General features: G+C 35.0%; 2 protein-coding genes across 2 annotated transcripts; both read left to right on the forward strand.

The window, feature by feature from the left end:
- The first annotated feature begins 26,495 nt into the window (after positions 1 to 26,495).
- On the forward strand, positions 26,496 to 29,420 carry LOC141401103 (uncharacterized). The gene is made up of 2 exons (XM_073980949.1): positions 26,496 to 28,118; positions 29,230 to 29,420. Exons 1-2 carry the CDS (start codon positions 26,579 to 26,581, stop codon positions 29,355 to 29,357), a joined length of 1,668 nt encoding a protein of 555 aa, XP_073837050.1. The 5' UTR covers positions 26,496 to 26,578; the 3' UTR covers positions 29,358 to 29,420.
- Positions 29,421 to 35,578: 6,158 nt separating this feature from the next.
- Positions 35,579 to 38,453, forward strand: LOC141400572 (uncharacterized). Its single transcript, XM_073979805.1, has 2 exons — positions 35,579 to 37,190; positions 38,311 to 38,453. The coding sequence occupies exons 1-2, from the start codon at positions 35,651 to 35,653 to the stop codon at positions 38,436 to 38,438; spliced, it is 1,668 nt and encodes a 555-aa protein (XP_073835906.1). The 5' UTR covers positions 35,579 to 35,650; the 3' UTR covers positions 38,439 to 38,453.
- Positions 38,454 to 72,089: the final 33,636 nt, after the last annotated feature.

A 72,089-nucleotide genomic window follows, 5' to 3' on the forward strand; every position in this document is an offset into this window, starting at 1 on the left:
GCCTTGATATCACAAAAACTTTCCTCAGAAATTTATCGGTACAAGGTCAACGTTTTGATATAGACACCACACGGGATGCTTGCACCTGGGAAGTTTTTGCAGATTCTGAAACTACAATGTTCATAGATGAGAAAAATAAAAAAATAGCCGGAGCGCTTTTTGAAAAAATCGCGATTCAAGTTGACATTTTTAGGGGTTGTTTAGGTTTTTCCGATTGTGCTTGGAAACCGCAAGTCCTATCAAAATGGGACTAAGGAAAATGTTGTAGCTATCACCGGTCCCTCCACTTAGCCCTAGATCTGAAAATAGATCCTGATCCAATTGATCCTGAATAGTCATCTCGGGTTAATCAAATTTTTCAAAAATGTATAATTATAGATAATACCCTTTACTTTAGTAAGCGTGACTACAAAAATGTTATAAACACTTGCTTCAAAAAATGGGAATGCTCGATTGAGAAATGAGGCAAAAGCTAATTTCAAAGATGGTTAAATAACTAGAACGTCCAAAACTGGGTCAGCAACACGGCGTATCTATCATCAATGTAAATGTATATAAACTTCATTCAAACTGACATGATGTTCTAAATTAAACTTCCGAATTTGGAGGGGGTGGGGTACCTCCCCACAACGCGTTTTAACAAATCGCGAAATCGCCGAAATTATTAGACGTACTGGTATGCAATACAATAGCAATTGTAGCCTCTATCATTAAAAGGTTTTTTAGAAGTATAATACCACGATTGCGCCCGAAATTATCATCTCGGAAGTAAAATATCGCGGTCAGAACAATTTTTCAAAAATGTATAAATAAAGATAATAACCCTAATTTTACTAAGCGTGATTAAATAAACCCTATAAACTCTGGCTCCAATAAGTGGTATAGTGTGATCAAACCCACATTTTGGAATACATTAAATTCCGATATTTTGAAATGTCACTTGATCGAAATTCTAGAAAATTCGATTAGGAAATCAAAAATATTCAAAATGTTGAAAATAGTTGTATACCAATGCAAAACCGAATTTTAAAGATGGGATATTAAGGCTAAATTCTCCGAAACACCGCAAATCGGGAGATACTGTTCTATGGAAGTTATATCAAAACGTGAACTTATACCGAAAATATATATCAAAACGGCTAAAAGCTTCAAAACACCGAACACTGGGAGGGACCCTTCTACATCAAAATGTGAACCTTGGGAATGTTTCATACCCCTAATCTTTATATATAAAACTCAATTGTCGTTTGTTGGTAATTGAATCAGTTGAAAACGGCTGGAGCGATTTGCATAAGTTTTTGTGGAAATGTTAGTCATAGTCCAGTACAGGTTTTTATGCAAAGAAAAATTGACCACGCCCACTTTTCCGCCCACTTTTATAAATATGTTATATATACGAAACTACTCAATAGATTTTCCTGAAATTTTCAGGGAACGTAGAGTGATGGCCCCCGGTTGAAACAGGCTACATATTTGGTTGAATTTCGGATCGGGCGGGGTACCTCCCCCATGCCCTATTTTTGTAAAAATGCAATTTTTGTAACAATTACAAATGTATCGCTTTGAAAATTAATTTCCGAGTTAATGGCGATTGTGTTTCCGACCTTACGTGCTTATTTGGGGCATTAAGACTGGACTCAGTCCACTTTTTTAAATATGTTATATATACGAAACTACTGAATCGATTTTCCTGAAACTTTCAGCGAATGTACAGGGTTGGTCCCCGATAAAAATAGGCTACATATTTTTTGACTTTCGGATCGGGCGGGTACCTCCCCTCTGCCCTATCTTGGTAAAATGCAATATTTGCAACAAATACGAATGTATCGGTTTGGGAATTTATTTGCGAGTCAATGGCGATTGTGTCTTCAACCTTACGTTCTTATTTTGGGACTTAAGATCCGACCACGCTCACTTTCTAATTAAGTTATATCTACAAAACTACTGAAGGGATTTTCAAGAAAATCGCGATATCGTTCGTTGGTAATGGCATCAGTTGAGAACGGCTGGACCGCTTTCGATAATTTTTTTCTGTAAAATGTGCGCCATAACCCGACTTTGGTTTTTATCTAAAGAAAATTTGACCATGCCCACATACGCCCACTTTTTTCAATTATCAATTTTTATCATTTCTACAAAAACTACTGAACCGATTTCCCTTAAATTGCCAGGGAATGTACATAGATGGCGCCCGCTTAAAATAGGCTACAAATTCAGTTGAATTTCGGAAAGGGCGTGGTACTTCCCCTATACCCTACTTCTTTTGAAAAATGTTATATCTTTATATATAAAACTCAATTGTCGTTTGTTGGTAATTGAATCAGTTGAAAACGGCTAGAGCGATTTGGATAATTTTTGTGGAAATGTTAGTCATAGTCCAGTTTAGGTTTTTATGCAAAGAAAAATTGGCCACGCCCACTTTTCCGCCCACTTTTAAAAATATGTTATATCTACGGAACTACTCAATAGATTTTCCTGAAATTTGCAGGGAAAGTAGAGTGATGGCCCCCGGTTGAAATAGGCTACATATTTGGTTGAATTTCGGATCGGGCGGGTACCTCCCCTATGCCCTATTTTTGTAAAAATGCAATATTGGAAAAAAAGTTTACCACGCCCCCGAAAACAGGTTACATATTTTATTGAAGTCCAGAGGGGCGGGGTACCTCCCCTATGCGATATGCTTAAAAAAACGTTATATTTGCAAAAATTATGTATGTATCGAATTAAAAATTTACGGATTAATCCCCAATCTAGGTACTTCTTTGGGGCCTACAGGCCCGACCACGTCTGTTTTTTTTAATATGTCATAACTCCAATACTACTGAAGGGATGTCCATAAAATTTGCAGCAAAAGCTAAATGTTTGCCATTGTTATGTATATTGTATGAATTTCGGAAGAGGTGGGGTACCTTCCCAATGCCTTTCTGTTAAACGCTATACGTATAAGCCAAACTTATGATTATATCGGTTTCAATATACATTTTGGTAGGCAATGAAGTTGTGTGCACCCTAGGTACATATTTGGAGCCAAAATAACGGACCAGGCCCACTTTTTTAATATGTTATATCTTGAAAACTGATTACCACGCCCACTCTTTCCAAACATTATTTTTCTAAAACTACTGATCATAATTTTCAGAAAATGTTCAGGAATGTCCCGTGGTCCAAAATGCTATATATTTGTAGACGAATTTCGGGACCCATTTTTTTATAATCGCTATATTTGCTAAACTTATGAGTGCATCAGGTTGCATATTAGTTTTCGAGACAACGGTGGTAGCTCCCCCGATCAAGAAAAACTATATATTTACAAATGTACTTAAATGGTGAGGTTCAACGGTCCATCAGCCATGAAAAGATAAAACATATAAGTCTCAATAAGCAGGAGAATTCGATTCAACCATTTTTATACCCTCCACCATAGTATGGAGGGTATATTAAGTTTGTTTTTCCGTTTGTAACGCATTGAAATACTCATTTGCGACCCTATAAAGTATATATATTCTTGATCAGGGTAAAATTCTAAGTCGATCTGAGCACGTCCGTCCGTCCGTCCGTCCGTCTGTGGTAATCACTCTAGCATCCACAAAAATGGAGATAAGACGCTGAAATTGTGGGAAAATGCGTATTTTGTTTGCAGGCAGGTCAAGTTCGATGATGGGCTGTATCGGTCCACGTTTTGGTATAGCCCCCATATAACGGTACCCCCCGATTTACGGTATTTTGACGTTTTTAGCTACATTTCAGACCGATTTGGCTATAATTTGACATTTAGGGTTCTTAAGTGTCAATAACATATATAACAAAACTTGTGACATAGTCCACGTTTGGTATAGTCCCCATATAACAGTACCCCCCGATTTGCGGTATTTTGACGTTTTTAGCTACATTTTTAGACCGATTTAGCTATCATTTGACATTTAGGGTTCTTAAGTATCAATAAACTTATATAACAAAAGTTGTGGACATAGGTCCACGTTTTGGTATAGCCCCCATATAACGGTACCCCCCCATATACGGTATTTTGACGTTTTTAGCTACATTATCAGACCGATGTAGCTATAATTTGACATTTAGGGTTCTTAAGTGTTAATAAACTTATATATTAGAAGTTGTGGACATAGGTCCACGTTTTGGTATAGCCCCCATATAACGGTACCCCCCGATTTGCGGTATTTTGACGTTTTTAGCTACATTTTCAGACCGATGTAGCTATAATTTGACATTTAGGGTTCTTAAATGTCAATAAACTTATATAACAAAAGTTGAGGACATAGGTCCACGTTTTGGTATAGCCCCCATATAACGGTACCCCCCGATTTACGGTATTTTGACGGTTTAGCTACATTTTCAGACCGACTTAGCTATATTTTGACATTAAGGGTTCTTAAGTGTCGTTAAACTTATTTAACAGAACTTGTGGACATAGGTCCACGTTTTGGTATAGCCCCCATATAACGGTACCCCCCGATTTGCGGTATTTTGACGTTTGTAGCTACATTTTCAGACCGATGTAGCTATAATTTGACATTTAGGGTTCTTAAGTGTCAGTAAACTTATATAACAAAATTTGTGGACATTGGTCCACGTTTTGGTATAGCCCCCATATAACGGTAGCCCCGATTTACGGTATTTTGACGTTTTTAGCTACATTTTCAGACCGATGTAGCTATAATTTGACATTTAGGGTTCTTAAATGTCAATAAACTTATATAACAAAAGTTGAGGACATAGGTCCACGTTTTTGGTATAGCCCCCATATAACGGTACCCCCCGATTTACGGTATTTTGACGGTTTTAGCTACATTTTCAGACCGACTTAGCTATATTTTGACATTAAGGGTTCTTAAGTGTCGTTAAACTTATTTAACAGAACTTGTGGACATAGGTCCACGTTTTGGTATAGCCCCCATATAACGGTACCCCCGATTTGCGGTATTTTGACGTTTGTAGCTACATTTTCAGACCGATTTAGCTATAATTTGACATTTAGGGTTCTTAAGTGTCAGTAAACTTATATAACAAAATTTGTGGACATTGGTCCACGTTTTGGTATAGCCCCATATAACGGTAGCCCCCGATTTACGGTATTTTGACGTTTTTAGCTGCATTTTCAGACCGATGTAGCTATAATTTGACATTTAGGGTTCTTAAATGTCAATAAACCTTTATAACTAGTGGACATAGGTCCATGTTGTGGAATAGCCCCCATATAACGTTACCGCCCGATTTCAGGTATTTTGAGAATTTTACCTACAAATTTTAACCGAATTATCTGTAATTTGAACATTTGAAATTCTTAGTGGTCACCACACCTCTCCACCAAAAATTGTCAAGAAAGCCCCCATATAACGGTACCTCCCGATTTTCAGTAATTTGATGATTTTACCTACAATATAAAACCGAACTAGCAGTAATTTGACATTTGAAGTTCTTAGTGGTCACAACACCTCTCCATCAAAAATTGCCAACATAGGTCCATGTTCGGATATAGCTTCCATGTAACGGTACCTCCCAATTTTCAGTAATTTGGCAATTTTAGCTACAATTTTTAACAGAACTAACTGTAATTTGACATTTGAAGGTTGTAGTGGTCACCACACATCTGCATCAACATAGCCCCAATATAACGATACTTCCCGATTTTCGGTACTTTGAGGATTTTACTTAAATGTTTAACCGAACGTAGGTCCATGTTTTTGTATAGCCACAAAACAAACCTCCCGATTTTTCGTACCTTGGCTTTATTTTTTGGACGAACTTTCTGTAAATTTGTTAATTTATGTTCATATTTTCGTATAGCCCAGATACCTCCGAACTAGCTGTTAATGACATTTGAAGTTCCCACGTTATGTACCGATTTTCGATATTTTGAGGATTCTAGCTAAATTTTTTAACCGAATTAGGAGCTATTTGACATTAAAGGCTCCCATCAAAAACTTTCAACATAGGCCCATGTTTTATTATAACCCCTATATAACAGTACCTCCCAATTTCTATCCCACCAAAAATTGTCAACAGTTAGATATAGGCACCATAAAAAAGGACCTCCCGAATGAAACATTTTATGTTCATTATCTGACATTTTAACGTACTCACTTAAAGTTGGGGACAGGAATGAATATTTTATGGTGGAGGGTATGAAAAGTTCGGCCCGGCCGAACTTATTGCTTTTTACTTGTTTTATAATTAGATTGCTTTAGGATAAAGACAGGACATGGACGATAATAAATCCTAAAAGGCACAAATTGGCGAAAAAATTCGACAAAGTCCGTAAGAGAAAAGAAAGTTTACAGACAAAATCTGTTGATAAATTTAAAATCCTTCTCGGTTTGACAATGGACCGAAGAAGTGAGGTAGAAAATACCTATTTTTGAATTGTCAAGCATAAAGTCGATAAAAAGTTGTCAGTTAAACTCATTACGACGGGCCAGCAACGCGGACCGGGGGTCTGCTAGTGAATAATAAATACAAAATTTCAGCTAGGTTCTCAGTGGTCAAAAATGTATTTACTAAAAAATTAAATATAAAATATAATTGAATAAAATTCAGTCACAGTGTTTTATTTATAAATGCACTGAAAACTAGCCTAAAGGCTGAGGGTATAAAAAAACAAGTAAAAAAGTATCAGTCGGCTTTGCCGACAGAGATATACCTGTATATATTGAAACAATTTTTTCCAAAAAAACGTATGTATTTATGAGTTTTTATAAATTTTGAGAATTTGAACCGACAAAAATATCCATTAGGATTAGGCATCAACAATTTTGCGGAGGATATAATAAAATGAATGGGTCTACATTGACCATTATGGAAGTGGATATTCAGCCACTACATATGGTACCATATGGGGTTTTTACACACTCGGGATGTTAACTCAAGAAGTATGGACTTGCCCCTGAAAAAACGTTTACCATCGTAATCGAGGCAGAGAATGCAAGTTGCTCAACAAAATCAAAGTGATTCGATAGCAGGTCTTAAAGTGAACTTATCCGAAATTTTGTGTGGGAGGAACCGAAAGGATTGGGTAAATATAGTCCATATTTGAACCTGATCTATATCTAGTAGATATATTAGGATGTGTAAAGTATGGACCAATTCGGCCACTCCCTTTAGAGAGTTACCGTATGAACAAACATTTTTGAACTTTCGTGGAGGAGGAACATGAAGGAGTGGACCGATATGGCTTATCTTCAAACTTAGGCTATGCTGGGACAAAATATTACTAAGGCTAAATTTTGGAGCGAATCGGCATATCCGTTCTAGAGTTATCTGGCGCTCCAACCACCTCACACGGTGTCATAGGTTTTTTTTTCAGATTTCAGGCTATTTTCTCAAGAAGTATGAACTTGCCCCTAATGAAACTTGTACCGTCATATGGAGGGCAGTGAATACAAGTTGCTAAAACAAAAATCACAGTGATTCGAGATATGGCCCTAAACTAAGCTTTTCCGAAATTTTTTGTGGGAGGTACTCGAAGGACTGGGCAAATTGAGACCATATTGGAACCTCATCTTCTTCTTGTAGAATGTTTACAATATACAAAGTATGGACCAAATCGGTTACTCCCTTCAAGAGTTATCGTGCTAACAAGTTTTGCGACAGTTTTTGAACATTTGTGGGGGAGGTACCTGAAGGAGTGGACCTATATGGCCCATCTTCGAACTTAAAATTAAATCTGGACAAAATATTTTGATACCCAAAATTTGAACCGAATCGATTGATCCGTTCGAGAGTTATCGTGAGCACCAGCCAGACAGACAGACGGACGGACGGACATTGCTAGATCTACTCAAAATTGTCTGAAATGGATATCGTACAAACATACTTGGGGTCTAAAACCATTACTTCGATGAGGCACATTTTTGGTCGTATCAAAGTGTAAATACCCTCTTTAGCCTAAAGGCTGAGGGTATAAAAATAGATGCTGATCCGTGTTGATCACATGGTCGAGGCCGTCCCTGTTATGGCCTTTAGATACTTGTATTGTATTGATTTGTATATTTACTACATATGCTGAGGATATTTGTTGCAAAACCCTTCAAGAAACGTCTAAACAGAACCAATCTTGCAATTTCCATTATCGAAATAATGTTTCTACGAAAATTAATCGAATGATAGCAATATGATTAACCTTATCGCCAAAAATATATTCAATTTTTGCCAAAACGTTTAGACCATATCAAATGTTTCGGTAACATATGATTTATAATTCATAGATCAATTTTCAATAACAAATGTGAACCTCATGTGGTGAGGTATTGTAGGTAAATTAAAGTTATTTGCTTAGTTGGTTAGATTGAAGTAAATAAAATATTTAAATAGCAATTTAAAATTGGGCGAATAACGCCAGGAGATTTTCAATATTTTGTTATGCACAGACACCAAAATATTTACATATGTATGCATATAGACACACAACAAAAAATAGTTGAAATCATTTAAACAAAGACTATAATCGCAATTTGAAAACAAAAATAATAACAAACAATTCGACTTGCAAAAATCCCAGTGGGTAACAAGAAACAAACACTTGCCGGATCACCATAAAGTATGGGAAAATAAAAATTTGAGAAAAATATTATTAATGCGTATACGCCACAGGTGGTATTGTCTTAAGCAATTTTAAATGGATTTGTTGGCCATACATTATCTTGGAAATTCTTGTATTTGTGTGTACTTTGGCTATAAGTACAAAAACTAAATATTATTACTGATGTGAACATTGTTTAATAAACAAATAAATAATACTGATTCAGATACTGATTTGCTTCAGATCATTTAGAAGGAAGGAGAGAGGACAGGTGTTATACGCTGGATTTGCATGACGAATATTTTTGAAACAAAGTAATGTGTTTAAGTTCTTTTATTATAATCTTAGGGTGACAAGAATATATTCGCTCGAAATATCATTACCATTTACCCATACCATCAGAGTTTTGTTCTGTTCTGCTAATAGGGATTTTTTGCAAATCCGAGCGCGTACCCAGCTTGCGGACAGTAGAATGTCCCGTGGTTATATTGGGTAGCTGTTAACGAAATAAACAACCTAGAAGAGCTTAGCTGTTCTAGGGGAAGGTGTGACAATTAACGTCATAGTGCATATAATCCCGGATTGATGAGGTGAGTTCCAGGTGGCTTTAAAATGTTTAAACTTTAAAGGTTTGGTTGTTGGATTAGCAACTTACCACAAGAAAATTCACACTTCTATAAAAAAAATAAGAACGGCTTTGAGTTCGACAAAGCCGAACTAGTTATACCCTCCACTACAAGTTGTATTGAAGTAAAATGGAACAATTAGTTTCTTTTCGTTTATGAAGAAGACTAAATACCAAATTTCGGTAAAACTATGTAAATAATCCTCAAAATACTAAAATTCGGGAGGTACCGTTCTATGGGGCTATATCAAAACGTCGATCTTTATCAAAACAAGTCGATCTTTATCAAACGAGAGTTATCGTGCGCACCAGCCAGACAGACAGACAGACGGACGGACATTGCTAGATCTACTCAAAATTGTCTGAAACGGATATCGTACAAACATACTTGGGGTCTAAAACCATTATTTCGATGAGGCACATTTTTGGTCGTATCAAAGTGTAAATATCCTCATTAGCCTAAGGCTGAGGGTATAAAAATTCTGGTGGAATGTTTTTAGACTCAAAGAAGACTAAATACGACATTTCCTATATTTAGGTAAAACCTTCACAATATCGAAAATCAAGAGGTACGCTTCTATGGGGGATATAGGAACCCGCGGACCCATGTAAGACTAAATAACAAATTTCAGTCTTTCGGTGGTATCAATGGGGGCTATACCGAAACGTGGACATACATATACCGACAAATTTCAATCAGAAAGGCTTTTACATCCAACAAAGACTAAATACCAAATTTCTATGGGGGCTATACTAAGACGTGGACCTGTACAGACAAGTTTTCGGGAAAAAGTTGTATACCCCCTACGAAGACTAAATACCAAATTTCAGCCATTTCTGATGAATTTTGAGGCCACAGCCTTCAAAACACCGAAAAGCGTGAGGTACGTTCTATGGGAACTATATGAAGTCTTGTACCTATACTGACAAATTTCATATGGAACGTTTAATACCCCAAATGAAGACCAAATACCAAATTTCAGTCATTTCGGTGGATTATTGTTGCCAGGACGTTCAATATACCGAAAATCGGGGGTACCGTTCTAAGTGGGAAAATCGGGGGTACCGTTCTAGCGTAGAGCTATATCCACAAATTTCCTGGGGGAAAGGCTTATTTCCCCAACTATGTACCCAATTTAAGCCATTTTGGTGTTATAATGAGGCTAAAACCTTCAAAATAGCGAAAATCGGGTGGTACCGTTCTATGGGGGATATATCAAAACGTGGGCCGATATAGCCCATTTGCAATACCAAACATCCTAGGAGTAATAGAAACTTCTGTACCAATTACAAAGCTATATCTGAAAAACTGCGAGCTGTATCTTGATTTCAACAGACGGACGGATGGACGAATGGACGGACATACGGATATGGTTATATAGACTTAAAATTTTACCCTGATCAAGAAATGTGGACCTATATATGTCTGTAATTTTGGGACATAAATCCGTGAGATAATGAGGCTAAACCCTGTAAAATGCCGAAAACCTGGAGGTATTGTTCTATGGGGTCTAAATCAAAACGCGGACCTCCACTGAAAAATATCTGAAGAAAAGTTGTTTAGCCCCAAGGAAGAAAAAAATACCAAGCTTCAGCCATGTCGGTGTAATAATGACGCTAAAACCTTGAAAATATCGAAAATCGGGCAGTACCCTTCTATAAGTAGCACCGTAGGTCTGTACTGACAAATTTCTGGGAGAAAGTTTTGAATCCCCAAGGAAGGCAAAATATTAATTTTCTACCATTTCGTTGTGATAATGAGGCTAAATAAAACCTTCAAAATATCGAAAACCGGGAGGTACCGTAACGTGTGTTATGCTGATCAAGAATATATTTATATTAGGTGAATACCTTTTTACATCCTCATACTCCTGTATTATAGCGTGACGAGTTTCTGCATAAGATTACATAAAATCTTAATTATAAGGTGATTCGGTGAAAATCCTCATGCCCAAAATGATGTTCAAATTTGAATTTATCAGATTTACGGGCAATTTTTTGCATACAATTGAAAATATGCATTCATTGGGCCTATCTCCATGTTAGAATTATTGTTAATCAATAAATCTTTTATTTAAAGTGGTTCATGTCCGGTTTATGCTACTTTCCAAGGGAAAAGATGTAGAGTCCATGGAGGACTCAAAATTTTTCACCTAAAAATTTTCAAATAGTTAAATATTTCGGATTTGGATTCATATTTTTCTTGTTTTTATTGCATTTAATATCATTTTCCTCCAGAATGCGAACGTAATGCTAAATATTTATAGGTAAAAACCATTCCTGTGGAGTTATTTTTCTTCCATTTTTTCTAGAACGCCCCCCAGGTGGGGAGTACCGTAAAAATAAAATATGCGCGACGAAGCAAAAAAAGGAAAAAGGCAGCTTCTGACCAAAAAATTGCCGGCAGCAAACAGCGTCTGAATTCCAGGAGGAGCGGCTGAATGAAAGAAGGAAAACTATAAACCCTTTAGAAGGCAACGGGAACCCATTAAAGTAACAACCCTAGAAAATCATACAAATGCAATGAATACAACAAATAATATACGGCCCTCAGTCTCCGGCCAATCGGGGAATCCCTGGAGGTAAAACCATATTCAATATCGGAACCTGGAATGTACGAAATTCATAGAGAGCTGGAAAATTAGCTAATACGGTATCAAATATGGAGACTTAATATAGATATTCTTGGCGGATGTGAAACCTGGTGGCCAGACAGCGGCGATATATGTACACTAATACCTCGATTTGCGTTAATAATTGTTTCCTACAAACTTCAACGCAATGCGAAACAACGCAAATCGAAACACATGTTTCCACGTGGTTGTGTGAAAAATTTTTTATTTGGTTCCAAAATTTGTTTTTTAATTTTTTTATTCTAAATTTTGCTCTAAAAATTCAGGCGAATGTAATTTCAATATTTCATAATACAAATGCTATATAAATTATATATGTAATTATTAGCATTTAAATAACATCAAAATCAGTCCATTTACGAAAAACTTAACTAAAATAGAATAAATTTATTCCTATACAATTATTTTTTCATTAAACAGTCGTCACATTATGCCAATGATTTGTAGCATTTTATTTCTCGGAGAAAAGTTGTTTATTTTTGGTCAAAATATTTCTCTATAACAATTACCGCTGAATCGTTGTCCACAAACATTTCAATTGCTTTCAATTGGTTGGTTCGAATCAGTAACGCAAATCGAAAAAAATCTATTATTTTTTTTTTTTGTTAGGGTGACGAAGGGGATGGACGATACCAAGGAACGGTCCTGACCGCTTTTAACATGGCAAAGCCCAGGATTTATCTTGGTCCCTCTTTCATCTCAAGTGGACACTGACCTCTCCGTGGTGTCACCTGGAGAACTGCCTTTAACACCCGTTAAAGGCAGTGAGCTAACATGTGCCGCGCGTTCACCCATAAGAACGTTAAAAACTTGGGTTTGGACATCGGGTTAGTAACCCTCCCCTAGAAAAAAAAAGCCTACTATGAAAAAACGAAAGAAAAGAAAAACAAACCCCTCTAAAGTTGACGAACTCCGTAAACGTTTTAAGGATCATGATCTGCGAATCTGCACCTGGAATGTTCGCACTCTTTATAGAGAAGGTGCAGTCTTCGCATTGGCAGACGTACTTGAAAAGTACAAGGCCGACATTACTGTCATACAGGAAATACGATAGATTGGGAAAGGTGTCACAACAACACCTAAAGGTGACGCACTGTATTACAGCTGCCATGACGTATAGCATGAGTTTGGTTGCGGATTCGTAGTTAGCCGGAGAGTAAAGCATCTTGTATCCAGCTTCACCCAGTGAATGAAAGACTTGTTGCAATTCGAATAAAAGCTAAATTCTTCGACATCAGCTTTATTTGCGCTCATGCTCCCACTGAAGAAAAGGACGAACAGACCAAAGATATATTTTACGAGCGCTTAGAAGAAACATATGACCGTTACCCTGCCCATGACATTAAAATCATTCTAGGCGATAACACTATACAAAACCCTGATAATACCCATGCTAATGTATGGTTCCGAAGCATGGATACATGCGCAAGCAGATAAGGCAGTGCTTGGTGTGTTTGAGAGGAAAATTCTTCGAAAGATCTACGGGCCGATTTGCGTTGACGGTGAATATCGACGTCGTATGAACCACGAGCTATATCAGCTATACAAAGACATGAACATAGTTAAACGTATCGAGATGCAACGATTGTGTTGGCTATGCCATATCATGAGAATGAGCGATGATGAACCCGCTAAAAATGCGTATGAATACATGCCACATGGCGGTGCACGCAGAATCGGCAGGCCTAAGCTTCGATGGAGCATACAAGTGGATGAAGAAATGAAAAGGCGCGGTATTCCGAAAAGTCAAGCGAAAAACAGAGAGGAATGGAGATCTTTTCTTAGTTCGGTCTATGGAACAAATGTTCTGTAATGGGCCAACTAAGTAAGTAAGTATTTTTTTTGTAACGCAAATCGAAACAACGCAAATCGAGGCAACACAAATAGAGGTATTAGTGTACTCGAAAAGCTAAAATGTTCTATTCAGGAAATCTTAAAAAAAACACAGAAATGGTGTTGGAGTAATACTGAAACAAAGTGTAGCAAAATATGTTAAAGGGGGTTTCATCCCAAAATCTGACAGAGCTATCCTTATAAAGCTGGAAACTAAACCAACAAATATAAATATCATACAGGTATGTGCTCCAACTGCCGACAAAAGCAAAGAAGAAATAGAAACTTTTTACAAAGACATTGAAGATATGATGAAGCTAACAAAGCCCCATGAAATTGCTATTGAACAAGATGATTTTAATTCAACAAGTAAAAAATCGTTAAGTTCGGCCGGGCCGAACTTTTTATACCCTCCACCATAATATAGTCTTAATTAAAATGGAATAATTAGGGTCCTTTCACAATTTTAGGTGGAACAACTTTTCGACAATGGACAGAATCCTACTGCCTCCCACTATTGCTTAAATTACACTGTGAACACCAAAGTTGGGGCAGAGATAATTCCTTTTGGAGATGAAAGCCCTTGGTGTGTGTATATTAAAAACACCGAAGGACAGATGCGCCGTGAGTCGAACTTCCGCGTTATGGCGTGATGAAGTTTTTGCAAGCGACCCTGTAAGCCATCATGAATTAGCATTATATCTTTGTTTGTTGTTTTTGTAGAGCACTTAAGCAACAGTGGACAAAGATATAACGCTAATTCCTGATGGCCCACAGGGTCTCTAACAAAAATTTCATCACGCCATAACGCGGATGTTCGACTCACGGCGGATCTGTCACCAATTCCCCAAGAGGAATTTTCCGCGCCCCAGACTTTCACCTCCATTTTGTTGCACAGTGTTATCTAATCTAATCTAAAAAAATGTGTTCAGCTAGGTGAAAGGTACCACCTACGGGGCTATATCAAAGAGTCAACCTATCTTTAAATTTTTTGGCGGAAAAGTTTTATAGTTGCAGGGAACTTCAAGAGTCAAATTGAATGTAGTTTCATCAAAATAATGTAGACCCTGAAAAATGGACCCATGTTGACGAATTTTAGTGAAGATATTTCGTGACCACTGAAAATTCCCGAAAATCGGGAGGTACAGTTATATGGGAGGATATACCAAAACATGGACCTATATCGACGATTAATTTTGAATAGACAAACTTGTAGCTAAAATTCTCAAAATACCGATCATTACAGCTAGTTCGGTTCAAAATTGCAGCTAAAATTCTCAAAATACCGAAAATCGGGAGATACCGTTATATGGGGGCTATACCAAAACATGGACCTATGTTGACGATGTTTCGTTGGAGATGTTTTATGACCACTGAGAACTTCAAATGGCAAATTACAGCTAGTTTGGTTAAAAATTGTAACCAAAACGCTCAAAATACCGAAAATCGGGAGGTACCGATATATGGGGGCTATACCAAAACATGGACCTATGTTGACGATGTTTGGTGGAGATGTTTCATGGCCACTGAGAACCTCAAATGTCAAATTACAGCTAGTTCGGTTAAAAATTGTAACTAAAATGCTCAAAATACCGAAAAACGGGAGGTACCGTTATATGGGGACTATACCAGAACATGAACCTATGCCCATATGCTTTGGGATATAAGTTTGTTGATTAATAGGAACCTTAAGTGCAAAATTATAGCTAATTCGGTCTGCAAATGTGGCGAAGAACGTCAAAATACCTCAAATCCGGAGGTACCGTTATATGGGGGCTATACCAAAGAGTGGACCGATATAGCCCATCTTCGAACTTGGCCTGCCTATGGAAAAAAGACCCTCGGGTGCAAAGTTTCAGAACTCTATCTCAATTATTGCGGACGCTAGAGTGATTACAACAGACGGACAGACAGACGAACAGACGGACGTGGCTAGATCGTCTTAGAATTTTATCCTGATCAAGAATATATATACTTTATATGGTCGCAAATGATTAGTTCGATGTATTACAAACGGAATGACAAACTTAATATACCCTCTATACTATGGTGGAGGGTATAAAAATTGGCAGAGGGATTGTTCACGGGTAACAGGGTCGTATAGACCGTTTGATTCAGTTCTGCCAAGAATTCAACCTCAAAGTGACAAACTCGATGTTCAGACTTCCAGCGAGAAGATTATACACTTGGAAATCACCGCAAGATAGACCAGGAAACATCGTACGCAATCAAATAGATTACATATTAATAAATCGGTGCTTTAGCTAGTCGGTAACAAAAACCTCAACATATCCTGGGGCATATGTACCATCAAACCACATACTTCCAATAATGAAGCTCAAGATAAAACCATCTGCTACCAAGAAAAGATTCACGAATTAAAGGGGGTGTAAATGAGAAGATAAACGAAGAACTATCCAATGTTGATGAAAACGATGTGGAAAACATATGGTAAAGAGCAAAAAATACGATGAAATCAGTCTTTGGAGAAAGCAATAAGCCAAATAAAAATTATTGGATGACAAACGAAATACTACAATTAATGGATGAACGACGCAGATATATAAAGATCATCGATCAATATAAAAAGCATTACGAATTGTAAGGAAATAAAAGCCGAAATCCGAATTGCCAAAAATAAAGAACTAAATTTGCAGTGTCTAGAAATCGAATAGTTTCAGAAGCAGCGGGACTATATACGAAAAGATATCCAAATGTCTTATACAATAGTAACGACAAACCAATATTATCAAAAGAGGAGAAGAAAAAAGTCTGGAAAGAATATTTCAGATAACAGAGAAGGTGCGTAATTGCAACACTCTGGAACCCATATAACGAGAAGTGAAATAGAGTCCGCTATAGCATGACTTAAAGACAAAAAATCGCCGGGACCAAAGGAGATTCCATCAGAAATATTAAAACTTATAGAAATTCTTTATATAAATATAACCCTTCTATTGAAATATATGGAAAAATGTACAAGGTGTGTACATGAGCAAGCGCGTCTTTACATATGCTGCGAAGTGCTGCGAAAACTGCTCAAATTCTAGAGTAGTACTCAACTATTAATAGCAACATCTTTTAGCATTGGTGAACCCATTTTGTCTAAAACGAAGCCAACAATGACGTCTAATGTCGGTTCTTCTACCTGCTTTTGAAAAATGCTTCTATTTGATAAAGGGTGTTTTTTTAAGCCCGATAGAACTTGAAATTGTAAAAAATACACAAAAAATTAAATTGTAATCAAAAATTTTTTTATTCGAAAGATCAATACGTGACATTAACATTTGAAAATGATTTCGGGCATATGGGCACCGCGGCTGTTCTTGACGAAGTGCATTCTGGACGTCCAATTTTTGGCCACTTTTTCGAGCACTGCTGGCCGTATGTCACGAATAACACGAACAATGCTGGCCTCCAAGGCATCAATTGTTGCTGGTTTATCAGCATAAACCAGTGACTTCACGTAGCCCCACAGGAAATAATCGAGAGGTGTCAAATCGCACGACCTTGGAGGCCAATTGACAGGTCCACTTCTCGAAATCAACTTATCGCCAAATTTTGATTTCAATAAGTCGATGGTTGCGTTCGCCGTATGGCACGTAGCGCCATCCTGTTTAAACCACATCTCCTCCGGATCAATGTCATCCATATTTTCAAACAAAAAATCATTGATCATGGTGCGGTAACGATCTCCATTGACCGTAACGCGAGCTCCGGCCTCATTTTTGAAGAAATAAGGTCCGATGATGCCACCAGCGTGAAAACCGCACCATACGGTGCATTTTTCTGGATGTAATGGAGTCGGTAGGGTCTCTTGTGGATTGCTCTCACTCCATATGCGGCAATTTTGCTTTTTAACAAACCCGTTAAGCCAAAAATGTGCCTCATCGCTGAACACAATTTTGCGATAAAACAACGGACGAAGTCGTCTATAAGTTGCGCGAATCGACGACTGATTTTCAAAGTAAATTTGGATAATTTCGTAGCGTTGTTCAATTGTGAGTCTATTCATGATGATTTGTCAGAGTATACTGAAACAAATAAAAAAAAAGTTTCATCAAAATCTAATATTTTGTGTTACTTTTTACAATTTAAAGTTCTATCTAGCTTAAAAAAACACCCTTATGTGCAAAATTTACTGTTCGAAACTTCGAACACTGGTGCTTATTCTATATACATATCGATGGCTATATCAAAACATTGAAATGCATTGCCAAAATGTGGGGAAACGTTTTTATAGTCCCATAGAAGACTTAATACTAAACGTCAGCCATTTTTGTAGGATAATGAGGATAAATCCCTGAAATAAAAAAACGAAAATCGGGAGATACCATTTTATGGGGTGTAGACCAAAACATTTCTTGGGAAAAGTTTTGTAGGCCCAAAGAAGACACAATACTAATCTTCAACCATTTTTTCATTCAAAAATGATAAAATAAATCAATAAAACTGCAAATAAATCAAAATACTTCCTTACAAAGTTGACATATAGATAAGCGCTAGTGTTCGAAATTTCGAATTTTCCGGGAAAACGAAAAATTGGAAAATTTTTTGAGTAGATCAGTGGGTCCTAATTACCCTAAAAAAGTATTTTTTCTTAAAAAATAAATTAAAAATTTTTCTCAGGACGAAATGGGTAAAACTATTGTGACTGTATATCAATCAACATATCGCTCATTTACTCAAAGAATGACACATCTCAAAAAATCCAGTTTCGAGAAAAAAACGCGTTTTAAGTTGGCGATTGAAATTTGACTTCCCAACTTAAAAACATTATTACACAAAAAAATAAAATAACTACTTGGACCATATATTGCAAGCAACTAGATACCTGGGCTAAATTTCTGTGCAAGATCAAGCATGATATGATGTGTTTTATTGTTTCATAATCTCAAAAAAAACTTTTTTGTTGAATTATGCCAAACCCGTAGTAAGTGAGCTGTAATATGTTGAATTTAAGAGATATGAACATGAAAATTTGACACAAGATAACTCTGAAAACTCATTTTTGGAATTCTGCCACTCTTTGAGTAAATGAGCGATATGTATACGAGTATAAGAAAGAAATGTAATCACATTGTGTATTGTACAACTACAAGAATAATTTCCCAAAGGAGCTCTCGAACATTTTTTTCTATTTATATGATTCCTGATTAAAATGACAATTTCTATTGCAATGTCAATACACACCATGTAATTGTTATTTTAACAAATTAGAAATTGTTGGAGTTTTTGTTAGTGAACCCAATTTGTTTGATTGCAGGACATTTGTGTGTAGCGTGGTGGGGTGAACAAAAGCAATATGTAAATATTTAAGGACCTTCTATGAACACGAACAGCAAACAACAATAATTAAAGCAAATAATGAAGCGATTGTATACTTGTGAAACCAAACCTTCATTCTCTGAGAGTACTTCGAAATTGATTACATGTGGTGTGAGAATCTAGGACAACAAGCTGATATTTAATGACAATGTGTCTTGTATGTTATTATATTTTAATTAAGTTAATTGCAAACGAATTGCCTAGAAGTGAGTATATATACCTAGCGGAGGTGGTTTGTGGAAGGAAGCGAGGAAATTTATCTACAACGAATATTTGGTTGGTAACTCCAGAAATAGTATGAAATTACAGGCAATATGCCAAATTGTCTTTCAACGCTGCGGGTGGTGATAAAACATCTTCTAAAAGCAGTTATTAATAATAAATATATCTCTTCGAGTCAATTTCTTCATAGCCTACAAAATTATCGACATACCATTCTAGAGAATGTTATAACATTAGCACTATTTATTTGAACTCTCCTCAGAAGCCTTCGGATGACAAAATTTTATTAGATTTCTTTATGATTACATATGAGCATTTATCTGCACTGCATGTTACAATTCTCCAAGCCTTTGGGTCTCATACAAAAACATGTAAGAGAGAGCTATCTATGGTCGGTCAGGGCCGACCATGTGATACCCTACCACACTAACCCTGGGCAATAGTTTTAAACGAAATTTCATTTATATGATTTCCACACATTTTTAAGGCATAAGTTGATATACATGATAACCCTGTAAGCATTTGGAAGTGACTCTCATTTTCTGTAACAGAAAGACACTTTAGAATTTTACAATAACAAAATTATTGCAGTCTTGTAGTACGATTCTCTAACTCTTTTTTTGAGTTACCGACAAATGTCGGTAAAATTTAAATCCTTATAATTTCGGTAATTAACGATATTATTCGGTAAGTTAACGACCAATAAAAAGTAGTCGTAAAGTTCTACCGATATCAACAGTGTTGTTAACTTTTATTTGAATTTTTTATTTATGATTTTGCGTTTTAAATGAGTTAGAGAATCGCACTACTTTGGCTGGATTCTTGTTCTATGAAAATTTCAAATGAAAAATATTTCCTTTATAATTTTGTTCATTTGACAGTTTTATCCTTTATAAAAGTTTTCATTTCACATTTTCATAGAAACAGAATTGAGCCCCTGTTTTGATCGTCTTGAATAACTACATAGTATCAGGGAAAATGATGGATCGCGTGTGCAGATACTTTTTATCGTCTATGCTGACACTTTACGGCATACGACTATCGCGTGGGCAGACACTTTCTATCCTGTATGCAGACACTTTCGATTGTTTAAATTCATTTAAAGTTGTACAGCCTTGAACTAATATATGACACTAGCAAAGTGCCCGCTACTTCGTATGCGGAAAGGATATAAAAAAAAACAATATTTAATATGGACATGGCGAATACTGTAAATTTTGTTGTACTAATACCAATTTTATCAACCGCATGCCAATTTTCTGAGGTATTTCAATTAAGGGATTTCTGTACTCAGAAGGTAAAATAATCTTCTAAAAACACACCCAAAACCAATTTGATAACCATTTAGTTTTTTTTCGTAGCTTTATAGTAGGTATTTCCAATACGATTTAACCCTCAGCGACTTTCATGCCAAATCGCAGAATTTGTACGCATATCAAAAAAATCCTTTTTTTATCCTTCATGTAATACCAAAATGATACCAAATTAAGTACTTTTCGTACACCTGGGCATGACCTTAAAAAAATACCTTCTTATATCAACCCAATAGACCAACCGCGATTCTCATTTCCAACTCTATCAGTTTCCCCAAAACCAATTATAGTACTTTATGTAAATACATAGGTACGAATTTCCGAAACGTCCTCTCAATATATCGAAATTCCTGCTAAAAAAAACATCAAATTTTACCCAAGTCTGTACAATATAGTACTTATCATAGTATGCATTTCCAAAGCCATCTCCATACCTTAACCCCACATACCAACAATGGCTCAATGACAAACACAGAAAAAAAATCCGTCGATAAAAAAAATATCATATTGACGAAATTCGATAAAATTATTTGATCACAAAGTAAAAATACAACTGAGAAAATATTTCACATATTGACTAAAATATTTATCGATTTTTTATATTGAACTGATAAAATATTGACAATGTGGAATATTTTGATAAATATCTCTGTCATATGTGAAATATTTTATCAGTTGTATTTTTACTTTGTGATCAAATAATTTTATAGAATTTTGTCAATATGACAATTTTTTATCGCCGAAAAATCGATAAATTTTTGATTGAATCTTTGATTTTTTTTATCAAATGGCTAAAATTTTTGTCTGTGAATATTAGAAGTACAGCTCTGTTCATACAGCCAATACCAAACTTAGACCGATTTTCCTCTTTTCATAAATGTATGGTACGTATTTCTTAAACCACTCTCATACACCAACGTTAAACGACAGATCTGTACCTACACCTAAAACAAATTGAGTACCATTTAGAAATTTTCGTATACTTATGGTACGTATTTCGACAACCACATATATCAACCCAACACTGACAATAAAAGCAAGTAATAATAGTAATCTTAATTCCAGATCTAAGCATTCCAGCTTTATCCGTTCATCCAATACACAATTGTACCAAACTTAGTACTGTTTAGCACTCTTCGTACCCATAAGTACGATTTTCCAAAACAACCTCAATCCTTCGCTTCAACAGAAATCTTACTTCCAAATTTCAGCGTTATCCGTTCACCCAAATCCAAATTGTACCAAATTAAAAACCATTTAGTAATTTTCGTACCCATAAGAACGATTTTCCAAAATTAACTGAATCTTACACTCTAACAGTAATCTTATTTCCAAATATCAGGATTCCAGCGTTATCCGTTAACCTAAATCCAAATTGTACCAAATTTAATACCGATTTAGTACTTTCATGCACATAAGTACGAATTTCCAAACTACATGAATCCTACACTTCGAAAGTAATCTTAATTCCAAATTGTACCAAATTCAGTACCATTTAGAATAGAATAGGAAGAATATCAAAACTACCTCAGTCCTATACTCCAACAGTAATCTTAATATCAAATTTCAGAATTTCAGCTCTATCCGATCGCTCAAATCCAAATTGTACCAAATGTATTACTTTCCGTACCCATAAGAATTTCCAAAACTACCTCAATCATACACTTGGACAGTAATCTTAATTAAATATCACAGGATTCCTGCTCTATCTCTTCACCAAGATCCAAATTTTACCAAATTTTTTACTCTTCGTAAACATAAGTACGAAAGTACACAGTAATCTTAATTCTAAATTTCAGGGTTCCAGATCTATCTGTTCGCTCAAGTCCAAATTGTACCAAGTTTAGTACGATAAGTACGAATTTCCAAAACTACAAATTCTACATTCCAACAGTAACCTTAATTCCGAATTTCTGCGTTCCAGCTCTATCCGTTCAAATGTAGTACTTTCCGTACATTAAACTACAAATCCTACATTCTAACAGTAATCTTTATTCCAAAGTTCAGAATTCCAGCTTTATCCGTTCAGATAAATCCAAATGGTACCAAATTTAATACCCATTTAGTACTATCCATAACCAAATTTTCTAAATTTCTAAAAATTCCTCAATCATACACTCCAACAGTAATCTTAGATCCAAATTTCAGGTTCTTAGCTCTATGCGTTCACCATTCAAGTTATACTAAATTTAGTGAAGAAAATACATTTCAGCGGCCAAATATCCGCGTAAATGTATAAAAAACACATTTGCATTTGAAAAACGAAAAGTTCTAGGACAGAGAAGCCATTACATAGTCGATACGTCCGAAGATCTGCTTTACCACCAGTGAAACCAGGTAACGTAATTTGGTGACTATGTGGGTTCGAGTACTTGGCTTTCTTTTTTAACTTGCAAATAATTTTCGATCATCAAGCTTAACTCTAAACGAGAAAATTAATAAAAATCATTAAAAATGATCTTCGCCCTAAAAAGGCAAAATTTCAAAAAATAGTACCATTTGGTACTTTTCCAAAACCATTTCCCTTTATCAACACCACCTTCCAACCTTGATTCATACATTAAAAAAAGAAAACATTTTTATTAGAACTCGGGCGATAAATACTAGGACTCATAGACTCCAAATCCAACTCGTAGTACTCATTGAGACTATGCTTGAAAAAAGGTACTAACAAGTTTAGCTAAGTCCTGAAAAAATTGGTTAAGTCGAAAAAACTCCATCTGATACCTCGATGGTTGTTGTTCCCGTTTATTTCTATCTTTATTGTACGAGTTGATGTTTATGGACTCGATGAAATTAAAAACGTTCCAAGGACTAATCACTTCTGTCGGAACAACGGTGGCAAACTTATGAAAATTCTTAACTTTAATATTCTGGAAAACAAAAAAGTACTCGTATCAGTCGAGTTTTCCGACAGAGATATACCCTCAGCCTGTGTAAGTTGAGACTTTTATCTATAGACAGATTGAATAGGGACTATATAACCAAAATCTTTTTCCTAAAAATTGTGTAGTCAGGGAGTTTCAGAATTCGATGTCTTTTTTGGATGTATAAAGTTTCCGACAAACGTATTGAAACATTTAGGGTATATAACTTCACGATTGTGGGAGTTGGAAATAAATGCTTATGTTGTGCTCATTAATTTTACTTCGATAAAAGCTCAAACATTTGCAGTTTTGTTCAGAAGATACCTGAAAGAATAGACCAATATAGTCCATTTTAGAAGTGGACCTACATTCATTCCTTTTAATAGTTATGCTGTTAAGCCGTCATTTTAGTTGGTCATATAGACCCTCTTGCTACCTGATATATGTACGTCTGGAAGTAATTTTAGGATGTTCAAAGTTTTGGTCAAATCGGAAAATTGAAATTTTGTGTTGGAGGTACCAGGAAGTGTCTTGAGAAAATAGTTTTACACTTTCGAGAGTTATTGTGCGCACCATTTTAGGGAAACATTTTGCAGTCGTGTGGGAGAAGTGCCCGACAGATATGATAGATACGATTTAATGTTTGGACAAAATATTGAGAGATCCCAAATTTGGACCAAATCTAGTGATCTGTTCCAGCAAGACGGACGAACAGAGCTAAATCGACTCCAAATTGTTTGAAGCTGGTTTCGTCAAAATATATGTTTAGTATAGGACCATTATTTCGATGAGGTACATTTTTATCGTTAGCCTAAAGGCTGAGGATACAATATACAATACAAATTACAGCAGATTTTAATACCATATACCCAATGTTTGAGCATTAATTTCGTTTACGGTTGTTTTCAGCTACAAATTTGTTACTGATAGAAAACAAATCAGATGGGTATGTTATTATTAGCACTTTATGATGCCAAATAATAAATGTTTCTCCATTATTTTCCCCTACTATTTAGCAACAAGTTGATATAAAATCGAAATACACAATTTTGATTAGTAAAACAATTTTCAATTGGTTTTCGAAATATAATCCAGGAAAAACCCTTGATATGTCGCACATTTCGTCTAATAGACATTTCATGTACTTCTACTCCCAACAATACTGAACTTGTAATTTTTTGAATACAGAATGTGTTTAAAACCTTTATTGAAATTTCTCTCAACAAGTGAAAAAGTATCAGTCGGCTTAGCCGACAGGGATATACCCTCAGCCTGTTTAATTTGAAACACTTTATTCCGAAAAATACTTATCTATTTAGGGGGCTTTCAAAATTTGGGCGGTTCATACGCACAAAAATTTGAATTAGGATTAAAGTTCGAAAGGATTGCGGAGGAGGTACTTAAAGGAATGGAAGTGGCTTTTATTTTGGGAGTCATATATTTCAGATAGATGTCGCACCCACTAGTCATTTCAGTAGATCGTCGTATAACTTTTGGATCTTGGAGTTTTGTTGGGGAGGTACCTTAAGGAGAGGACCGATATGGGCCATTTTAGAAAAAAAAAAATTAGACAAAATATTAGGATATTCAAATCGGTTGCTCCGTTCAAGAGATATCGTGCATATCATTTTAGTGACCTTTTTAAAAATTGGGCGAACTAACGGAAGTTGTGGACAGGTATTGACCATCTTGAAAACATTTAAAAAAAATGTTGTCACGGCGTGTTAGCGTTCAAAGCCAAAATCATAACTTCAAAGGTAGCGCAAAACATATTTTGTCATGAAGAAATACAATTCTAAGGCCAAATACCCGTGAATGTATAAAAACACATTTGCATTTGAAAAACCAAAAGTTCTAGGATATTTTGGATAATTGTATAGGATAGGATAATTTGTATAAGAAAAATATCAAATCGAGGACCTATACTAACACCTTTTAGGGTTGAAGTTTTGTAGCTCCAAATAAGACCAAATGTCAAATTTTAGCCATTTCGGTGTAAAAATACCGACAATTTGGAGGTACCGTTCTATGGGGGTTATATCAAAACATGGACCTGTGCTGACATCTTTCTGCTGGAAAATTGCTTGGCCCCATAGAAGACCAAATACCAAGTTTCAGCCATTTCCGTAAGATAATATGGCTGAAAGCTTCAAAATACCGAAAATACCGTTCTATGTGGGTTATATTAAAACGCGGACCTATACTGGCATCTTTCTGGGACAAAGTTTTGTAGTCCCCAAAGAAGACTAAATACCAATTTTAACCATCTCGGTAAGGCAATGTGGCCAAAACCTTTAAAATACCGGGATGTGCCGCTCTATTGTCCGTTTTGGAAGTCGATCTCATTTTGGGAGTAATTTCTTTCGGTAGATATCACGCCCACCAGTCATTTTAGTTGGTAACCACATAATTTTAAGCTGCAGTCATGAAACATCTCCACCAAAAATTCCCAACAATGTCCACGTTTTGATATGCATAGCCCCCATATAACGGCAACTCCCGACTTTCGGTATTTTGTGAATTATAGTTACATTTTTGACCGAACTTCCTGTAATTTGACATTTGATGTCCATGTTTTGGTATAGCTACTATATAACGGTACCTCCTGATTTTCGAATTTCAGTATTTTGAGGATTTCAGCTAATTTTTTTTTACCAAATTTACTGTAATTTGACATTTAAGGTTCTTAGTGGTCACAACACTTCTCCACTAAAAATGTTCAATATATGTATGCCCCATATTTAAGGTATTTTAAGGGTATCGATTTCTCCACCAAAAATCGTGGACAGAAAATGAAACTAACTTTTTCATTTTAGTTCAAAATATTTTATGGTGGGGGATATAAAAACATAAAGATTTTTTCTCGCTTTAAGTTTAATTTGTACCAAAATAATGGCAATGTTCGATGCATGTTATTCTCGAGGAGAAAACAAGAACATGCAATATATTTCACCGACGTTTGGTGTATTTGTATTTTATTAAGAATGCTATTTTTGCCAATAAAGAACCCATCTATGTTAGATGTCTTCCAATAAAATCCTCAATCTTAAAAATTGCTTGTCCCTATTTTCTAGAAAAAGTTCCCAATATTGGCAACACTGTATTACAATGCAGAGCAATCTTAGCCGCAGTTCTCTCGCTTTTCTAGTCGGAAAAGCAACGCACCAGTGCTACATAAACGTTCGACGAAATCGGTGCAGGCGAGAAACGTAAGCAAAACCACAATGACTTCAACTAGTTTCAATAAAATTGCATTCAATTGCGATGTGATGATTCATATTTATAAATGTCTAAACTTTGGCGACCAGCTAAGGTTAGCACAAGTCGATGCAAATCTACGAAACATTTTCTTGCAATACATATCGCCAATAAATTATGACAAGTTAAAGGTTATAAAATACAATGAAGACTATATTGTTTCGAATGACACAGATACAGATCGCATTTTAATACGAAACTTCGGAGATCTTGAGGCATTTCTTCAATTGTATGGTAATAATGTGTACGACTTTTCACTTCGGGCTGCGTGGAATTGTAAGACGTTTTCAGTCTTGTTTGCGGAGATTCCTCTACCAATGGAATGCTTTAAAAATATAGTCAAACTTAAATTCAACATAAATCGCTTTACCACAGTTGATATGGTGCAACTGGCCAATATGTTTCCGAATCTTGAAGAGTTACAAGTACATACATCAGAATGTGAGTCTGAACATTACTGTATGACACGAGCTATGGTCAAGGAAATTTTACGCTTGGAAAAGTTGAAAAAACTCGTACTGCTGATACGAAAACGCATATTCTATTATATAAATTTTAAGGATTTTTGTGAAATTGTGACAAAACTTCCTTTGGACAAAATAAATTTGAAATTTACAATATTATTCGATTCAGATTATAATGAATTAGAGCTCCAACAATCACATGTTCCTTTAATGCAATTGAAAACAGATAACTATGGAATCGATGTGAGTTTCTCTTCAATGCTAAGCAGTTTACGGAATTTGACAATTTTAAGCATTGAAGAATATTGCAATGAAATGGCCAATGGCTTAAGACAACTTCACAAATTGACAATAAGCTACACGGAATTCAGTGAAGAGACAAATATAATTTTGCCACCAAATCTTACCACACTTCATCTTATCTCTTGTGAGCGTGTCTTGCTTAAACATTTACAACAATTCTTGCACGAAAATTCAAATCCAAAACTAATTGAATTTGTCGCCATTAGAACGAATTTTCGTGTTAAAGAAGTTGAAGAGTTGCACATCTCATCTCGCATAAAAACATTGAATATTGGAAGCTTTGACCTAAATCAGTTTCGTTTACCATTTGCGGAGAATTCAGCTTTAGAGAATCTAACATTGAAGACATTACCTGAAAATCATTTGGCAATGGATACACTGCTTAATTTGAGAAATCTAAAAAAGTTATCACTTCGACTTACTTTGCCTGATGGAGGATTTAATATTATTCGTATTTTGCAAGAGCTGCCATTTTTACGAGAACTTATAGTACGACAACAAGAATCGGCTTCCTGCCCATCTTTACAAGCAGTCGTCACCAGTGTCACTTGTCTTAAAATAGTTTGTTTTCAAAACTGCGGTACCATACTTGGTTTTTGGTTGGATATGTTTTCATTGAATCCTCAATTGGAGTTACAACTGAATTTTGACATAGATGAGGATAATCTGCAATATTTGATTCAACATGAAAGGTTTCCTCGCAGTTTACGAAAAATACAAATTTGTGGCTTCACAGTGGGTAAGTAGACACATTTTGAAAACCAAATGTACAAACAAAAAAAAAAAATAAATAATAATAATAATAAAAATACAGCTGATTGTCTTGAGTAGTAAGTACTAACTAAGAATACTATTGGGATGATAAAACAACATATGCGAAATTTGACAATTTTATTTCTTAAAAACATTCCAATATGAAATGCGTCAATTTTTTCAGCATGTTTTTCAAAATGTCGAAAATTGACAAATCCCAGCAAAAATCCTCATTACAAACCTCCTTTCCCACCCATTACTTTTAACAAGGGCATGTCGCGCGAAATATCTGGTTATTTTGTAACCACTGAAATAAGTAGTCAGAATCTTCTTATTTCAGTGGTTACTATCTACCTATTTCAGTGGTTACAAAATAACCAGATATTTCGCGCGACATGCCCTTGTTAAAATAATGGGTGGGAAAGGAGGTTTGTAATGAGAATTTTTGCTGGGATGTTCTGATTTTTGCCGTAATGACAGCCCCGAAATGTTAACAACAACCCTCAGCTACACCATTTTCACATGTAATTCGAAGAATTTCAGTTGCAATTTAATGATTTCATTTGAAATTCGAAACATTTCAAATGTAATTTGAGAATCCCAATTGAAATTCGAATCTTTTCATTTGTAATTCGAATTATTTCATTTGTAATTTCAACTGAAAATATTCAAATTATAAATGAAAAAATTAAAATTAAAAATAAAATAATTCGAATTACAAATGAAATAATACTAATTACAAATAAAAAAAATTAAAATTAGAAATAAAATAATTCGAATTACAAATGAAATAATTCGAATTTCAATTGGAAGTTTCGAATTTAAAATGAATTAATTCGAAATTCAATTGGAATTCTGAAATTACAAGTGAAATGTTTCGAATTTAAAATGAAATAGTTGTGAAAATTGTGTAGTTATAATATTAGGTGTGTTCGTTTACTCAACAATTTGTACAAATTTGTACAAGTCCAGTAACTTCTTGTAATCGACTAAGGTCTTTTGCATTGTACTGCAGAGTAAACGAACAACATCCAGTAACAATTCGTACAAATTTTGAGTAAACTAACACACACATTTATTTTGTTTTTTTCTTCCAGATTGCAGAAAATTAAGAAATAATTTCGAATCGATATTGGAAATAATAAATTGTTCTATAGAAGATGATGAAAATGATAATCCAACTGAAATAAAATGCAATATAATTATGTCTAGAAATAAAAAATAAATGTAAAATCAAAGATGTAAATTTTTTAATAAAAGTTTTGAATTGTTCGGCTGCTACCTGTAACATTGTATGTCCAGATTCTCGAATAAAGGTATTTAAAACATACAAATGGGTAAAGTAGAATATGGAAGATACCAAGCAACGGCGTTGACTGGATTTAACATTGCACATAGGTTTCACACAGGAAATTTTTGGCCAAAACCTTATTTTTGAAGTTTCGAAATTTTATTTTTATTTTGTACAGAATAACAAAAAACACATCAACTCATCTGGAAATAATTAGTTTTTGTAAATAACGTTAGTGTTCGTTGATTGGCGCCGTACCAAAGTTGACACTTTTTTATGTAAAAATAAAACAGACTTTGTGCTGTAAAATATACAATTTTTGTTGTATTGCGTCGCTGCATGAATATACAGAAGTGAGACCAAAGTTATTATGAATCGGGAAGCTGTTAATGAGTACTTTCATAATATTTACAAAAAAAAAAACGATGAAATTTGTAAAATTAGCGTAACAAATTAATGTTTTTATATATATTAAAATTTATTTTTTACAAATATTTTTTAAATATACTTCAACTTTTAAAAAAATGTCCAAATATGTCCACCTCCAAATCGAGTTCGAAAGATAGCAGAGGGTCTGTACTAATAAATTCAGAAGTCAAATCGTGCTCAAATTTGCCACAGTTAAAATAAAGTGGATTTTTCTATTTTAAGATGGGAGAATTTTTTGTAAATACCTGTTGTGATTGTACGTAGTATCCAATTGAAATAGAACGGTAATACGCACATCTATCAACCGATTTTCCTTAAAATTCATATTTAAAGGTTTCAGAGTGTAGAAAACAAGTATGTATAATTTTTTTGAAAATAGGTCCATTTTTTGTCATAGCCCCCACATAAAAGTACTGTCCGATTTTAGATATTTTGTGGATTTTAGCGACACTTTAAGACCGATTCGGCTGAAATTTGGTATTTTGACCTCTTGGAAGATATGAATCCTTTGTACCAAAAATTATTAACATAGGCCAATGTTTTGGTTTAGACCCCACACAACGGGACCACCCTGTTCAACAAATTTCGGCAGTTTTTGGTCATTTTGGTCGATAAAACGTAAGAATTGCTGTCTGTACACATTTATTATAAATAATAATTAATTTCAATACAAAATGGACGTTGAAATAGTTTTGGCCAGAAAATTTGGATTTGGGACCATTGTGCAATGTCCACGTTTTGATATGCATAGCCCTTATATAACGGCAACTCCCGACTTTCGGTATTTTGGGAATTATAGCTACATTTTTGACCGAACTTCCTGTAATTTGACATTTGGGATTCCCAGTGGTGGCACTTACATGGGAAGGAGTGACAAAAATACTTCTAAATGCTATATCGAACTGAAATTGTTATCAATGGGTCATAGTGGCCTAAAAACACTCTACGTAAAATATTGGGGTCCTCGGTCCAAAATTTCGCGTGGTTCGCATGAAACGAATCATCTTGAATTTATGTATTTTACTGTTACCAATACATTGTTCGACCAAAATTGCTGTAATCCGGTATTATCAGTTATTATTGCATTGTAAGCATCCCTACGAAAAATTGTCAGTATTGGTAAATGATTTGGTTTACTTCCCTATGATTTATATATCTATTTACTTGGGCAATAAAATATTTTAGGCGACTATATACTTATAATGATCTCAGACTTCAGAACACCATCTTATAAAGAAATGTCATATCGGTCCACTTTTGACCACAGCCTCCATATAGGGTCACCATCCTTTTCTTGGTACTTTATAAGATTTAATCACATTTTTCCGGAGAATTACTTGTAATAATGTATTTTTGGTTCTCAATGCGGGGAAAAATCTCCACTTTTTAGTGTGGTCCAACATAAGGGTGTCCCAAAATAAAATAAGTTATTTGTTAAAGTGAATACCCCCAAATCTTTTTTCGCGAGTTTTCATTACAGCTCTTAGTTACCATGATTATAGAAATCGCTAAAAGTACAAAAAACATTATATTGAATCCAAATTTAAAAAAGGATAATAAAATTACTTAAAAATATTCCAAAAAAATATAAATTCAGCAACTGAAAAAGGTTGTTAAACTTTTGGTCATAACCGCAAATTTCCATAAAAAGTCTATACAGTTTTCAAATTTACAGGCGCTAGACTTCAATTTGGTACTACACCATTTTCAACTGTAATTCAGAAAACACCAGTTGTAATTCAGATATTTTATTTGAAATTCAGATGTTTTATTTGTAATTCAGACATTATATTTGTAATTCAGATATTCCGCTTCAAATTCAGAATACTTCATTTGAATTTCAGATTTTCCATTTGAAATTCAGAATATTGCAATTGATATTCAGATATTCCATTTGAAATTCGGAATTTCCATTTGATATTCAGAATTTTTCTATTGATATTCGGAATTTCTATTTGAAATTCAGGAATTCCATTTAAAAGTCAGATATTCCATTTTAAATTCAGAACACGTCAATTGAAATTCAGATTTTTCATTTGAAATTCAGAAATTCCATTTGAAATTCAGAGTACATCAATTGAAATTCAGAAATATTCAATTGAAATTCAGAAAATAATCTATTAAACATATTTTTAATAATATATTGAGTTTTATTTAACAAGAAAAACAGCGAACGACAAAAGTGATGATAGGATTGTAAATAAAATGGTGGAAAATTAAGAATGCATAACAATGACAATACAACGCATATAATCAATATACTATATAAATACATAGTATTAACAGTTAAAAACAAATGTAAAATAATCTATCGTCCCACCGGTATATCTTCCAGAGATAGGGCTTCTTCGCGGAATGTTGAGGAGTGTTGAATGGCTCGACTGCAGTCGCCGACACTACATAATAGTTAACAAAGCTTCGTCTATTACAGATTCCTAATATTGCAACCTCTGCTGACCGATGTTTGGTGGTGTCACGGTTGGAATGGCCAAATTCCCTTTAACATAAGTTTATATTTACGCCATATAATTTCGATTAGGTTTAATTGAGGAGAATAAGGCGCTAATCGTAAAAGAGACGCGGGGGATTGCAAAAATATTTCCTCCAATCTATTGTGACATGGAGCGTTAGCCACAACAAGAACGAGTTCCGACAATTGGTTCCCCATTTCCACCCACCTGGACAAAACCGACTGGACCCACTCTTTTGCATCGTTTCCTCTGAATGCTCCACGGCGTCGATCGATTTTTATTATGCCGCACGCGCCTATTGCTCCAATGAGATGAACATTTGGACCTCTGGACGTTGGGAGAATTTGCACTGCCCTAGTACCAGTGCGAGACCATCCGTGGCTCCTTTTGCAAAAAAGGTTTCGTCCATTGTAGAAATCGGTTTCGAAATTGTAGAAATCGCGACTATCTTTTGAAAGGTATTGAATATTTTTTCCTTTATTGATTTTAGGGTTATACACGGGTTATCTTCAACCCATTCCATTATTTCATCGACTTCTGCTCCTGATAGTATATGTGGTTTTTTTACCACCACGTGTTTTGGCTCTTCATACATTCGAAGGCTGAAAATCCTATGGACACTATGTTTTTAGGAATTATGTGAAGTTAATTTTAATTTGTTATTAATATTCTGAATTGTAAATGAAATTTTTTGAATTTCAATTGAAATATTCTGAATTTCAAATGGAATATCTGAATTTCAATTGACGTGTTCTGAATTTAAAATGGATATTCTGAATTTCAACTGATATTTTCTGAATTTAAACTGGAAACTCCGAATTTCAATTGATATTCTCTGAATTTAAAGTGGAAAATCTGAATTTCAAATGGAATTTATGAATTTCAATTGAAATTTTCTGAAATTTAAATGAATTATCTGAATTTAAAATGGAATTTCTGAATTTAAATTGACGAGTTCCGAATTTCAAATACAATTTCAGAATTTCAAATGGAATATCTGAATTCCAAATATAATGTCTGAATTACAAATAAAACATCTGAATTTCAAATAAAATGTCTGAATTACAACTGGTATTTTCTGAATTACAGTTGAAAATGGTGTAGTGGCCATTTGTGCGAATTTTTCGGAAAGTAACTTAAACTTTAAGGAAATCCATACATCTATATTAAATATTGTTTTAAAATATTAAAACAACAACAATGGGATTAAGCCAGACTATTTTGAAAAACCAAATTGCAAACGCTATCCCAATAAAAAAAACGCCACAATGCTTCTTATATTAAATATTTTCATTTTGACCGATATTATAACCAAAATATATGGCAACCCTTTCCCACCATTTCCCACCCATTATTTGAACAAGGGCATGTCGCGCGAAATCTGGTTATTTTCTAACCACTGAAATAAGTAATCAGAATCTACTCAGTATCTACTTATTTCAGTGGTTGCCATCTACTTTGTTCAGTGGTTACAAAATAACCAGATATTTCGTGCGACATGCCCTTGTTAAAATAATGGGTGTGAAAGGAGGTTTGTAATGAGGATTTTTGCTGGGAATTTACTAAATGATTCAACTTAAGGTAAGGCATTAAAAATAGTCCTTTGTTTCATAAATTCGCTTACAATATAACCATTTTTTCTCATTTTTAAATACAATTTTTTCTTCAAAATTAGTCGGCTTTTTCTCCTTAAGAACCGCGAAAAATGGAAAGAATAAATTGAGTTTCGAAAAATTTGGAAAGTGTTGAAGCTATTTGCATTTTTAAATTTTTAAAACGATCTCATGAATTTTTTTATTTTTGTCGCTGGGAGCATCCACTGTGCATTGCTCCATATGTTGGTGTAGCCCCGTTATATGGGGTATTTTCGGGTTGTCACTTACATTTTTTACCAAAGTAGGTGTAATTTTACAGTTAGCGGTCACAGCACTTCTCCACTAAAAAATGTCAAAGTAGGTCCACTTTTTTGTATAGGCCCCATATAATGATACCTCCGGATTTTTGGGATTTTGGAGGTTTTAGCTACATTTTGCGACCGAAGTACCTATAATTTGACATTTCACTCATTTACTTAAAAAGTGACATATCTAAAAAAATACGTTTTCTGAGTTAGCAATTTCTATTTTTTTCTACGACTTCTATTTTTTCTTGTGTCCAATTTTCATGCTGATATCTCTAAAACTCAAAAAGTTACAGCCATTTACTACGAGTTTGGCATAACTAATAGTTTGACCTTTTTATCCTTCGAAATATCCAAGTAATGTTTTTTCTAGCTTTTTCATTACAATACATCACATACATGTAAATCTATATGATTTGTAACAAAACATTATAATAAAAAACAGAATTTAACTTATAACATATTGTACTCGAGTGCTCTACATGAGCCATTGTATATATTATATTATATTTCAACTATTGTTTATTTTAGTACGTAAGAATATGGAATGAATTTAAATAAACGATAAAAAAAAAAAAAAAAAAAAAACGAGTTTGGCATAATTCAACAAAAAAGTTTATTGAGTTTATGAAGCACTAAAACACTTTAAATCATGCTTGTTCTTGCATAGAAATTTAGCACTGATATCTGGCTAGCTGTTTACAAAATATGGTCCAAGAAATTATTTTAGTTTTTGTGTAATAATCTTTTAAGATGGGAAGTCAAATTTGGTATAGCACCTATATAACGGCAAATCCTGATTTTCGGATTTCAGGTACAATTTTTAACCAAATTAGCTGTAATTTGACATTTGAGATTCTTAGTGGTCACAACACTTCTCCACTAAAAATGTCCGATATAGGTCCATGTTTTGTTACATGTATGCTTCATATTTAAGGTATTTTGAGGGTATCGATTTCTCCACCAAAAATTGTGGACTGGAAATGAAACTAACTTTTTCATTCTAGTTCAAAATATTTTATGGTGGGGGGTATTAAAACATAACGATTTTTTCTCGCTTTAAGTTCAATTTATTCCAAAAGAATGCAAATGTTCGATGCATGTTATTTTCGAGGAGGAAACAAGAACATGCAATATACATATTTCACCGACGTTTGGAGTATTTGTATTTTATTGCTAATGCTATTTTTGAGTGGAATTGTAATAAAAAACCAACTATGTAAGATGTCTCCCAATAAAATACTCAATCTTAAAATTTTCTTGTCCCCATTTTCTAGAAAAATTCCCCAATACTGGCAACACTGTATTACAATGCAGAGCAATATTAACCGCATTTCTCTCGCTTTTCTAGTCGGAAAAGCAACGCACCAGTGCTATTTAGGCGTTCGACGAAATCGGTGCATGCGAGAAACGTAAACAAACCCACAATGACTTCAACTAGTTTCAATAAAATTGCATTCAATTGCGATGTGATGATTCATATTTATAAATGTCTAAACTTTGGCGACCAGCTGAGGTTAGCACAAGTCGATGCAAATCTACGAAGCATCTTCTTGCAATTCATATCGCCAATAAGCTATGACAATTTAAAGGTTCTAAAATACAATGAAGACTATATTGTTTCGAATGACACGGATACAGATCGCATTTTAATACGAAACATCGGTGATCTTGAGGCATTTCTTCAATTGTATGGTAATAATGTGTACGACTTTTCACTTCGAGCTGTGTGGAATTGTAAGACGTCTTCAGTCTTGTTTGCGGAGATTCCTCTACGAATGGAATGCATTAAAAATATAGTCAAACTTAAATTCAACATAAATCGCTTTACTATAGATGATATGGTGCAACTGGCCAATATGTTTCCGAATCTTGAAGAGTTACAAGTACATGCATTAGAATGTGAGTCTGAACATCACTGTATGACACGAGCTATGGTCAAGGAAATTTTACGCTTGGAAAAGTTGAAAAAATTCGTACTGCTGATACGAAAACGCATATTCTATTATATAAATTTTAAGGATTTTTGTGAAATTGTGACAAAACTTCCTTTGGAAAAAATAAATTTGAAATTTACAATATTATTCGATTCAGATTATAATGAATTAGAGCTTCAGCAATCGCATGTTCCTTTAATGCAATTGAAAACAGATAACTATGGAATTGATGTGAGTTTCTCTTCAATGCTAAGCAGTTTACGGAATTTGACAATTTTATGCATTGAAGAATATTGCAATGAAATGGCCAATGGCTTAACACAACTCCACAAATTGACCATAAGCTACACTGAATTCAGTGAAGAGACAAATATAATTTTGCCCCCAAATCTTACCACACTTCATCTTATCTCTTGTGAGCGTGTCTTGCTGGAGCATTTACAAAAATTCTTGCACGAAAATTCAAATCCGAAACTAATTGAATTTGTTGCCATTAGAACGAACTTTCGAGTTAAAGAATTTGAAGAGTTGCACATCTCATCTCGTATAAAAACATTGAATATTGGAAGCTTTGACCTAAATCAGTTTCGTTTACCATTTGCGGAGAATTCAGCTTTAGAGAATCTAACATTGAAGACATTACCTGAAAATCATTTGGCAATGGATACACTGCTTAATTTGAGAAATCTAAAAAAGTTATCACTTCGACTTACTTTGCCTGATGGAGGATTTAATATTATTCGTATTTTGCAAGAGCTGCCATTTTTGCGAGAACTTGTAATACGACAACAAGAATCGGCTTCCTGTCCACGTTTACAAGCAGTCGTCACCAGTGTCACTTGTCTTAAAATAGTTTGTTTTCAAAACTGCGGTCCCATACTTGGTTTTTGGTTGGATATGTTTTCATTGAATCCTCAATTGGAGTTACAACTGAATTTTGACATAGATGAGGATAATCTGCAATATTTGATTCAACATGAAAGGTTTCCTCGCAGTTTACGAAAAATAGAAATTTGTGGCTTCACAGTGGGTAAGTGTAGTATCAAGGCAAATTTATAGAAGGTAGATGCATGAATAACAACAACTAACAAATTTACAAAAAAACAACATTGTTGTTATAGAAAATTAAATGTCAAAGAAAATATTGAATAATAGGGTCGTTGTAGAAATTTTCTCAGGAAAAACATAATCTTATTTTGCAAATCCTCTAAAATAGAAAAAAATTTGAATCAAAATGTATTTATAAAGCATTCAGAACTTTTTATTACACGTTTGAAATGAAACGAAGTATTTTATGGTAGTCCCGATCCACACTATTTCATTAAAAAATTTCATGAAATTAGGTGTTCTTAAATCCAATTCCCCACTACAGCAATTTTATGATTTTACTCTACTATGGACGTCGATCTAGAGACGCATAATTTCATATCAAAATTTCAGTGAAATTACTGTAGTGTGGCCCGGGACGTAGCAAATTTCGAAGTTTCAAATTTCATGAGTAGACCCTATTACATTTTGAAAACCAAATTTACAAAAAAGTAAAAATACAGCTGATTGTCTCTTCTACCTTATATAAATGTGTTTTTGAGTAGTACTAACTGAGAATACTATTGGGATGATAAACCAACATATTCGAAATTTGACAATTTTACTTCGGGTTGCTATTAATACTTTGTGTCGAACTATAAATACAAAAGACATAAAATCTAAAAAACATTCCAATATGAAATGCGTCAATTTTTCCAGTATGTTTTCCAAAATGTCGAAAATTGAAAAATGTTCTGATTTTTGCCGTATTGACAGCCCTGAAATGTTAACAGCAACCCTCAGCTACACCATTTTCACATGTAATTCGAAGAATTTCAGTTGCAATTTAATTATTTCATTTGAAATTCGAAACATTTCACTTGTAATTTGAGAATTCCAATTGAAATTCAAATTATAAATGAAAAAAATTAATATTACAAATGAAATAATTCGAATTACAAATGACATAATTCGAATTTAAAATGAATTAATTCGAAATTCAATTGGAATTCTTAAATTACAAGGGAAATGTTTCGAATTTAAACTGAAATAATTCGAATTACATGTGAAAATTGTGTATTTATAATATTTATTTAGTTTTTTATTTTGTTTATTTTTTCCAGATTGCAGAAAATTGAGAAATAATTTCGAATCGTTATTGGAAATAATAAACTATTCTACAGAAGATTATGAAAATGATAATCCAACTGAAATAAAATGCAATATAATAATGTCTAGAAATAAAAAATAAATGTAAAATCAAAAATGTCAAATTTTTAATAAAACTTTTGAATTTGTCGTCTGTTACCTGCAACATTTCGTGTGCAGATTCCCGAATATACATAGGTCCTTAAAACATACAAATGGTTGAAGTGGAAGATGGAAGATACCAAGCAAAGGCGTTGACTGGCTTTAACATTGTCAGGACTTTTCTTTCATGTCAAGTGAATACTGACCTTCCCGTGTTGTCACCTGGGAGTTGTCTTTAACACCCGTCAAGGTAGTGACCTAACATGTCTTCTCTCATAAGAATGTTAAAAAACTTGGTTTGGTCTTTGGGCTATTAATCCATCCCTCCACAAAAGGTCATACTATGAAGGACCATGAACTGTGAATCACACTCTTTATAGAGAAGGTGCGGCTTCACCCCAGTGAATGAAAGATTTGCTACAGTTCGGATAAAATCTAAATTTTTCAACTGCATTTTTATTTGCGTTCATGCTCCCACTGAAAACAAGGCGAACAGACCAAATATATATTTTACAAGATCTTATACGAAACATATCGCTCATTTACTGAAAGATTGACATAACTCAAAAATGCCTTTTCTGAGATAGCAATTTCTATTTTTAACGACTTTTACTTTATCTGATATCTGGCTAGCTGTTTGCAAAATGTGATCCAACTACTTAAATTTTTTTTTTAAGTTGTTGAAATCAAATTTCAATCTCCAACTTAAAACGACTTTTTCTCGAAACTGGATTTTTGAGATGTGTTACTCTTTCAGTTAATGAGCGATATGACTTTTGTCCTGCCCATGACATTAAAATTAGTCTAGGCAATTTTAATGCCAAAATTGGAAAGGAGAATATCTTTGGAAAATTTAGTCTTCGCAAGGAAACATCTGACAATGGAAAGAGGCTGATAGATTTCGAAGCGGCAAAAAAGCATGCTAGTTAGCAGTGCAAGATTGAAGCATCTTATCCAGACCAAAAAACAAGAAGTCAAATTGATCACATTGTGGTAGATGGGAGACATTCATCGAGCGTGTTGGATGTACGATCGTATCGGATCACCTCGTCCCGAGAACATATCAACGCAGTGGTTGCCCACTATAGGCAAACAACCGCAAAATCCATATTTGCATATCAGAGACCTCCACCCAGGAACCGAATGTATGACCAGGAGTGTCGTGCTGCTGCCGAAGAAAAAATACGACAGCAGCAACGCGTAGCGCACGAGTGTGGTATCGGGAGAAAAGGAGAGAGAAGAACATTATACCAAACAGTGAAACATCAAACTGATGGCTTTGGGAGCTGTTCAACACCGCTGGCGACACGCAGGAAGATCTGGTACTCGACGACTAGAACCTAAGCATCCTGTGTCCCGTCCACAAGAAAGGAGATAAAACTGTGTGCTCAAATATAAGGGCCGTAAGTCTGCTAGCTATTGTTTATAAGACAGTGTCATGGATATTGTGCGAAAGACTAAAGCCTATGGTCAACGAAATAGTTGGGCCATAACAATGCGGCTTCTCAGACCTGACAAATCCACCATTGACCAGATATTTACCCTGCGCTAAATTCTGGAGAAGAGACAAGAGATGCAGATTGACACCAACAATCTTTTTATACACTCCACCATAATATGGAGGGTATAATTGAATTTTTCATTTCGTTTGTAACACATCGAAATATTCGTCGGAGACCCTATAAAGTATCACGCAGATAAAAAATATTTTTCGCTTTTGTTGGAACAAAAACATCAATTTTTGTTCCAACAATTTACTTGTTTTGTTCAAGCATTTTAATTGCAATCCAAAAATACCATCTTTTGCTCCAAACATAAAAAACAAAAACAACTTTCGAAATTCCGCAATATTGTAAAAATCATTAACAATACCGATGGCAGGAACTATCATAATCTAGAATTTTTACAAAAAAATTTGTCTGTTTGTTTTGTTTATTGTTGAAGGTTCAATCTCATTTGATTGCTTGAGTTGGAGTATTCCCCCAATGTCTCAACTTCATTTATTACCCTCTAGTACAGAGAGTAATGTTTTTCAAAAAGAACTGACAGTGTTGCAAAATTTTACTGATCACAACCAATATCATGATTTCATCCCGGCGAAGGGAATTATCAATTGGCTTCTCAGTTTTTGAAATGATGCCTTTTTAGCGAAAACCCGAACTCTTTAAGTGTCTAGCATTCCTATATGAATGAGAATCACACTCACTTTTCGGCTTTTCCAAAGAAACAACAAAATCAAAATATTCTGCAACATGTCAGCACGTATCAACCAGGGTTTCGGAGTCGAGGTATTTTTGGCTCGACTCCGACTCCGACTCCAGGCGAGTTTTTTTCACGACTCCGACTCCGACTCAGACTCCGGGTCGACTCCGAGAATGAATTCCTATACCACTAAAAAATGAATGAAATGTGCACAAATTTTTAACTTTTTCCTATATTTTGGCCTATAGAGGCTAATGTGTTAGTTTTTCCTTACTTATTCATTAGAAAGGGCATTCGTTCGAATACATTCGAACATATCAATACTGTTTCTGCCGAATCTTACATTGAAAAATAGCAAAGTTAGAAAGTTTTTTGTCGGTTTTCTTTTTTTGCACGAGTATATTCTGGACGGAATTCTTCCGCGTGAGAAAATCTTTAAGCCTTCAAAATATTTGAAAATGATGGGGCAATACAAATCGTAAGGACTACATGCAATAAAAACTATAAGCAATTTACGATTTAGTGTGCTTAGTCTTTAAAGGAAACCAGTTGTAAAGCTCAATAAAAGCCATTTTTCATGATTTTTTTCCGAGAAAACTACGTAACTTGTTGGCAGATTTTTTTTTTCATCTGAAAGAGAAAAATATTACGAAGGTTTGAGGTCGTCTACGAAAATTTGTTTTCATTAAAGAATTTTGCGGTGCCAACTCTATCTCGAAAACTAATAAACCAATTGTCATATATTTTTGTGGCCGATTTCGAGAAAAACAAGCACGGTGCCCTTGAAACAATTTTAAATGGAAGGTGCTTACACCTTGGAAGTTTTTGCGGATTCTGAAACTACAATGTTCATAGATAAGAAAAATCAAAAAACAAAAAAAATCGCCGGAGCGCTTTTTAAATAAATCGCGATTTAAGTTGACATTTTTAAGGGTTGTTTAGGTTTTCACGATTTTGTTTAGAAACCGCAAGTCCTATCAAAATTGGGCTAAAGAAAATGTTGTAGCTATGAAAATTCTCTACAAGATTGACTTTTATGGTATTTTCGTAGTTTTTACCATTTTTGAGTTATAGAAGTTCAAATTGGGACAATGCACTGACTGTATCGCCCCCTTACAAAACAATGTCATGAAGGATGCGCCTTAACTAACTTTTGATGAAAACCGCTTACACAGGGAAAGTTTTTGTGAATTCTGAAACAGCAGTGTTCATAGATGAGAAAAATCCAAAAACAAGAAAAAATCGCTGTAGGGATTTTTAAATAAATCGCGGTGAAAATCCACATTTTTAGGTGTTTTTTTGGTTTTCATGATTTTGCTTGGAAACCGCAAGTCCAATCGAAATGGAGATAAAGAAAATGTTGTAGCTGTAAAAATTCTCTATAGGATTGACGTTTATTATTTGTTCCCAGCCTGTACCATTTTTGAGATAATGACGCTCAGTTTACATTTTTAGGTTTTTTTGTTAGGGTTTCGCGATTTTGCTTGAATACGGTAAGTCTTATCGATATGGGACCTGAGAAAATCTTAAAGCTGTGAAAATTCTCTACAAGACTGGCTTACGTAACTTATCCTTAATTGTAACACTTTTTTAGATATATAAGTTTAAGTTGGGAATTTGCAGTCATGAAATTGTTTTATAAGAGGGCGATACAGAATTGAATTGAATTTGAATTGTCCCAATTTGAACTTCTATATCTCAAAAACGGTGAAACTGCCGAGAATACCATAAAGGTCAATCTTGTAGAGAATTTTCATAGCTACAACATTTTCTTTAGTCCCTTTTTGATAGGACTTGCGGTTTCTAAGCAAAATCGTGAAAACCTAAACAACCCCTAAAAATGTCAATTTAAATCGCGATTTATTTAAAAAGCGCTCCGGCTATTTTTTTTTTGTTTTTTGATTTTTCTCATCTATAAACATTGTAGTTTCAGAATCCGCAAAAACTTCCGAGGTGTAAGCACCTTCCATTTAAAATTGTTTCAAGAGCACCGTGCAAGGTTTATATGCTGCGTACAAAATAAAATAAATTGTTCCCATCCAACGCTCATACTAAGGCAATATTGTTCCGATGGACTTAAAAATTTGACCACATATTCTATGCTATTTATACTTTCTACCTTTTTCTGAAATTTATAAATAGGGATCCCCCCTTAAACTAAAATTCAGCGCTCACATTTTGACCTTTGGTGTGGAGTGGATAATTTTATTGAAATATTTGAGATATATTGTGTACACCACTCAGCACGTAGGCAGATGGATGTTGTCTGGAACTGAAAAATTACCAAGCGATGAGATTTCGTGCATGAAAATGTACTATAAAAATGTTGCTAGGAAAATTTTATGTAGTGTCGCTTCCCTAGGACAAGAAATCGATGTTGTCATGTTTTTATTGTCCCTTATCACTTTTACCCGATCCTTTCTTATGAAAACTCTATGATTATGTATTTTATTGAATTTCGTATAAGCAATTGAATGTGCAGAAAACTCTGACATATTCTGTTATTTGAATATCTACATCTAAAGCCCTCATTGAGTATTTAATGAATACTAGATAAAAGATTTTCCGTTTGTGAGGCTTCTGTTAACCAACAACGAATTTATGATGTCTAATTCAGAAGCGTAACCATCCGAATTTGATATATAGTTAATAGATTATGCGAAATTTACCGAAATACATAAACATAGGTCTTTTTTTTGAGAAAGTAACGGGTAAAACTGATAACGGACAATTAAAACGTGACGATATCGATTTCTTGGGTATGGGAAACCTACATATAATATTCGGTGGAACATTTTTGTAGAAAATTTCATTTTGTTTTACTTTATGAGTTCAAGAACAAAAAGGACATGGAAGAAACTAAGCTAGAAGGACAGCATATTTGACATAAAGGTTCGTCATTACATTTAACTGAAAACATGTAATCTAAAAATGATGAAACAATATCTCCAAACAAAGATAAATAAAGCTATTTTCTCAATGATTGATGAGGGTCAATCAAAAAAATCATTATGTCATGACTCAGAAATTTCAGCTATGGGATCCTTTGGGGTTCTCAATTGGGGCTTTCATTCCCAAAAGGAATTTTCCTCCCCCAGATATTAACTTCCGCTTTGTGTCACAGTGTATTCAGTAAGATTTCCCATAGAGACCACAATGTCTTTAATAGAAGACAATGATGACTTCTCATAAAAAAACAAGATGAGAAAACCAATAGACATTTGTGAGAAGACCAGTAAGACTTCTGACGAAAGAAGTTAAAGGTCCAATCTTAATTCGATTGATAGAACTTCACTATTGTTTGCAAAAATGTGAAGAATCAATTGGATCAACAAAATAGGGATGAATAGACTACACTTCAGAGGATAGTAAATATCCTGTGAATTGTCCTTTAACTTCGTATAATATATAACTTGCATACATATTTTCTTTTACCTTTCTTTTAAAATAAATAATCATTTTAAAGAAATGTTCTTGTTCCAAATTTAAGGTTATATATCTATAACGTAGAAAAACATTTTGCCCGGAGTCGGAGTCGAGTTATTTTTTTCGACTCAGACTCCGACTCCGACTCCAGCAAAATTGCTCGACTCCGACTCGTAGACTCCGACTCCGACTCCGACTCCGAAACCCTGGTATCAACTAAGAATTCATCGAATTCTGTGAGTGGGAAAGAACATCAACACAGTTGCCTGTGAGGTTGTAGTTGGAATTTTGTTTCAAACAAAGTTCCCCTGCGCGTGCATCCGCTGTTTTTTGTTTGTTTTGTTTATTGTTGAAGATTCAATCTCATTTGATTTCTTGAGTTGGAGTATTCCCCCAATGGCTCAACTTCATTTATTACCCTCTATTATTGATAATTATTGATAATTCCCTTCGCCGGGATGAAATCATGATATTGGTAGCGATCAGTAAAATTTGCAACACTGTCAGTTCGTTTTGAAAAACATTACTCTCTGCAATAGAGGGTAATAAATGAAGTTGAGCCATTGGGGGAATACTCAACTATTCTGAATTCTAACAATATTTATGGTCCATTTGGCCAAAACTATTTTGCAATGTTATTTGAAACCATATCTTTCGAATCTCTTCTTCTACTAAAGCAGGGTCGTGCTTCTTTGCTTAGACCGTATAGTGAGGGCGCCCACTGAGTTGTTTTTGCATTTGCTTCTCTCTCTCACGTACAGTGTAAATGAATGAAAACAAACAAAAACATAATGTGGTTGTTGCTTTTTTTCACTCATACGTTCATACATGTCTTCGCTTTGGCTGTATTTCTGTGGTCGTCGCTGTACTAAAGTATGTAACTTGTTATGTGTGTGTGTTTTTGTGGAGAGCCAAAATAGGCACAAAACTCTGAATATTGGCATATTTTGGCAGTGTGTTAGTAAGGTTGTATGCACGCATGCTGCAAAACAAAAACAAATCAAAACATTTGCTCTCTTTTGTGTGCTCTTTGGTTGCGTTCGGGTCTTGTGTGTGAATTGCCGAAAAACTTCGTAACTTCAACATTACCAAAGAACGGAATTCTGATACAGAAGAACAAATAAAATAAAGGTGGAAAAAAGCTGCCTTAGTATTTGTAATAAAGCATTGAAAAATAGGGTTACCAGCCAAGTCGGACTATAGGAAAGGTTTGGAATTAAATGACTAACATTAAAATAAATAAATAATTCGAATATACAAATTTCGAATGATTTGTGATATATGTAAATGCTAGTCTCCAAGCTTAGCCTTCGTCCACCCACTAAAAAACACCATTTAATATGCCTGATGATCGGTGTAACCACCCATGAAACGTAGCATAGTGGTTGAATGTGTGGGACTTCCGTGGATTCCTAATTTTTCAATGTACCCTAATTTAAAATATAAAGAGCGCGTTGCAACAGTCTAATAATTTTTGCAATGCATGCTCAATGAAAAGCAAAGAAACGATTACTGCTGACACTTGTATTTTACTGCGTAGTTTTGTTTTGTAATTTTTTCAACTAACTTCACGATACCATTTTTTTATTTAGCGGGTTAAGGATCACTTGGCTGGCATTTTAAATTTAGTTAAGAAAACATAAAACTAATCGCCAACAGCTGGAGTGGAAATGTTTATTAAGAATTATCTCTAAAACCAATTATTTTCAGTAATTTGGTACATCAATACATTTCTTCAACCGATTTTGTTTTGGGCATAAAATTAATTAGTAAGAAGCATTGTGGCGTTTTTTTAATTGGGATAGCGTTTGCAATTTTTTTTTTTTCAAAATAGTCTGGCTTAATCCCATTGTTGTTGTTTTAATATTTTAAAACAACTATTTTATTAGTGGAAAAGATTTGGCATTGCTCGCCAAGGGGTAAGGCTGGGAATACTATAGTTTCGATCCACGCCACTGGATCTCATCAGTAGTGGGATTCTGTAACTCATTTTTGCTGTTATCGATAATTGTCGGTAAAATTAAAATGCTTATAATTTCGATAATTAACGAAAATTTTCGGTAAGTTAACGATGAATAAAAAGTAGTCGCTAGCCTCTACCGACACAAACAGTGATGCCAACGTTTCTTTATATTTTTAGTTATAATTTTGCAATTTAATTTTACCGATTTTTGTCGGTAACAGCAAAAATGAGATACAGAATCCCACTACAGTTCCCTTGTTTCTTGTTTGTGGATATTCTCCACCGAAGTTATTTTTCAATAACTTCTTCAACAAGAAACTTTTTATACTCAAACATCAATCGTCAGCTCGAAGTATAAAGGTAAGCAAAGAAAAAAGTTCAATGAGAAGTTTTTCCTTGGCAACCTCATACAACTCCGACGAAAGTGTCTGCGAAAACAATTCAAACCTCTTCCACTTGTATGTGTCGTCGAATTTCGACAAATGCACTCACCAAAATTTGGTTGGTCTGCTTTACAGCAAAAACAACACACGTCGTGCCAGTGTCTTCAATTTGAAGCATTGTGGCGTTTTTCTAATTGGGATAGCGTTTGCAATTTTGTTTTTTCAAAATAGTCTGGCTTAATCCCATTGTTGTTGTTTTAATATTTTAAAACAACTATTTTAAATAACTTCGGTGGAGAATATCCACAAACAAGAAACAAGGGAACTGATGAGATCCAGTGGCGTGGATCGAAACTATAGTATTCCCTGCCTTACCCCTTGGCGAGCATTGCCAAATCTTTTCCACTAATAAAATAGTTGTTTTAAAATATTAAAACAACAACAATGGGATTAAGCCAGACTATTTTGAAAAAACAAAATTAATTAGTAAGTATATATTTTTACTTTTACTAAGCGATATTTCTAAAACATTTTCTTTTTCTTATTTAGCTTCAAATTCTACTAACGACTTGGAATCATAACATGCTTTATTTGCACATCAAGAGACGACTCTGTGTTAAACTAAATAAAATTAGCGTCAGTCAAAATGAAAATTATCTTACAAGTTTTAAATCAGTGTTATTTTAATTTTTAAAAATCATTTATGAAATAAATAATACAATGAAACTTTTTATATTTTTAAAATGTAACACATTAAAAAGTTAGGTATACAATGGTTATTCCAACCATTTCGCATTGCAACAATAAATATTGTTACTTTTGACCAAAACAATTGCAAGTTCTAACAATATTTATTGTTCATTTTTACCAAAACTATTGTGAATTGCAACAATAAGTATTGTTACTTCTGACCAAAACTATTGTAAGTTCTAACAATATTTATTGTCCATTGTGGCCAAAACTATTATAAATTCTAACAATAAATATTGTTTCTTCTGACCAAAACTTTTGTAAGTTCTAACAATATTTATTGTCCATTTTGATCAAAAGTATTGTGATTTGCGAAAATAAATATTGTTATTTCTGACCAAAACTATTGTAAGTTCTAACAATAGTTATTGTCCATTTCGGCCAAGACTGTTGCGAATTGCAACAACAAATATTTTTACCTCTAACCAAAACTATCGTAATTACATGTTTGGTCAAAAACGTTATAGTGTCAAAGTGACAATACATATTTATATTTAGAACACATAATATAGTCCAGTATAACAATAACGATTGTTGGGTTGACAATACTACATAAGGAATCCAACAATATGTTAACAATATATATTTTGCTCTTTGAATATTGTTGGATCAAACATACTTTTTCTCTGCGTGATATATATTCTTGATCAGCATAAAATTCTAAATCGAAATAACAATGCCCGCCTGTCCGCCCGTCCGTTTTTTAAAATCAAAATACAGCTCGCAATTTTTAAGATAGAGCTTTGTTATTTGGTACAGAACTTTATATTACTCATAGTAAATTATACTTGGAAGAGGAACGCTTGACCTTTCTATCTATGTCAATATACCTTGTTATTTGTTTGTAGTGTAATTATAAACACGCTAGAGGCTGCAATTATAGCTCAATAATCAAGTAATTTTGCACGAGGTAACAGTTTAGGTAGAAGAAGATGCTTACAATTTTGGATGATGATCTGATATTATTTAGCGGGTGAAATGGACCATTACTTTTGTATGAAAAATACAAAAAAAATGGGTCTATATTTTATTTCCTGGAGGGCATTACATGTGGAAATAGAACTACAGACCTTTCCCCCTGATGCAAAGTGAAAAAATTTGTCTTCTAGAAAAAGGACCTTCTGCCTAATATATAATGGGGTTTGTGTAGAAAACCACATTTTCCCATTCCCAGTTTCTGCATTATTGCAATTTACATGGTGCCCTTAGGTTTCAATTGTCCAATTGGATTTTTATACATACATTGCAGCAGTCTCTTTGCCACCTTTTTTTTCTAACGATTTCCCAGCCAGGCAAAATCAAATTTTCAACGGTGGCAAAATATCCTTCAGTAAGGTTTGCGACATTTTGTGAGTATTCCAGCCATGTAAAAGTTTTCTACAAGTGGTGTCTTAAGACACGCCGTTCTTCTTTAGTACACATTTCTGAAATCCTCCTAACTTTCCTTACCTCTCACTTCTGAATTCCACGTCAACACGTAAGCCAATACCTGTACATTACAAGTAAGAACGGAGTTAACTTCGGCCTGGTCGAACTTTTTCTACCCTCCACCACGAGTTGTATTGAAGTGAAATGGCAAAAAATAGTCTCCTAATATATTTTTGAAAGTAATGTTAAGTATTTTTTCCAATTATTTATAGTTTATTGCTTCAAATATAAGCACATAACAAGTTTTGACACGTTTCACAACAACAATTTTGAAAAAATTATAAAAATACATAACACGCCTTAAAATTTAATGGTCAAAACATATGTAACTGAACCAAAATCCATGCTTAAATCTTTAATATTTTGTAAAATATCATTTTTTATGATTCAAATCATTTGTTTTTGTTTTGGGAAGATTAAACTTGAATACAATTTTGACCATTAAATTTTAAGGCGTGTTATGTATTTTCATATTTTTTTTCAAAATTTTTGTTGTATAACGTGCCAAAGCTTGTTATTGGCTTATATTTGAAGAAATAAACTATAAATAACTGGAAAAAAATTCTTAATTTTACTTTCAAAAATATTTTAGGAGACTAGTACTAGTACTGTAATATGGGGCTACATCAAAAATCTCATTTTCAAGGCCAAACATTCTAGGAGAAGGAGAAACTCCTGTACCTAATTATAAAGCTCTATCATAAATATTGCGAGTTGTATCTTGATTTTTACTTTTTACTGATAGTTCATAGGATCTCAGACGAATATTTCGATGTGTTACAAACGGAATGACAAAGTTTATTATATCCTCCATATAATGGTAGTACTCTCCACGAACAAACCGCAACGAAATACTAAACCTCCATAATGGACGGACGAATCATCATCATCATATTCACCAGAGGGCTAACCAATAAAATATATGAACACATGTTGGCCATTGTTGTCAATACTTTGTTGGCCAGCTAAGGCGAAGTTGACGCCCAGACGCATTGTGTGGCGTTCATAGAATTTATTTCACCCAAATATTCAAAAACAATTCATTTGTATAAAGTTTTCTCTCTTCCATGATATGGAGAGTGTTTGTTTGTAGCGATAAATATTTTCAGATATCTACGTGTGGAGGGAAAACTTTGAAGTTATTCATGCAATTTTTTTATTTGTGTTCGGTTTAGTTTTGAGGCTAAATTTAGATGGATTTATTGTTTATTGAAATTGCTACCCAAAAGTACAAAACAAAAAATTGCACATGTGTTGTTGCGATGCCGGCGATATTGTAGCGGTACTGCCAAATTTGATATGTTGCATATTAGGATGGATTATAGCGAAATTAAATTTTAAGCTCAACATTGAAGTTAAATAGTTTTCACACATAAAAAACTCAACATTAAAAAATCCACTCATAAAAAGCTCCACATTTAACTGAAAATATTTTTAAAACATCCACGCATAAAAATCTCTACATTTAACTAAAAATATTCTTAAGAAATGCACGCATAAAAAGCTCTACATTTAACTGAAAATATTCTTAAAAAATCCACGGATTAAAAGCTCCATATTTGACTGAAAATTTTCTTGAAAAATCCACGCATAAAATGCTCCACATTTAACTGAAAATATTCTTAAAAAATACACGCATAAAATGCCCCACATTTAACAACAACATTTTTTAATAATCCAGGCATAAAAAGCTCCACATTTAACTGTGAAAAAATTCAACCATTACAAGCTCCAGATTTAAGAAAAAAATTTAACTGAGAAAATCCACCCATTAAAAGCTCCACATTTAACTGAGAAAAATCCACTCATTAAAAGCTCCACATTTAACAAAAAACGTTCTTCTCCACACATAAAACGCTCATCATTAAACTGAAAATTGTCTTAAAAAATCCACGCTTAAAAAGCGCAACATTAAACTAAAAATATTCTTAAAAAATCTACTCATAGAAAGCTCAACGTCGAACTAAAATTATTCTTAAACAAGTAAGAACGAACTTGTTATACCCTCCACCACAAGTTGTATTGAAGTAAAATTGAATAATTAGTTTCCTTTCGTGTATGAAGAAGACTTAATACTAAATTTCAGCAATTTCGGTAAAACAATGTGAGGCACCATTCTATGGGGGATATTTCAAAACGTCGATCTATACCGACAAATTTCTGACGGAAAGTTTTTAGGCTCAAAGAAAACTAAATACCAAATTTCCTATATTTCGGTAAGAGAATGTGGCTAAAACTTAAAAAATACCGAAAATCAAGAAGTACGCTTCTATGGGGATATAGGAAGACGTGGACCTATACTGATAATACTCTTCTGGAATATTTTATAACTCTTGGAAGACGAAATAACGATTTTCAGCCATTTCGGTTTGATATTGACGTCACAATCTTCAGTATTACGAAAATCGGGAGGTAACGTTCTATGGGGGCTATATCGAAACGTGGACCTATACCGACGAATTTTAGTCAGAAATGGGGCAATAAGAAAGCGTGGACCTGTTACAGACATATTTCTGGCGAACAGTTTTATATCACATTGAAGACTAAATACCAAATTTCAGCCACTTTGGTGGAATATTGAAAACACAACCTTCAACCTATACCGACAAATTTAAAGGGGAAGTTTGAGTACCCCCAACGAAGTATAAATACCAAATTTCAGCCATTTCGGTGAAATATTGAGGCCACAACGTTCAAAATACCGTTCTATGGGGCCGATACCGACAAAGTTCTGGGGGAAAGTTTTATACCACCAACATGACTAAGTACCAAATTTCAGCCATTTCGGTGTGATAATGAAGCTAAAACCTTCAAAATACCGAAAATCGGGAGGTACCGTTCTATGGGGGCTATATGAAGGAGTGGACCGATACCGACAAAATTCTGGGCGAAAGTTTTATACCCCTAAAGAAGACTATGTACCAAATTTCAGCCATTTTGGTAGGATAATGAAGCTAAAACCTTAAAAATAACGAAAATCGGGAGGTACCGTTCTATGGGGGCTATATGAAGGTGTGGACCGATACCGACAAAATTCTGGGGGAAAGTTTTATACCCCTAAAGAAGACTACGTACCAAATTTTAGCCATTTTGGTAGGATAATTAAGCTAAAACCTTCAAAATACCGAAAATCGGGAGGTACCGTTCTATGGGTGATATATCAAAACGTGGACCGATATATCCCATTTTCAATACCAACCATCCTGCAAGTAATAAAAACTTCTGTACCAAATTTTGACTCTCTACCTTTAAAATTGCGAGTTGTATCTTGATTTCAACAGACAGACGGACAGACGGACATGGTCAAATCGACATAGAATTTTATGCTGATCAATAATATATATACTTTATAGGGTCTCCGACGAATATTTCGATGTGTTACAAACGGAATGACAAATTTAATTATACCCTCCATATGGTGGAGGGTATAAAAATCCACGCATAAAAAGCTCAATATTGAACAGAAAATACTTACTTACTTAGCTGGCCCATTACAGAACATTTGTTCCATAGACCGAACTAAGAAAAGATATCCAATTCTCTCTGTTTAGTGCTTCGCTTTTTGGAATACCGCGCCTTGTCATCTCTTCATCCACTTGTTTGCGCCATCTATTCTTTGGCCTGCCAATTCTGAGTGCACCACCATGCAGCCCGAATTTTTACGCCTTTTTAGCGGGTTCATCATCGCTCATTCTTATGATATGGCCTAGCCAACGCAATCGTTTCAACTCGATAGGTTTATCTATACTGATGTCGTTGTATAGCAGATACAGCTCGTGGTTCATACGACGTCGATATTCACCGTCAACGCAGATTGTTCCGTTGATCTTTCGAAGATTTTTTCTCTCAAACACGTCAAGTACTGCCTTATCTGCTTGCGCAAGTACCCAGGTTTCAGAACCATACATCAGCACGGGTAGTATCAGCGTTTTGTATAGTGTTATTTTTGTTTGAAGAGATGTGGCTTTATTTTTAAATTGCTTACTTAAACCATAGTAGCATCTGTTGGCCAAAACAATTCTTCTTCTTATTTCACACCTGATGTTGTTTGTTGTGTTTACGGCGGTGCCGAGGTAGACGAAGTTTTTACTACCTCAAAGTTATAGGTATCAACTTCCACAGTTGAAAGTTGGAGCACTATGGATGCTTTGCGCGTCGACACCACCAATTTGGTATTTTCGCCGTTTACAGCCAGACCCATTTTAGCAAATTCTCCTTCGACCTTCATAAAGGTATCTGTTTCTTCTTTTACTGATCGTCCCATGCTGTCTATATCATCAGCATAAGCAAGTAACATGTGGCTATTGGTGAAGATTGTGCCACTTCTTTTGACGTTTGCCTCTCGTATAACCTTTTCTAGCAGGATGTTGAAAAGATCACACAAAAGGCTGTCTCCTTGCCTGAAACCTCTTTTGGTACAAACTCTTAGGAGAGGTTCTTTCATATTTTAACTGAAGATCTTGTGTCAGTTAGAGTTATTCTACAAAGCCGAATGAGCTTTGCGGGGACACCAAATTCAGACATGGCTTGAAATACCCTTTAACGTAGCGGGCTGTCGAAGGCTGCTTTATAGTCGACGAAAAGGTGGTAGGTGTCGATCTGCATCTCTTGGGTGTTCTCCAGGATTTGCCGCAGGGTAAATATCTGGTCAATGGTGGACTTACCAGGTCTAAAGCCGAATTGGTATGGTCCAATTATTTCGTTGACCATGTGCTTTAGTCGTTCGCACAATATCCCTGACACTATCTTGTAGGCAATAGGGAGAAGACCTATGCCCCTATAGTTAAAGCATAAAGTCGTATCTCCTTTCTTATGGACGGGACACAGGATGCGCAGGTTCCAATCATCGGGTACGCGTTCTTCCTGTCAGATGGTCTTCTCCAGGATTTGCCGCAGGGTAAATATCTGGTCAATGGTGGACTTGCCAGGTCTAAAGCCGAATTGGTATGGTCCAATTATTTCGTTGACCATGGACTTAAGTCGTTCGCACAATATCGTTGACACTATCTTGTAGGCAATAGGGAGAAGACTTATTCCCCTATAGTTGAAGCATAAAGTCTTATCTCCTTTCTTATGGGCGGGACACAGGCTGCTCAGGTTCCAATCATCGGGTACGCGTTCTTCCTGCCAGATGGAGCTAACTAGCTGATGCATACACCTTATCAGCGTGTCGCCTCCGGTTTTAAACAGCTCGGCTGGTAGGCCATCATCTCCTGCTGCCTTGTTATTCTTCAGCCGGTTTATTGCTGTCTTTACCTCATCTTGTCCGGGTGCTATACATTCAATAACATCTTCTGGGATTGGATCTGTGGCGTCTTTGTCTACTTCGCTACTATTGGATACCAACAGTTTGGAAAATGCTCTTTCCATATCCTTAGCACACAATCTGTATCAGTTACCAGACTACCTTGCTGGTCTCTACAGGAGGATGTGCCATTTCCAAAGCCATCAGTTTGATGTTTCACTCTTTGGTAGAATTTTCGGACTTCATTCTGTCTCCTGTACATCTCGCGGGATGTGAACACCGCTTTTCCATCTCTCTTTTTCCTGCGGAAAAGACGTTTCTTCTCTCTCCTTTTCTCCCGATACCTCTCTCGTGCGCTACGCGTTGCTACTGATTGTAAAGTAGCCCTATATGCCGCATTTTTCCCTTCGGTAGCAGCACGACTCTCCTGGTCATACCATGGATTCCTTGGTGGTGGTCTCTGGTATCCAAGTACTGATTTTGCGGCTGTTTGCATGGAGTGCTCAATGCTTTGCCATTGTCCTGATATGTTATCGGGACGAGGAGTGCTTTGATTAAGCAGTTGGGCCAGTTGAGTATAATATGCTGAGGCTATCTGTTATGAATGCAGTTCGCACTTTGTTTGCTACGTTTAATCTGGTACGTACCTTTGCTGCAACAAGGTAGTGGTCCGAGTCTATGTTTGCAGCTTGGAACGATCGTACATCCAACACGCTTGATGCATGTCTACCATCTATCACAACGTGATCAATTTGATTTCTTGTTATTTGATCTGGCGATAGCCAGGTGCCCTTATGATTATCTAGATGCTTAAATCTGGTACTGATAACTACTATGTTTCTTGCAGCTGCAAAGTCTATCAGCCTCATACCATTGTCTGATGTTTCACTGTGGAGACTGAGTTTCCCGACTGTTGGGCCAAAGATATTCTCCTTTCCAATTTTGGCATTAAAATCGCCTAATATAATTTTAATGTCATGGGCAGGACAACGGTCATATGTTTCTTCTAAGCGCTCATAAAATATTGTTACGGAATTAGATTTAACTAATCTCCGTGTAGACGTTGTTTTATTCCCCAGTACGATTTGTACCAAATAAAACAGGGTTCGTTTTAGATTACGTTTCTACAATGCTTTATTTACTTTATTACACTTATTCGGAACCGACTTTAATTACTAGCACGCAGCTTGTCTCTAGTTAGCACGCAGCACTTCTTTAGCCGATCTGTTCAGTTCAACGCATAAAACACAACTAACTCAATTTTGCCTTTCCTTCCGCTATTTATACCCCAAAATCTCCTTGGTCGAGAAATATCCAGAACATCTGGCAACACCTCGAATCTGTGCAACGAACACACAGACGCACATTCGCACTAAGCGAACAACCATACTCACATACATACATGGGGGGAATACAAGCGGACGTCAAGCACAGTAATGACGTAATTACAACAACAAATGCAAGAAAGAAGTAGCAACTAAACGATAATTACATGATTATGGCAAAACAAACAAAAGCACCTTAATAAAAGGTAGAGTAACAACTAGAATGATGAAGAGAGTTCTACATGGTAGTTGTTGTTGCTTAAATAAAGTAACTGCGTAATAAAAACTTTACGTTACAATTATTTTAAATTAACGGAAATTGAACTAAACTAACTTAAACCTATCAGTTACATTCGTAACAATATATCTTTGGTCTGTTCGTCCTTGTCTTCAGTGGGAGCATGAGCGCAAATAAAGTTGATGTTGCAGAATTTTGCTTATATTCGAATTGTAGCATGTCTTTCATTCACGGGTGTGAAGCTGGAGACCAGGTGTTTTAACCTCCGACCAACTACAAATCCGCAACCATACTCATGCTTAATGTCATGACAGCTATAATACATTGCGTCACCTTTAGGTGTTGTTGTGACGCATTTCATATTTTATCGTATTTCCTGTGTGGCAGTAATATCGGCCTTGTACTTTTTAAGGACATCTGCCAATGCGTAAACTACACCTTCTCTATAAAGGGAGCGAACATTCCAGGTGCAGATTCGCAAATCATGGTCCTTGCGGGTTCGTTAACTTTAGAGGGATTTGTTTTTCTTTTCTTTCGTATTTTCATAGTAGACTGTTTTTTCTAGGGAAGGGTTACTAACCCGACGCCCAAACCCTAGTTTTTACCTTTCTTTGGGTGAACACGCGGCCCATGTTAGCTCACTACCTTTAACGGGTGTTAAAGGCAGTTCCCCAGGTCAGTGTCCACTTGAGATGAAAGAGGGACCAAGATAAATCCTGAGCTTTGCCATGTTAAGGCCGGTCAAGACCGTTCCTTGGTATCTTCTATCCCCTACGTCACCCAGAAACAGAAAATATTCTTAAAAAATCCACGCATAATAAGCTCAAAATTAAACTGAAAATATTCATAAGAATAAAAACATACACATAAAAATCTCAACCTGGGGTCGAAAATATTTTCAAAGAATGCTCAACATTGAGTTTAAAACATTCTCAATGAATTCAGCGCATACATAGAAGGCTCAGAATGGGGTTAAAATATTCACGCATATAGAGGTCAGCATGGGATTAAAATATTCTAAATGAAAGACTCTAAACGTATCCACCCTTAATAAACGCAACTATGACTTCAGAAACTTCATTAGGAATCGTCGCGTAATAAGCTCAATAAGCTTGATTAAAAAGCTCAACATAGGATTTAAAATATTTTTAAAAAATCTATACATATAAAGTTCAATATTCTCAGGGAATCAGGGCTTAATAAAGTGAACGTACATACATAGTATTAAAAATATTTTAAAGAAATCCACTCTTAATAAGCAGGTCAAAGTAGTTATGAAGATCATTGCGAATAATTGGCTATAGAATACGCATCAAAATATGTGCTTTCGAATTGAAAAAGGATATTCAGCAAATGTAACAAAAATTTGCTGACTGAAATATTGAGTTTTTTATTTAAAATAAAATTGTAAAAACTCATATTAGCGTAAAATAACTCGCTAGATAAAGCAACATTTTATTTCCTTCAAAATGTCAGCGTTTGCTTCATGAAACCCTAATGTACATAAATTGTTTGAAATGTGAGTAAATATTGAGGGATTTTTATGTTTTCATTCATAGGAAATGATATTTACCTACCTATTATGCATTTATTGTTCAGAGTAGGTCGTAAGAGATCAGAGTTACCATGGCATTAGTCCAATGGAGTCGGCTGGTTGAATACTTGGGCTATGATTTTCACAAACCCTGAAGACCAAAGAATTAGAGAACTATTCCCAAGCAGGAGATATAAAGGTTTATATTCACGTTTTGGTACTTTTTATCCAATAAAAAAAATATTCCTTTAGATGTTCACATTTTCAATAATTTGCTGGCTGTTGAAAAAATCCAATAACCCTAGTGTTTATTGAAAAAGTATTATCTAAAATGTACATTTTTAATAATCTGTTGGCTGTTGAAAAACCTCTATTGGTTATTGGACAGAAAATATTCTCTAAAAATTCACATTTTTAATAATTTGTTGACTGTGGAAAAAATCCAATAAACCTTTATTAGTTACTGGACAAAATATTCAAATCTCATTCAATTCAAATCTGTTGTATTTTTTCATTTCAAAATGTATTTAGGTTTTTCCTAAGAAACTTTCAAGAACGACCCTATTATTTAATGTTTTCTTTGACAATTTATTTTATTTATATATGCTCTGTTCCAGAACCTGCAAAAAGCTGCTATTTTTTACTACGATAAGAAATTTTCTTATATGATATCGACAAAATAGTAAAAATTAGTAGATTCTTGCAGTTCTGGAACAGACCAATATTTTTAATTTTTCCATAATCTGTCACTTTTTTGTTATTGACGACATATTTGGTTTTTGATTTATATAAAACGCCGAAGAAATCTATTCGTAACTGCTTACAAAACCGCTACCAACCCGTTATTTTAACAAGGGCATGTCGCCATGCTTAACTAGTTATTCTACGGCCTCTAGAAGTTGAACAAGTAAAAAAGTATCAGTCGGCTTTGCCGACAGAGATATACCCTCAGCCTGTGTATATTGAAACATTTTTTTTTTTCGCAAAAAACGCATGTATTTAGGGAGTTTTAAAAATTTTGGGCGTTTGAAGCGACAAAAATGTTGATTAGGATTAAAGATCAAAAGTTTTGCGAAGGAGATACTAAAAAGAATGGATCTCCAGCCACTACATATGGTACCATAGGGGTTTTTTTACAACTTCAGGGATGTTTGCTCAAGAAGTATGGACTTGCCCCTGAAGAAACATTTACCATCGCAATTGAGGCAGCGAATGCAAGTTGCTTTAACAAAAATCAAAGTGATTCGAAAGCAGGTCTTAAAGTGAACATGTATCCGAAATTTTGTGTGGGAGGTACCGGATGGAGTGGACAAATATAGTCCATATTTGAACCTGATCTATATCTGGTAGATATATTAGGATATTTAAGGTATGGTCCAATTCGGCCACTCTCTTCAAAAGTTATCGTACGCACAATTTTTCCGAACATTTTTGAACTTTTGTGGGGGAGGTACCTGAAGGAGTGCACCGATATGGCTTATCTTCGAACTTAAACTATGTTTGGACAAAATATTACTAAGGCCAAACTTTGGACCGAATATGCAGACCTGTTCGAGAGTTATTTTGCCCTCCAACCTCCTCACACGGTGTCATAGGGTTTTTTTGCAACTTTCAGGCTATTTTCTCAGGAAGCATGGACTTGCCCCTGATGAAACTTATACCGTCGTATGGAGGGCAGTGAATACAAGTTGCTAAAGCAAAAATCAAAGCGATTCGAGAGATGGTCCTAAACTGAACTTTTCCAAATTTTTGTGTGGGAGGTACCCGACGGAGTGGACCGATTGAGTCCATATTAAAACCTGATCTAAGTCTGGTACACGCTCCACGATGGGCAAAGTATGGACCAAATCGGTTACTCCCTTCAAGAGTTATCGTGCGCACAAATTTTCCGAACATTTTCGAACTTTTGTGGGGGAGGTACCGGAAGGAGTGGACCGATATAGCTCATCTTCGAACTTAAACTAAGTTTGGGCAAAATATTACGAAAGCCAAAATTTGAACCGAATCGGTTCATCCATTCGAGAGTTATCGTGCGCTCCAGCCAGCCAGACAGACAGACAGACGGACGGACGGACATTGCTCAATCGACTCCAAATTGTCTGAAACACATTTCGTCCAAACATACTTGGGGTCTAAAACCATTATTTCGATGAGGCACATTTTGCCCGTATGAAAGTGTATATCACGAATATTGTCAAATATTTCATATTCCATTTCAGAAAAAAAGGATAAAATTTTTTCGCGCTACATCAAAGATTTTTGATATGTAGGTTAAGAAAAAAATTCTCAGTACGAATCTGGTCGCGAGCCAATTTTTGGTTGTTGCGGACAAAAGTTATGGCGCTTTTATTTCGCTTTTTAAGAAAGAAAATATTATAAAAACGCTAATTATTTTAATGAGCACAATTGTTACAAAAAAGTTCTCTCGAAGTTACTTCAGCGAGTAGATTGCATAATACCTGCAAAATGTTACACAGAATTCGCGGAATGTACAAAAAATTGATAAATTATTGAATATAAGTCTACTTTTTTCAAAATTAAGGCCCATTTAATGGTCATAAAATTACAAAAAAAATTGTTGTGGATCCAAACTTCACGGCAAATCAAATGAGACTGCAATCATACAGATTGGTGTTATAGTTTGGATGTTACAGCCAAAATAAGCACATATTTCGGTCAAAAAAATAATTTTTTGTTTAAAAAAATATTTTTCACATGCATTATGTAGTAGAAAATATTGTAAAAATTTATAGGAATACTTTCTTCATTTTGCTTAAATCTCCCAACAAAATAGACGGATTTTGCTTTATTGACATTCATATTAAAGCTTTCCCATTAGGGAAGCTAATTGGGTTGATGGGGATATACGTCAAAGCTTCTGAAATGGAAATAGAGGTCAAATAACCCATTTTTATTTATATGCATTTTTAAATACGTGTAAATCGCGTAATTATCAAAATCAGTTTGTCCGCATGTGATTTTCATGTACAGTAATACCGTATCTTTGAATTTGAATATAGTTTTCGAAATTTAATTTGGTGGCTAAGATGTAGCATCGGCTGCATCTTAGTGCCTAAAAACCTATATAACGTCGCTAGCTTGCGCGGAGTGCGTATGCTTTTTGTCCGCATCCGATTTCAGTGTCCACCATAAAAATCTACATCGATATATATCTATTTCAAGGCGGTCAACGAAGAACCGTGGATGTAGCATCACACACTATTTTTTGGGATAAAATGAATGTAGCTCCCTTATCAGTGAAGTTTTCAAATCTCTGTTTCCGCTAAAACAAAGATGCTGTATTAGTTGTTTCATTGCAGTGGAAACGAACCGCAGAAAACGCGATAAAATACGCGATATTTCCAAAAACAATTTTAGGTGATTTTTCTACTTTGGATTTTCTTGTAACTCGCGTTTTAGTGGATGGATTTTCACGGAGAATGATTTATTAGATCCGGAACGTAAAAAACTAAAATGTGCAATCAAGTACGAGTAAATCGAATGACAATTGTAAAAATTAGGTCCGAATAATATGATTTTTAGAAAAATATTCACACAAAATTTCGTCATTTCGATACATATTTCTGTGAAGCTGTGGAGGCTACATTCACGATATACGTATCAAAAAGCTCAGAATCGCAAGTACTATAATCCTATTAAAGCCTTTTTGAAAAATCTGTTTGCGGAAAGCGACTAGAAGAAAATGTCAAAAAACATGTCAGCGTCATTTATTGGTAGACGCTGATGAAATTTTGAAAAGTTATACATTAGTGAGATTATCCTTATTTAGTTGGCTTCTACTTTTGCTTTGACAGGAAAATCGTGAGAAGTGTGGTTTACTCACAAATCGAGAGAAAACAAAAAAAGACACGTTGGCTTCAACCCATTTTTACCCATTTTCTAACATAAATATAGCCACAGCTTCCACGCAAATTAACTTTTGAGGCCAATATTTTTTGCCACGTCCAAAAACATTTCATTTTATCCATAAACATTTAATTTGTATAATATACAGTCACAAGTCGCGTGTTCTAAAAGGGTAAACCTTGGCTTCAGCTATGTTGAATTTTCAAAAATATTGGTGATATACCCTTCATAGCCTAAAGGCTGAGGGTATAAAAATAAGCTAAAAACCATATGTTCTACTTTTAGCACAGTTAAGATGGAATTTGTTTTCAATGTCAACACATGTTTTTATTTTATTTGCTCTCTGTTGGATTTGATCATGCAAAATTCTGATTTGTAGCCGAACACACTATACATTGTGCCACGGGTACGAACATTAAGGGTTGTTCAATCGCTTACATGTGCACCACCAACTGTTTTTTAACTCGCATGAAGACGGTGAGGTTTGAACACACAACCCTAGGATTTGTACGCGGACACATACACTTTGTGCCACCGCACAGAGGGGAAACATAGGCCTAAAGTTGCTCAAAACTCAAAATATGAAAATCGTTTTTTTATGAAAAAAGTTTGATAAATGGCAACCAGACTCTTTTCTACATTTGCTATAACCATCCTCGACTTTGTAAGATTAACCAATCCAATGCAGCAGTCGATTGAACTCAGCCATACTGAAAACTAAAAGTAAATTTTCGAAAACTAAGAAATTAGGTGAACATTAAAATGGCATTATTTTCGCGAAAATTTATATTTTTCAAGATTTATTGTTTTTGTACAGTCTCCGAACAAGATTAGCATTTAAAATTTTCAGATTGATTTTACATCTTTGCTCTTTAATAATGGTGATACATATCCTCTTTATGAAAAATTTTTATGATAATTTTTAAGATTACTACAATTTCAATAGTGAAAAAGTCTATTTCCCCGTCGTTTCCCGACCATAGTTTCTTCTAATGTTTTATGCGCTTGAGTCTCAAATATCAGATTCAATCATAAAAATTTGCGCATATTTGCGCCATTCCGAAAAAATCTAATTTTTCTCAACTAAAATATGAATGATTTTTATATGGAATTGCGAGGTTTACTTACACTAAATTTTGCTCCGCCTTATAACCGGGGCTCTTATTTATCAGACTAAACCAACACCTATCAAATATGTTTGCATTATTCAGAAATATTCAATTGAGAAAAATTTAATTTAAGTAAGTTTCAAAAAATAAAATTTGGAATGAAATATGTATATGTGTATGGGACTACATATACATCTGTACCGATTTGTTTGAAAATTGGCTCAATGTTTTTTTATGCTAGTTCAGATTGCATGTGTCAAATTTCAGGGATTTTGGTGCATTTTTATCTCATATCAGATGCGAATATATATGGAAGCTGCATCTAAATCTGGACCGATTTTCATTATTTTCTATAGGATTAATCCTTGTACAGAAGATATGCTTTGTGCAAAATTTTATATCAATCGGACTATAAATGACCTTTCTAGGGCTTTTGATCAACTTTTAACACAAATTTCCCCTCTGTGCACCGTACTCATTACTTATTAAGTAGTTTTATCTTGTTACATTATTTTGTAATAGGTTACACAATGACTAATGGATCCCTGTATTTGCTGGGGTATATACCCTCGTTACTCTGAAGACTGTGGTAGTATGAGCACTTTAGTGGATCTTTACTATTAAGTTTTGATGTAAACGACGAAGGTTATCAATAGTTTGCAATTTTTTATATTAATGGGTTTCCTTTAGCGCTCATGCTACGGTAACGGACGTTGTGTTCGTTTTAGATTTATTATACCCTCCACTATAATATGGAGGGTATAATTAAATTTGTCATTCCGTTTGTAACACATCGAAATCTTCATCGGATACCCTTTAAAGTATATATATTCTTGATCAGGGTAAAATTCTAAGTCGCTATAACGTTGAAATCAAGATACAGCTCGCAATTTTTAAGATAGAGCTTTGAAATTTAATATAGAAGTTTCTATACTCCTAGGATATTTGGTATTGCAAATGGGCTACATCAGTCTACGTTTTGATATAGCCCCGATAGAACGGTACCTCCAGATTTTCTGTATTTTGAAGGTTTTAGCTTCATTATCACACCGAAATGACTGAAGTTTTGGTATATAGTCTTCGTTCGGGTAATAAAACTTTTCCACTGTCATTTTTTGGTACAGGCCCACGCCTTAATACAGCCCCCATATAACGGTACCACCCCATTTTCCGTATTTTGAAGCTTCGTTATCACGCCGAAATGGCTGAAATTTGGTACTTAGCCTTCGTTGGGAATATAAAATTTTCTGGCAGAATTTTGTTGGTATTGATCCACGCCTTTATATAGCCCCAAAGAACGGTACTCCCGCTTTCCGGTATTTTGAATGTTGTGGCCTCAATATTTCTCCGATATTGCTAAAATTTGGTATGTAGTCTTCGTTAGGGGTATTAAACTTTCCACTTTAAATTTGTCTGTATAGGCCCACGCCTCCATATAGCCCGCTTAGAACGGTACCTCCCGATTTTCTGTATTTTGGAGGTTGTGACCTCAATATTCGTTCAAAGTGGCTGAAATTTGGTATTTAATCTTCGTTCGGGTAATAAAACTTTCCCACGGACAATTTTTGGTACAGGTCCACGCTTTAATACAGCCCCCATAGAACGGTACCATTTAGTCCTCATTTGAGTTATAAAATTTTCCACATGAAATTTTTCGGTATAGGCACACGCCTTTATATAGCCCCAAAGAACGCTACCTACCGATTTTCTTTTTTTTTTTTTTTTTTTTGAAGGTTGTGACCACAACAACAAACAGAAATGGCTGAGATTTGGTATTTACTCTACGTTGGAAGTAAAACTCTTTCCGACTGAATTTCGTCGGTATAGGTCCACTTTTCGATATAGCCCCCATAGAACGATACCTCCCGATGTTCATAATTGTGAAGGATGTGACATTAATATCCCACCGAAATGACTGAAATTTGTTATTTAGTCTTTTATGGGGTTATAAAATGTTCCAAAAAAAATTATCAGTATAGGTCCACATCTTCCTATATCCCCCATAGAAGCGTACCTCGTGATTTACGGTATTTTTTAAGGTTTTCACATTATCCTACTGAAATGTCGTAAATTTGGTATTTAGTCTTCTTTGAGTCTAAAACTTTACGCCAGAAATGTGTCGGTATAGATCGACGTTTTGATATAGCCCTCATAGAACGGTATCTCCCGAATTTCCGTATTTTGAAGGTTAGCGATATTGTTTTACCGAGATTGCTGAAATTTGGTATTAAGTCTTTTTCATAAACGAAAGGAAACTAATTGTTCCATTTTATATTAATACCTACTTGTTTTTCAATAGATTTAGCTGGTTTTGGATTTAAGTGGATAGAAAACTTGTGTAAAAATTTTTTTCAATATGGATGAAAGTTTTGGTGTAGCCATTGAACGGTACCAGCTGATATGAATTTTCCAATATTTTATGTTGTTTGTAGTTAGAAAATCTCTTTTCGAAATACTAGCAACGTATAATGAAACGAAAACCATTTACTCGTATTTCAGTTTATGACGGGGAAACATTCTTTGTTAAAGGGTCCTTAATGATAAATATTAGCGAGTATGCTGATATTATCATAATAATGCTATTTGGCAAAAAATACATTTCTGACAATTTTAGTTTTTATGCATAAACGTTAGAGGTAATGAACGATATTTTCCTATATATTTAGGAAATTGGAAATTCTTGAAATTTCATCCAAAATAAAATTTGATATGCATGAAATGGCAACCATTTGCCATTACACCAAATGTTTTCTTTTCATAAACAAATATATTTCAAATATTATTTGCAAGTATCCATGACATGGACATACGATTTCAATAATAGTTGTAAATTATAAAATGGTCATAAACCAATCATGTAGGTAAAGTTGACAATACCTTAAAGCGTTTTAGTAATCGAAACTGTTATAAATTTCAATTTGAATTTATGGCCTCCGCCAAACAAATGATGAAGAAAAAAAACGACTTTACACAAATATTCAACTCCCCAAAAAAAGGGAAATACAATCTAGAACAAAGTGTGTGAGTTAATGTATTGAAGACGGCTAGAAGCTAACTTTTCCTTATGTAGTATAAATTACTTCCAGGATTGTATAAAGAAATTTCTTAATTTGGTTAAAAGCCATATTACAGCATACTGCGAAACAATTCATGTTTTTTTAGTAGACAATAAGGACACGTGTTTGCTTTTTGTGTGAAATCAAACCACCCCAGTTGGAGTTTTTGTTTTGTTCTCTTTCTTCATTTGCTGCAAAAGCTATCTTACAAATCAAAGACCAAAAAATCACGTCCTAATCAAGATTGATGGTGCATAACCATGTTATAGGCCGTAACGTTTTATTATTGTTTCAGTGTTTTGATGACACAGTGCTTACTCCTTGGCCCTTTGACAGCATCATCGTTTTCCTTTTATTATCGTGTTGAGTTGGGGGGTCTTTTAATCTCAGCTATCAATGTTTTATCCCCTTCCAAAGAATTTTGTGTACTTAGTCGTGGTCTAAGTTAAATGAAAGTTGTATTAGATGCTGACATCATTCTATGGAGTTTGTAATCACAGCTGCTTGCTTTTTGGTAAATTGCAATTTTCTTTCGTCTTGTCAGTGGGGTCTGCAAAGAAAGGGCAGTACAATAATACAATCTATGTTGTGGGTGTTCATTTTTTTTTCAAAGCAGCCAGAAAGACTATTCTTTCAGTCAATAATCATCTACAAAATTTAGCAGTTCGTCATACACAGTTGTTTAGCTTAATGTTTGCCAAAGCCAAAATGTATATAAGTGCCTTCACTTTTATCAACGAGTTTTTTTGAATGATTGTAAATAAAAAATTGTTTTATTGCCATTTACAATTTTTAAGAAAAAAGTACTAAACCTGAAATACAGATTTGCCTAAAAATATGCTCTGATTTTAGAAACTTAACATACATTTTTCGTGTCATATCGCCATTTGCCTGATTCGAGAAAAACTCAAGTTAATGTTTGAGTCCATACAGGCTAGATGTGGTGCAAAAATCCATTACTTCAAGAGCTCATTTCTACTTAACTAAACTCATAGAATATATCAGAAGTTTCTTTTAGTCAGATATCTGTTATAGTCTAGAAGTTATGGCCAATTTGTATACTCTACACCACTATGTGGGGGTATTATAAGTTGGTTTTGGCCAAAAAGTTTGTAACGCATCGAAATAATGGTCGTAGACCCATACTTATATATACCAAAATGAATGTCTCGACGAGCTTAGTCGATCTGGTCTATGTGTGTCCGTCCGTCCTTCTGTCCGTCTGTCCATCTAAACCTTGTAATCACGCTACAGGTCGCAATTTTGATCGGATCGTCACGAAATTTTGGATGTTGATGGGGATGCCGGAGGGGAAGAAGCCTATTGATTTTGGCGATGGTCGGATAATATTTAGGGGTCGGAAAGGGCAAAAAACTTAGGTGGATAAAAAGACAACGTTTTTTTCCAAAGCGAATATCTCAGCTTCTATATGGGGTATATCAAAAGCAATGAAAGTAGAAAATATCACCTTTCAAATGATAGAAGGTAGGTGCTCGTAGGTGATCAAACAACGAAGATATCACAATAGTAGCAAATAAAACCCCAATTTTCATTTTTGCGATTTTAATTATATTGACGAATATCACAGCTTTGGTTGAAAATTTTCTAAAAGCAAAGCCTGACTATGAAAGAAGAAGATCCCGTCTTTACAACGATGCAAACTAGGTCGGCGTAGGTAACCAAATAACGGAGATTCGCAATAGTCGGTAATACATCCCATTTTTCTATTTATTTAGAAATCACGCTACAGTTCGCAATTTTGATCGGATGGTCACGAAAATTTTAGGGTTAATGGGGGTCTTACAGATGAAAAAGCCTATTGATTTTTGTGACGGTCGGATAATATTTAGAGGTCGGAATGGGCAAACATTTAATTGGAGAAAAGTCAACATTTTATTTCAAAGCCAATATCTCTGTTTCTTTAAGAGGTATATCAAAAGCAAAACCTGGCAAGGAAAGTAGAAAATATCACCTTTACAACGATGTTAAGTAGGTTGTCGTAGCTGCAACAAACAAACAAACAACAGAGATATCGCAATAGTCAGTAATGCATCCCATTTCCGATTTGTTTGTAATCACGCTACAGGTCGCAATTTTGATCGGATCCTCACGAATTTTTTGGGAGTTGATGCGGGTCCCACAGAGGAAGAAGCCTATTTAGTTTGGTGATGGTCGGATAATATTCAGGAGTCGGAATAAGCGAAAAGCTTATGTGGAGAAAAGTCAACGTTTTTTCTTATGCGAATATCTCCGCTTCTGGTTGGAGTATTCCCAAAGAAATATCCGTCAATGGAAGAAGGAAAGATCTCCTTTATATTGATGCAAAGTATGTTGGCGTAAGTGAGCAAACAGAGATATTGCAAAATTCAGTAATATACCCAATTTTTCCATTTTTTATAGTCAGGCTACAAGTTGGAATTTTGATGGGATAGTGACGAAATTTTAGGGGTAGCTGGGGGCCCCACAGAGGAAGAAACCTATTAATTTTGGTGATAGTCGGATAATATTTAGGGGTCGGAATTGGAAAAAAATCATTTGGAGACAAATTCAAATTTTTATTCTTTCCCCCAGTTTTTGTAACTTATTTTTGTTCGTTCGTCTATATTCGTAATAATTTAGGCATTCATAGCTCAGCCCCCAGATGACATACACATCTAATTTTTAGTATACCCGTTCCATATATCGTTAAGGATTCCTCATTTAAAAATCAGCGCTCTACATTTGCGCTAAAGCGAGTAAATCGATCTACAAAATTTGACAGTTCGTGTGAGAAGAATAAAATTTTTTACAAAAACTGGGGGTTTGTGAATATATCGGCTTCTAGTAGGGGTATTCCAACGGCAAAGACTGTCAATGGAAAAAGAAATTATTACCTTTACATTGGTGTAAAGGAGGTTGGCGATGGTGGTCAAACAAGGGAGATACCACAATTGTCGGTAATGCATCCAATTCTTCCATTCTTTGCAATCGGATGGTCACGAAATTTTGGTTGCTTATGGGGGTCCCAGAGAGAAAGAGGCATATTATTTTTGTTGGTAGTCGGATTATATTCCCTAAAAGAAGTGTTTACCAGTGAAAAGCTTATGCACAGGGGTAGTGGTGTAGGGCATCACATGGTCGGCCCAGTCCCGACTATAGCCTTTGCTCACTTGTTATAAGATATTTTGAATGTATTAATCCCATTTGACAACAGAATCGGTTGTAACTTTGCATTTTGCGTTACAAGAGGCTAAGAAACATATCTACCATAAAATGTTTACATAGGTCCTCGTTTTGGTATAGCCCCCATATAACGCCCCATACATATATAGATATTTTGAATGTATTAGTCCCATTTAACCACAGAATCGGTTGTAAGTTTGTATATTGTGTTTCCACAGGCTAAGAAATATTTCTACCATTAAATATTTTTATAGGTCCAGGTTTTGATATAGACCCCATAGGACGATAACTCCCGATTTTCGGTATTTTGAAGGTTTTAGCCTCATTATCGCAGCGAAATGGCTGAAATTTGGTATTTAGTCTTCGTTGGGCGTATAAAACTTTCCCCAAGAAATTTGTAGGTATGGGTCCAAGCCGTCATATAGCCCCCATAGGACGGTACATACTAATTTTCGGTGTTTTGAATGGTTTAGCCTCGTTAAAACACCGAAATGGCTAAAATTTGGTACATCGTCTTCGTTGTGGGTATAAAACTTTCCACCTGAAATTAGTCGGTATAGGTCAACGTCTTCATATAGTTCCCATAGAACGGCACAGCCCGATTTTCGGTATTTTGAAGGTTTTAGCCTCATTATTCCACCGAAGTGGCTGAAATTTGATATTTAGTCTTTTTCCTCAGAAATTTGTCGGTATACGTGCATGTTTTGGGAGGTACCCCCATATAACGGTATATCCCAATTTTCGGTATATTGAAGGTTTTAGCCTCATTATAACACGGAAATGGCTGCAAGATGGTACTTAGTCTTCGTTGAGGGTATACAACTTTCCACCTGAAATTTTTCGGTATAGGTCCACGCCTTCATATAGCTCGTTCTCCACCAAAATAGCTGATATTTGGTATTAAGTTTTTGATAGAGGTATGAAACATTCCAGCTGAAATGTGCCGGTGTAGGTCGACGTCCTCAAATACCCCCATAGGACCGTACCTTCCGATTTACGGTATTTTGAAAGTTGTGGCTTCAATATACCACCGATATAACTGAAGTTGCCATGGTTGTATAAAATATTGCAGAAGAGAATTATTAGTGTAAGCCATTTTCTTCAAATAACCCCATAGAAGCGTACTTTCCGATTTTCGGTATTTTAAGTTTGTGCCATCAATATCCCATCGAAACGGATGAAATTTAATATTTAATCTCCGTTGGTTGTAAAAAACTTCCCACCTGAAAATTTCCGGTATTGTTTCATGTTTTTATATAACCCCTATAGAAAGATCCCTCCCAATTTTCGGTATTATGAAAGTTTTAGCCACAATATTCAATGGGAATAACTGAAATTTGGTATTTAGTCTTCGCTGGAGTTACGAAACTTTCCTCCAGAAATTTATCGGTACAGGTTAACGTTTTATACAGCCTCCATAGAACGGCGCTCCCGATGTTGTTAACTATCCAAATCCAGAATATCCAGGTTTAGGTCTAGTCGGTTTTGCTCAATTTTATGTATTTCGCTCAATTCGGAAAATTGTAAATATTGGTCCATGTTTTGGAAAGAACAAAAGTGTCGCCCCATATTAACTGTTTTGAAGGGAGTATTATCAGTTGAGATATATGTACTACTCCTGCAATAAAAGGAAGAGTTTAGTACTTTCATAAACGAAATAAAACTAATTGTTCCTATTCACTTCATTACAGTTCGTGGTGGAGGGTATAAAAAGTTCAGCCTTGCCGAACTTAACGCTTTTCTTACTTGTTGCTAGTAGGGAACGTTATATTTAAATTTTTTTGTAAATGGTTTTATGAATCGCGTGGTACCATTATAGGGGCACCGATTCACAGTGGATCCACTTGTATGGAGAAAGTGAATATATCACAAAACACCTGAAAAACTTATGACACAACTGCCAACTGTTAGGAGATGATAGATCTTCGATAAACCTACAATTTTCCCTTTAACTGCTTTTTTAGCACTCGTAGTTTTCAAGAAAATCGGTGTTACCATATATGAATATATAGTTGTTCTGCAAACATCCCAGAAGAGACAAGAGAAACTCCTCTCATATTAATGAGTGCACCCCGATTCATATTATCTCAATCGACAGTTTCGAACGGCGTGTCTTACGACATCACTTGTAGAGAAATTTTACATGGCTAAAAAACTCCGGAAAAGTCGTCAGCATTACACAGAGGGGCATTTTGTCACCGTTGAAAATATCATGTTACCTGGCCTGGGAATCGCTGGACGATGGACTTAACCGCAAAGAAATTGGATAGCAAAACCCCCTTTTAAAATTGTATTGAGCCCAGTGGAACAGTCTACCTCTCATAGATGGTTGTCTACATCGTAAATGGAGGATGGTAAAACTCACCGGAACCTGATCGTAGTACCAGACTCCAAAATAATCGATGTCTTGGCAAAGTTTCACGATGGGACAAGTGGGTGACATCTTGGAAAATTCTATCGGGTCAGATGTTAGAAATCCATTGCCGACTGGATTGTCAATGGTGAGAGATGTATAAGAGTTAAAGGATGAACACGGAAAAGTCGAGTACAGTATAATCCGATCGAAAGAATTGTAATGGATGTAGCTGGAACGTTCCCAAATAAGCGATTCTGGCCTTAGTGGTCATGAACAGTTTTAACAAATGACCTGAGGTTTATGCCATTTCTAATCAAGAGTCCAATATAATTGTTGATGTCGTTACGAAGAATTGGATTTGTCGTTCCATCTGAGGTTTATATCGATCAAGGCAGAAATGTCTAGTCAGCTATTTTTACGGCTTCGAATAAAAACGGCCAGCATACACATGTCCTATCATTCTACAAATTGTCTCTATCATGCAAATTATGTGGAGTCCTATATTTTCTATAAATATATTGCAGCTTTTTAATTGTACTCGGTGTCCTTATGTCGGGCTTATATAAATTGTTATATTAGGTGTATTCCAAAAAGAAACCTGATATTCAAAGAAAATTGAAATATGTAGACGAAGGGGCTAAACAATGGCAATTTTCCAATTTAGGAATATTCATTAGAAATGTATAAAATATAATTGTACCATAAACATCCTAGTGGGGACAAGAGAACCTTCTGTCATATCAATTAGTGCACCCCAATTAATGGGACCTACTGGTTATCACCGAGTCAGCACGTCATGCCCTAAGGACACCACTTGTAGAGCAGTATTACATGACTGAAATATTCAGGAAATGTCGCAACATTACTGAGGGTATGTGGCCTGGCCTGGATTTTCTACACATCAAATTTTCAACGGTGGCAAAATACCCCTCATTAATTTTGGAGATATTTAATGAGTATATTAGACATGTAAAACTTCTCTACAGGTGGTGTCTTAGGGCACGCCCTTCCATACCACATATACATACATATGTATGTATATAGTGCTTACACCTAGAGGTGTACGAATACGAATTTTTCCACCCACACAGACGCCATCTATACCTAAATGACGGAATAAATTAAAAATTTGTTTCTTTCTACTCTCTCTTCGTTATTCACAGTTTCCATCAATTGTTTCCTATTTGAATATAAAATACGGAATTAATAATGATTTTATTCATTTTTGAGGGGTGTACGAATCTGAACTTTGCATACTGTATCATACCATCAGCATTTATGATAACGAGGGTATATACACTTTGATACGACAAAATGTGCCTCATCGAAATAACGGTTTTCGGTTTTGCAAATTCGGAATAAGTGAAGTTTAGGACGTGCTTTCGGATCTTCTTAAAATTTTTCAGCAGTTTGTTCTTGCAGTCTTCTTTACGACGGAACAAATTTTTTCGGGGCCAAGACCATACTTCCTGAGATAAACCCTGACGGCACCAACTGAAATGACAAATCCGCAAGATAACTCTTGCACATCGTATTATTTTATCCAGTCATGTATCAGGTTGGAATATGGACTAAATCGGTTCCGTCCTTTGTGTACCTCCCACACAA

Source organism: Musca autumnalis, unplaced genomic scaffold (assembly GCF_047663935.1).
Source record: "Musca autumnalis isolate F117 unplaced genomic scaffold, ASM4766393v1 scaffold_4, whole genome shotgun sequence".
NCBI lineage: Eukaryota > Metazoa > Arthropoda > Insecta > Diptera > Muscidae > Musca > Musca autumnalis.

What these genes read in the sequence shown, in the direction of transcription:
- LOC141401103 (XM_073980949.1), top strand. Translation starts at nt 26,579, where the DNA reads ATGACTTCAACTAGTTTCAATAAAATTGCATTCAATTGCGATGTGATG. An exon ending in AATTTGTGGCTTCACAGTGG is followed by an intron (nt 28,119 to 29,229) that starts GTAAGTAGACAC and finishes TTTTTCTTCCAG; the next exon opens with ATTGCAGAAAATTAAGAAAT.
- LOC141400572 (XM_073979805.1), top strand. Translation starts at nt 35,651, where the DNA reads ATGACTTCAACTAGTTTCAATAAAATTGCATTCAATTGCGATGTGATG. An exon ending in AATTTGTGGCTTCACAGTGG is followed by an intron (nt 37,191 to 38,310) that starts GTAAGTGTAGTA and finishes TATTTTTTCCAG; the next exon opens with ATTGCAGAAAATTGAGAAAT.